The 70,681-nt window shown below is 51.4% G+C and overlaps 1 protein-coding gene and 1 non-coding gene across 2 annotated transcripts; one reads left to right on the top strand and one right to left on the bottom strand.

The window, feature by feature from the left end:
• The first annotated feature begins 10,133 nt into the window (after positions 1 to 10,133).
• LOC142002603 (butyrophilin subfamily 1 member A1-like) lies at positions 10,134 to 38,720 on the top strand. The gene is made up of 8 exons (XM_074978832.1): positions 10,134 to 10,351; positions 13,663 to 13,779; positions 14,694 to 15,041; positions 16,533 to 16,814; positions 29,537 to 29,641; positions 32,017 to 32,037; positions 36,574 to 36,606; positions 38,123 to 38,720. Exons 2-8 carry the CDS (start codon positions 13,680 to 13,682, stop codon positions 38,635 to 38,637), a joined length of 1,404 nt encoding a protein of 467 aa, XP_074834933.1. The 5' UTR covers positions 10,134 to 10,351; positions 13,663 to 13,679; the 3' UTR covers positions 38,638 to 38,720.
• A 13,025-nt stretch (positions 38,721 to 51,745) lies between these two features.
• On the bottom strand, positions 51,746 to 51,819 carry TRNAF-AAA (transfer RNA phenylalanine (anticodon AAA)). The gene has a single exon. It is a non-coding gene; the product is annotated as a tRNA-Phe (tRNA).
• Positions 51,820 to 70,681: the final 18,862 nt, after the last annotated feature.

Raw genomic sequence — 70,681 nt, 5'->3', positions numbered from 1 at the left:
CCTGGAGGGACAGGGGTGAGTTGGGGCTGGGTCAGTGTTACTGGGCAGATTTAGAGCCCCCTACTCAGCTTCTGGAACTGGAGGTGCTGGTTGTGGGGTCTGCTCCCATGGGCTGTGTGTCACCTGTATGGGGGTCAGACTCCAGGAGGGACAGCAGACAGGGCAGCTGAGTTCTCAGGCCATGTGCCCAGGGTGCCCTGTGGGCAGCTGAGCTCAGGCATGAGCAGTGGGCTGGGGACCCTCCCTGCAGGGCACAGGGCAGCAGGTGGTGATGGTGTCACCCCTCTTCCCAGAACATGGGCCGGGTTAATGTCATCATGGGAAAGAGTCAGTTCTCGTGTGTTAGTCTCAGGTTCTGTGTTTTCTTGTACTGTGGTTTCCTTTAACCCCATGTGCGTGTGAGACACCCTTTGCTGCCTGTCCAGCAGTGATCCACAGCAGCTGAGAGGAATAAGGGGACTTTGATGTTGGTGGGGTCCTTTCGAAAAGGACCCCTGTGTGGACAAGTCATGGGTGAGTGAACCACCTCACTTTCGAAGTGCTGTGGCCGGAGGCATGCTAATGAGGCACTAAATATACATTTCAGCGCCTCATTAGGATGGCCATTTTGAAGTTTTTAGGAAGTGTAGATGTAGCCCTTAACCCTTCCCCCTGGCCCAGCCTCCTCTGCTGGAGTCCCTTGAACATCTTTGTTGCTTTCAGTGAAGGTGGTGAAGAAGAAAGACAAAGCCTGGGTCCCCGAGTTTGGCTTTTCTACCCTCACTCCACATGTGCTTGGAGAACACAAGCCCAGGCACGTCTGGGGGCACTGTGGAGTCTGCAGGCAAAGTTGAGCTGTTCTCCTAGGGTGGCCTCATGCAGGTGAGTCGTGGACAAGCAGCCCCCCTGCTGGACAATTGTAACGTCTGTTGAGCAGCATCCATCCAGGTGTTGCTCACTTCCCTTGTCTCTGGCTTTGTCCAGTTAGTAGCTGGTACCTCCCAAACCCACACCTTAATTCAGTGAAAACCCTCAAACACACTTCTTAACATGTCCTGTGCATGAAGGATTGCCAACTATAGACATGAACATGACTTTCAGCAGAGCCTGGCCTTTCCCTGCTCGCTCCCCAGGCTGCTTTCTAGCCTCGGTCACACTGACACGTACAGGAAGGAGATGGGAGTTACTGGCTGCTCTCCCCAGCTCTAGTATGTCACACGCCCCTTGAAGCTGGAGTCCCAGTTCCTGAGCACAGCTGCAGCCCTCTGCTCCAGCAGCTGAGCCTGTGAAGGGCTCCCCACAAGCTCTCTAAGGTTCTGCAGCTCTGTATGCCAGGGCAAGTGGTGTCTTGGGGATGGAATTGAGGGGGTGGGAAAATACCGTAGAAAGAACTTCTGGGGTGTAATATTTATCACATTTGCCTAGCATGTGAAAAGCCCCTGGTTCAAAACCTGGCAGAAGCATATGAGCCTTCATTATTCTGGTTCTCCTTCATACTCAGGGTGGCTCATCTCCTTTTGCCCCAGCCTGTCCCTCTGACAGGCTAAACCCCTGTGTGATAGAAGGAGTTTGACCAGTCGTTTCTAGGAAGCTTGAGGCTTGGATGCCTTGGACTTTGGAGGTTGGGCTCTGCAGATCAGCTCTTCCTGCTGGCCTCCTTTGCTTGAGTTGCTGAAGAAGAAGTGAGCAGGAATGGGGCAAAAGAAGGAAGCCAAGATAGGGGAGAAGCTCAGTGCCTTAGGGAAGTTAATGAAGCACCTCCCTTTCTTCTGCCAAAGCCTGGGGAGGTGTGGCTGCCTGAGGGGAAGAAGAATCCTGTGTCTGTCCCATGGCACCTCAAGGGTGGCTAATGGCAGCCCAGGAGAAGGGGTATTCAAGGTGGAAGGAAACCAGCTAAAACACAGCCCACATGGACAACACCCACCACTTCATTGTGGCCAAAGCGGGGGGGGGGGGCAATAGTGGGCTTGAGGGGCTCCCAGTCAGCCTTGGCATACTGAGAACCACTGTCCCTTTGCGACTGAGCCAGGGGTGTGGTTCATGGCTTTGGGCATGAGATATGGCTGGCTAGGAGCAGCCAGGATCCAGGAAGCCCCCACCTGCCTGTGTGGTAGGCAGATCTGAGACAGTGCTGCTGAATATGGCCTGTAATAGGTCCAGGAAAATATCATCTGGCAAATATAATCAGAATCTCATCGCTCTGTGGGCACAGCCTTTGTGTTTGGGGTGATGAAGACATACATCTGGCTGTCTGTGTTACAGAAGTTATGCAGTGTTTCTGGGTCACACTCACAGACAGTTGCGCAATGGACTAACGAGTCAGCAGAGATATGCCTCACCCTCCCACCTACGCCTTGGTACCAGTGAGCTTCCACACACATGCTGAGGTCAGAGCCAGGGGAGTCCATAGCCAGTGACACTTCTCACCCTCGGCCCTGAAGGGAGTCGCGCTACTCAGGCTGTGTAGAGCTACATGAGGACTGAGGTTGTGTTTCTCACAGCTTCTCCTGATGCCCCCTCGATTGGTGCCTGTACCAGGAACTGCCAGGCCATTCCTCTTGCACACATGGCACTTAAAGGCAGGAGCATCAAGACCAGCCTAAGAAGCTCAGGGGACAGCAGGTGAGAGGAAGAGTCCCAGGCTGGAACCCAGATCACCTGTCCTCCTGTGGGCCCCTGGAGGTGGGGAGGCTGGTACTGACATTTCCATGGAATAGATCCAATGCCAAAGAGCACCCGAGGACTTTGCAAGAGAAGGGGAAGATCATGACCACCTGTGGCCAGAGGACTTCCACAAAGACCCCTGAGCCAAGCTGCTCCCCCTGCACTAAAGCCACCCCCAAAGCAACATGTGTTCTGTGGCCAGCAACACAAGGTGGTAGAACATCAGTCAGTCCTCAGTTGGGGGTCTCTTTACTGCAGTGCTCCTTTTAGCTGTGGGGCAGGAGATATGTCCCAAAGAGGTTTTTCCCCACCTGCTGAGCAGCACAGAAGAACTCAGGGCTTGCCCAGTTGAATGGAGACCTGCTCCAGGCCCTCTGGCTGGTTCTATTGCTTTCAGACACAGAGCACCATTCATTCCCCCAGTCAAGCATCTGCTCCTTTCCCAGATGTGCACTGCCCAGCCCAGGAACTAGGAGAGACCAGAGCCCTGCATCACACCTTGGGGAGCCAGCCCTTCACTCAGAGGCAAATGTCCCTGTGACTGGCTGCAGCTGAGGAAAGCTGCCCCCACCTTGCCAGGAAATTACACCCCTGGGCTCTGTTTGGGGCCCTGCTCATCCCCAGACAGTAGCACTGCAGGGGACTGAGGTGAATGTAGCACTGTTGGGCTGACGCTAGAGAAAGGCTGGGCCCCTGTCAGGCAAATGAAATCATCCCACCCCCAGAGCTCAGCTCAGCCTCACAGAGGTGTCCTGTGCTTGAAGTCTGCCCACCACAGGAGCTGGGAGGCAGCCAACTGAACTATGGTGGAAGTAGCATCACACAATAGGACTGGAACTCAACAAAGCTCAGCAGGCTGGTGACTAGGAAGCTTCAATGAGAATGGGATTTGAACCCCTGCATGCAGGGCACAAGGGAATAGCAGACCAACACCTTCACCGCTCAGCCACCTCATCTTCTCCTGCTGCAAGCTTTTCATGGCTATGTCTACACGTGCAGCCAACATTGAAATAGCTTATTTCGATGTTGCGACATCGAAATAGGCTATTTCGATGAATAACGTCTACACGTCCTCCAGGGCCGGCAACGTCGATGTTCAACTTCGACGTTGCTCAGCCCAACATCGAAATAGGCGCAGCGAGGGAACATCTACACGTCAAAGTAGCACACATCGAAATAGGGATGCCAGGCACAGCTGCAGACAGGGTCACAGGGCGGACTCAACAGCAAGCCGCTCCCTTAAAGGGCCCCTCCCAGACACAGTTGCACTAAACAACACAAGATACACAGAGCTGACAACTGGTTGCAGACCCTGTGCCTGCAGCATAGATCCCCAGCTGCCGCAGAAGCAGCCAGAAGCCCTGGGCTAAGGGCTGCTGCCCACGGTGACCATAGAGCCCCGCAGGGGCTGGAGAGAGAGCATCTCTCAACCCCCCAGCTGATGGCCGCCATGGAGGACCCAGCAATTTCGACGTTGCGGGACGCGGATCGTCTACACGGTCCCTACTTCGACGTTGAACGTTGAAGTAGGGCGCTATTCCTATCTCCTCATGAGGTTAGCGACTTCGACGTCTCGCCGCCTAACGTCGAAGTTAACTTCGAAATAGCGCCCGACGCGTGTAGACGCGACGGGCGCTATTTCGAAGTTGGTGCCGCTACTTCGAAGTAGCGTGCACGTGTAGACGCAGCTCATATGTCCCAAAGTCAACCCTGCCAGGAACCTTTCTGCACCTTGCTGGTTGGCCAGGGACACAGGATGGCAGTTTTGGCCCAACAGTGCTACACTCACTCCTGTCCCCTGCAGTGCGGCTTCCTGGGGTGAGCAGGGCCACAAACACAGCTGGGGTGCAGTGCCCCAGCCAGACATGGGGACGAGGTGGGGGCAGCCCTGGCTCAGCTGCAGCCACTTACATGGGCAAATGGCCATTTCATAGTTTACTAATGAAGCAGTGAAATATATATTCAGCGCCTCATTAGCATGCTGGCAGCTGCAGCACTTTGAAATCAAAGCAGCTCACCACCGTGCGGCTTGTCCAGATGGGCCTCCTTTTCGGAAGGAGCCCAGTAACTTTGAAATCCCCTTATTCCTAACAGCAGATAGGATGAGGGTTGCAACCTGGCACTAAGGGAACTGGCCTTGGGAGGGATTAAAGGCCTCAGTGTGCGGAAGTTGGTGTGAAGCAGGAGAAGAGGGTTATATCTAATGGTGGGCAGTGTGGACTCCCCAGAGATGTAGCACAGGGAAACTGGGACAATATAGAAAAGGAACTCCAGACAGTGACCACATTCCCTATGGCAAATACCGGACGCAAGTCTGAAGGAACAGGAAAGCTGCTGTCATGTGTCAGGGCTTCTCAGTGATAGGGGGCTGCTGCCTCACCATGAGGCACCAGAGATGGAGGTGCCACAGCAGAGATGAGGGGGAGCAGAGAAGGGGGCTCCCCAGCCCCCTAGTGGGGCATGCACTGAGCATAGGGGCTGTGAAACATCCCAGCGTGGGCGACAGTGCCGCATCCACCCCACGGCAAGGGTCCCTGGCAGTGGGGGATGCCACATTGGGTAAAGGCACAGCTGTCCCATAGAGGAGATTCCCCACAACTGGCACTGCCCCCTGAGTCGCGGCATGCTGGGGAAGGAGGCAGCTGCCCCATGGAGGAGCTTCCTGGCAGCAGAGTGACTGACGGAAATGACAGCTGTGGCAGCACCTCTGAGGGAGTGGACAGAGCTGCGGTCTTTGGAGAGTAGATCCCTGCCGTGTGGAGGACCTGCCCTTCCATCTTCCCCAGCCCTCCCGACAGGCAATGCGTATTAGAGTGACTCTGGTGGCATTTCAACCCACAGCCTTTGAATGACTGCCTTAACTCCACACAACCATGGCAGCTTAGCAGTCCAACATGTTTTCCATGGCCCTGTGTGCTATACAGCACATCCTCTCCTCTGGCACTCAGACGCCAGGGGCATCCAGTGTATGGGGTCTCTTCCCTGACAGTCCTGGCTAAGAGCCACCAATGCACCTCTCCTCCAGGGACTTAGCTCCTTCTTTTATGTACCCAGCTGGAGCTGTGCCCTTCACAGCACAGTGACACACATCTGAGACTGCACAATTCAGGAAACAATTCAACCATGAGATAGATCTGTGCAGGGCAGAAGATTTTCAAGAGACAGACAGACACACAGAGAGACAGGCAGACAAATTATTGTTTTTTATGTGCCTTTCTGCTCCAGAGCCTTCAGTTGTGTTTACACAGGGGCTGCCAAGGTCAGGACTTGAGCCCTGCAGGGCAGGGGTGGGTGTGGCAGTGACATCATAAGGGCCTTTTCAAGAACCTCAGCTGATTGGTTAAAGGAGGTGGGGACCTCATAGACAGTGCAGAACAATGGCCAGGTGGGACAGGTTGCAGGACAGGGGCCATTTCAGATTCCCCCCAGGGCTCTGCTGCAGGGAGTCCTTTTCTTGAGAGCTCTGGCTTGGAGGCTGGGGAGAGAATTCAGGGTTAGGAAGACAAGCGTGAGGAGGAGCCTCTTTGGTGTGTTCTCCTTTCCCATGACTAACTGCGCTGGACGGCAGACGTCCCTGTGGGGAAGGTCAGAGTCTGATCTGGCTGGTGCTGGGCAAATTGAAGGCAGGGAAACAACAGCTTAAGGTTCTGCAATCCCCAATGGAACTGAACAGTAAATGAATCAGGATTCTCCTTCCAGCTCCCTTGGCCCAGAGCTGTAAAGCACAACAGTCGGTGAGCCACTGATCCCCACTTACCAAGAAAAACTCTCTTCAAATGTGTGTTAATTGTGTATGAAAAAGAAATGTGTTCTACTGACTGCACTGGCTCCACATTTGTTGTGCTTATATTGCGCTTTGTGCATGAAGTGTTTGGGGGAGCTGCAGCACCACTGAGCAGCAAGATCAAGATTTCCAAATACTGCATCTACACACAGGAAGCCTATTTCAGATACGGCCAATGGACACACTATGGCTGATTTCAAAATAGGCTCCAGTGCCTGTCTTAGCAGCCCTGGTTTCCAAACAGCTTCTCTGTCATGGCTCCTTCCCCACTCTAGCAAGATAAATGCAGAAGTGGGGGCCAGCAAAAGTACCTCCAAAACCTTATCCACCAGGGTTTGGTATAAACTTCCCCCCAAAAATCCTAAAAACCTTAGATTTTGGGGATAAAATTCGCTGCCACCACCCAAGTAAGAATAAGGAAACCAGGGAGAGACAACTTGGGAAATCTCAGCCCCAAAAGTGAAAACCAGGACACAAACATTAACCAATAGCAGCTTAATAAAAAGAAAAAGAGAGAACTTTCATTATGACAACAACATTTGTGTTGCAAACCTCATGACTAGATGGAAGAGTCACAAAGTAAAACACGTGGGGAGTCTCCACCATGGGCCGAGAACTTAGTTACAAGGAGAGTAAAAGAACATTTCTAAAAAGTGCACAGACATCAGATCCCACTTCTGAAACAATAAAGCCTAACAGATCTATCGAAACTTTACCCTACGTACAGAAGACTGGAGGGCCTGTTCTTGGAGAGAGATATTCTGTGTCTCTCTCCCTCATGTCTGGAAAGGAAAAAGAAAGACCAGAGAACAGAAGGAGGAGCCAAAATTCAATTCTTACCTACATTCCTTTAGGCCAACCCCACCTGGCCAAGGAGGTTAACGCTTTTACTCCCAGGCTGCTGGCTAACCCTCATGATCATGACATGCTTTTACTCGTACAAGGAGGTTTACCCATTTCAAAGGAAGCCAGCTGGTATTTCCGAAGGATTTCAAAGTATTGTTTGCCTTGTGGAGACGTTGGGATAGTTATATTGAAACCCCCTTATGAACCCAGGGCTGTGACAGGCACAGCAGCAGCTGCTCAAATGACACCCAGCACTGCAAGTCAGGTTGTCACTCACCAGCACCAGTGACAGGGGATTTGGAATTGCAACTCAGGGAGTGGATCAGAGGGGGTCAGAGGTAACTGAGGGAGGGGAGAAAAGGAAGTGGGGTCAAAGCTCCACCCAGCAAAGTCTGGGCACAGGGAAGCCTCCTCTTAGCGTTCAAGCAAAGGGAAGCAACCCCCCGCCCCACACACCCATGGTGTAATTGTCTATGTGTCAGCAAGGGGGTTGAACCTGCTTCCTTGGCATTGGGAGAACCATGCACAAACAAGCTGAGCGAGCCAGAGTGTACAGTAACAGCTCATAAGGCATTTTCAGACAGGAGCAAGAGGCAGCTGCAGGGTCACTGGGGCCTCTGATATTAGCTTGGTGCCCCTCCCTCACTACTCTGGATCCTAGCCAGGCATCCCCTCCTCCCCTCCCCCACCACCCTGAACCCCAACCTGGCACCACCCCTCACAGTCTGTCTCCCATTCCCCACTGCCCTGAGCCTTGGCTAGGAATTCCCTCAGACCCTGCTGCCCCTCAACTGCTGTCCTAGGCCCCTGCTGGGTTTCCCCCTCAGACCCTGCCTATCCCCTCCCTCTGCTCCCCTGAGCACAACATTAACATGGCCCATGTTCCCTGGCAGAGGGGTAACACCACCACCTCCTGCTGCAACGTGCTTCAGACAGAGGGGCATCAGTCTGCTCCTGAGCTCAGCTGCTCCCAGATCACATGGCCTTGGAGCAGCAGCTGCCCTGTCTGCTTTCCTGCCCACAGGAGCAGACCCCACAGCTGTCACCCCAACTCCAGAACCTTCTGCCTGTGCAGTGCTTAACCTGCCCACCAAAGTGTCCCACATGCAACTCACTCCCACCTGCTCCCTATGAGGTAGATGGCTCACATGTGCATCACCACTTTCTCTCAGCTGAGGCAGTCCATGGCCCTGCCTTCCTCTTTCAAATCCAGCCCAAAAGTGTCTGTCCCCACAGGGTGGGAGAGGAGATGTTCAAAGTGCTCTCTTGGGCCCTTGCATACAGCCCCAAATCCACCCCCCCTTGACATTGAGAGCTTTCTGAGAGGCAGCAGCACTGGTCTTGCCTTGGAAGAAGAGTCTGACACCCTTCGCATGGGAGAATGTGGGTATTGATCCCACTACCTCTTGCATGCTAAGCAAGCACTCTACCGTTTGAGCTAACTCCCCTGTGGGCAAGGGGGGCCTCTGCCCCAGCCCCCTCACTGTTGAGTCCATACGTCCCTCCAGCTCCCCTGGCTCCTTTCCTAGGATGACACTTGTAAGACCCATTCCTACCAACTGGCTGGGTGAGCTGTTTAGACAGTGCTGCTAATAATGCCAAGGTGACAGGTTCCTGCTCAGCACAGGGGAAGGTCAGGGGCTGGTAGGCAGGTATGGAGCCCTGCAGGGGACTCCCTGCAGACTGTTATCCACTTTGGTCTCTCCAGCGGTCGGGCTGTTTGCATATCTCCAGCTCCCCACAATTCTCTGTCCCAGCACTGCAGCCCCTGCTGGGTGCTGTCCCCTGCCCTGAGGGCTCATTTCTGCCCAGTCATACCCCCCGCCCAAGCACTGTGTTTCCCACCTGCCGGAGCCATGTGCCCAAAGAGGCTGTTAATGGGCCCTGGTGGGGAATGCTGGGTCTGGCATGTGACACCACGCAGGGGGCAGGGGGTGGCAAATAATCAACTCTTTCAGTAATTACAAGCTCTGTGCCCTGTTCTGGGGCCCTGTGGTGTGGGTGCAGCTGCTGCAGAGTTTGTCCTGTGGGGGGGTGGGGGCAGAACCTGCCCCCCTGCCATGGGACGCTCAGTTATCTGCTCTACAGCCCAGCCCAGGGGACACTCGGGTACCCAGTTGCTGCTGAGGGTGGGCAGAGGCTGCGGGGCAACTGCTGTGGCTTTGAGCTCAGCCATGGCAGGGCTGCAGGGGGAGGGGGTGGAAGCTGAGGAGTGGGGGACAGTGCCACGGAGGGGCTGAGCACTCAGGAAACCTGGGACAGGGCTGCAGAGGGGACAGGACTGCTGCCTGGTCCCTCCGCTGAGCCAGCTCCATTCACCTCCCTGTTCTCAGCACTCAGCCCCTGCATGATGCCCCTGTGAGCCAAGCCTGTCGGTTCTCGGGCTGTGGCATCCCAGAGGCACCTCCGCAGGCGCTGGGCCGGGCTGTGTCCCCGGGAGGAGGGGTGTCCCTGGCCAGCTGCATTCTCCTTGGGGAAGGACCTGGGGTCCCGGGCCTGGGGAGACTCCCAGCTGCTGGGGACACCTGCAGCTCTGCTGTCTGTGGCTGAAACAGAAAGCGGCCCCGGACTGTGGAAGTCACAGACTCTGTGGCTGTGTGACATGACCCAGGAGAAGTCCTGGGACACCTTATAGACTAGCAGAGGCTTTGGAGCAGAAGCTTTCGTGGGCAAAGAGCCTCTTCGCCTGAGGCACAATGTGCTGGAGTCACTGCCTGGCACGGTGCCCTCGCTACAGCAGAGCTGGGGCTGTTTCTTTAAGATACGTCTCTGCTCACTGCAAGAAACAGGAAGGAAATAACAGTCCCTTTCCCCACCCTGCCTGTGTGACTTTCGCTTTCCTTCTCCAGTGCTGGGAGAAGTGAGCACAGAAGTGTGTTTGGGGCACAAGAAGACTTCCTTTGCCAAGGGCCAGGACAAGCAATCAGAGCAGAAAGCACCACAGCGGCTCTGTAGCCAGGGCACCAGCCCTGCAATCTGCTGAAGGAAAACAATCCCAAGAAGTGCAAATCAGCCCAACAAACGAGTGACGTTTGGTCACCCCTGGGGGTTGTGAAACCTCTCCACAGGACAGATCAGGTATGTTGGTTTTGCTTGACCATGGTTCCTTCGATCCCCTCACAAGTACTTGGCTCAGTGCCTCACCCCTAGAGCCTAACAACGTGGAGGCATTTGCACTGCTCTGGGAGGACAGGCGGGACAGGTCCCTTCCAAGGCGGGGACAGCACAAAGCTCTCTGGGGGAGCTGTCACCGCTCTGTACAGCAGGTGTGGGCCTCCTGGTGCTTTAGTGACTCCTCTCTTTGAGGGCTGCCCTGGGTGGTGGTAACACAAAGACCAGGCTGGCACTGCCCACACACTAGCTGCAGTGTGGCTGCCCCACTGCTCCCAGGACTGAGTGGAGCCGGGCTTGAACAGCCTCCCAGCAGCTCCTGGCACTGTAAGGGGAAGCTGGGGTTGCTCTGGGCTCTGGGGCAGTTAGAGGAGCTGGAGCTGTGCAGCTGCCTGCCATTGGGGTGGCAGCCCATCCCTAGAGGGTGTGGGGCCTGCGGCAGCCCCCCATACCTCAAGCACAGAGGCCAGGGACCCACTGCCGTCCCATGCTGGAGACCGCGACTCAGCCTGGCCTCTGCCCTGCCCCCATTCTAGTCCTTTCCCCACACCCTGCCCCTGCTTCACCCTCTTGCCCCCTGCCCTGAGCAATGGGATTGTGGGGGCCTGGTGTAGGGTCGTCGCAGAGGTTGGCTCCCCCACACTCAACCCATCAGCCTGCCCCACCCACTCAGCCCTCCACCTTCTTCCAGCACAGCATGATCACCTGCACCAAGGCTGAGGGAAGTGGAGCTGCTTGGAGGCCACCTGCTTACACCAGTAGCACCTGAGGGCACCATGTCCCATCCGCTCCACATGCAAACCCTTGGGAAGCCCAGCCAAGCCCCTGGGTCTCACAACAGTAGCTTCTCTTGCCGGTGTGGGGAAAACATCTGCTCCATTTCGGTTCACTCAGCTTTCTCAGCTCAGAGACTGGGTCCTTCCAGGTGAGGAGCTGACAGAGCAGGAATATAAACATAGAACACAGGAGCTGGAATGGACCTGGAGAGGTCATTGGGTCCAGCCCCCCGGCCCTCGCACCAGGACCAAGCACCACTTAGACCATCCCTGACAGATGTCTATCCAACCTGCTCTGAAATATCCCCAGTGATGGAGATCCCACAACCTCCCCAGGCAATTAATTCCAGTGTTTAACCACCCTGACAGTGTAGGAACAAAGTCGGGGCACCGTGTATGAAGCAAGCAGGAGGGTTTATTACACACAGCTGGTGGGGTGTCACCTCACGGGTTAGGCTCAGTGATCACTGCCAGACAATAGGCTACAACTGATTATATTGATTATTGATGGGTGGGGGGAAACTATGGCATGGGTGTTACCCAAGCCTGGATAGTTCCTAGCAGCAAGAGGAAATAAGCACAGTAAGCCAATAATCTAAACAGGTAACAGAGGATCTCCACCCATTGCTTATAGAGCACCCAATCTCTAGTAGAGGTAGTTTTCCCTACATGTTATTGAAACAAAGCAGATATGCAATAACGTATTCATGTCAGATGTGATGGATGATGCATCTATAAGAGTAACAATGGCACCTCCACATTGGTACATCCAGAGGTTCTTATCTAGAGGATTAAGCAAAAGACACTAACGGCATAAAGCAATAAGGTTTGTTTGTTTGCCAGGCTGGGGTGGCAGAGGAGAGAGCTCCATGACTCGGTTCTCGTATGCAGGGCCTCTGTTTAGAATGTGATTGCTGAGGCAAATGTCCCTCCCATGAGACTCCAAGGTCCTGTCTGAGCTGGGATGACCTTCCCTGGGGCTGGTGAGTGAGATGGAGGGGGGAGCAGCGAGGTCTCTCTCCACTCATGTCAACTGGGTTTGTGTAATATAAGATTACCGGCCTGCTCCAGACTTTAGGAACTGAATGGGGGTCTTCAGCACAAACCATTGCCCGCCTCAGGAATTTTCACCCTACAGACAGTTAGGAAGTTTCTCCTAGGCTGTGTCTGCACTAGCCCAAATCTCTAAAATGGCCATGGTCACCCTAGCTATGAGGGAAGACTAAAACAACTGAGCTTGTTAAGCTTAGAAAAAAGACTGACGGGGGACATGACAGTGTTGATGAGTAACTCAAAGAGGGTCACAAGGAGGAGGGAGAAAACTTGTTCTCCTTGGCCTCCGAGGATGGGACAAGAAGCAATGGGCTTAAACTGCAGCTTAAGCTTCAAAATTGCTGCTAGGAATAAGGGGGTTTTGAAGCTGGCAGGGCCTTTCGAAAAGGGCCCCTGTCTGGACGAGCTGCACGGCAGCGAAAAGCAGCAATTTTGAAGAGCTGTGGCTGGCGGCATGCTAATGAGGTGCTGAATATGTATTTGCATGGCCATTTTGAAGATTTGGGCTCATGTGCACGTAGCCCTAATGTCTACTCTAAACCTCCCTTGCTGCAGTTTAAGCCCATTGCTCCTTGTCCCATCCTCAGAGGCCCAGGAGAACAAGTTTTCTCCCTCCTCCTTGTAACCCTCTTTGAGGTGCTTATAAAATGCTGTCTAGCATGTCCCCTCTCAGTTTTTTCCTAAGCTTAACAAGCTCTTTACTGGAATATACAAGCAGCTGCAGGGGAGAGCACCAGCTGACAGCTTCCCCTAGGCAGTTACAGGTGTCTCCCTGAATACAAATGTGGGCAGGTATAGGTACCTTTACAAGAAAAGAAAACAACAGTCTCATGACTAAGTAACAGATAAGTTTTAGAGCTTATTCTCCTAATTAATGGGAGTTTTGTACTGCCTGGGTCTGGCTTATCTCAAAGCTGCTTGATGTTATTATCTCGAATCTTCAGTGTAGTATCCGTCATTCCTCTCAGGCCAGGCTATAGTTTGACCAAACTTTAGCTAGGCCTCAGGTCTTTTGCTTCCACACTCCTATGTCCCTCTCCGCAGTACTCCTTCCTAGACAGTCACTTCCCATTCTGTAGGTGTGAAGCTGATTGATCCTTCCAAAGGGGAGCACTTTGCATTTGTCCTTATTAAACATCATCCTGTTTACCTCAGACCATTTCTCCAGTTTGTCCAGATCATTTAAAATTATGAGCCTATCCTCCAAAGCAGTTGTGTAACTCCTCCCAGCTTGGGATCATTTGCAAAACTAATAAGTGTACTCTCTGTGCCGATATCTAAATTGTTGATGAAGACATTGAATAGAACCAGACCCAAAACAGACCCTTGCTGAACATCTCGTTATGTGCTTCTATAGCTTTTTCTCTTCTTTCCTCTTTAAGGTTTGATTTCAGTGAGCCGTGCTGTGCTCACGATCATAAGTTTATTTTCCTCCTTCCTGCTGTCTAGGTCAAGTTCCAGAGAAGATGAAGGTTCTCGCACTCTGCCACAGCTCCAGAGCCAGCTCCTTTCTCCCCGGTTTGATTGTCTTCTCCTTTACTTGCTGTGTTCACCAGGTGGAATCAGGTAGGACTCTGCACTGTGGCTGCTGTTTCTTAGGGGGTTTATTTAAGCCCCTGCAGGGTCTAAAAAGATGCTTCTCTCCAAGTCAGTGGGGCCACTCAGCACGCGTAGCCCTAAGCGCACAGCAAGCTCAGTGTAAGCAGGGGAAGGGTCCTGCTGTGGACAGGAACTTTATTGGCTTCTTCACTACCTGGGTGAAATGGGCCAGTGGAAGGATCTGAGCCATCACTCTATGTCCGTTACCCAGATACCCACCCGCAACCCTGAGGGCTCCCCTTGCACTCCCCTGGGCGGCAGAGCCACTGGAACCCAACAAGGCTGGGCCCAGGTTCCTGGGGACTCGACCCCCAGCCCTGTTGTGGTCACTTTGTGCCGGCACTAGGGTGTCCTCACTCTGGGGTGTTCTCTCTGCACTGGAGGTTTCCCTGACTGTTACGTACCACCCAAAGCAAATACAACGTCATAAGCAGCAAATGACCAAGACGCCTAAGGAGAAGCAGGGCAGGTTAGAGGAGAACACGTTGCCCCATTCCATGGCATGAGGACATCACAAACAGCTGTCCCTGGAAGGTAAAGAAGTTCAGGGTCTGTTCCTCACACGTCCCAGGCCTCCTCCTCAGGCCTGGCTGTGCCGCAGGGTGCTGGGGGTCAGACACTTGCTCTGGCGGTGGCCACACGCCCTCAGACTCGAGTTGTCTGGGCCCTTCTCCACAGCATCACTGCCCTCAGTCGGGGTTACAATCTCCCTCCAGTCTGGTCTGCAGGATCGTTCGGCTGGTGGAGTCGCCTTGCACTGGGCCTCTGCCCAATAGTTCTGTGGGATATAAAACAGGAGCTGTCCTGTGTGTGTGCCACTGCTGAGATGTCCATGAACGACGCCCTGTGCTTACTTTCCTTATCCCCTGTCCATTCCACAGCACGCTTCAAAGTGGTGGGACCTGACAGGCCTGTCACGGCCATTGTGGGAGAGGAGATTGTGTTACCCTGCGACTTGTCCCCCAGGGTGAGCGCTGAGAACATGGAGGTGACTTGGTTTCGGTCCCAGCTCTCTCCATTTGTCCACCACTATAGTGATGGAAAGGACCTGTATGAGCAGCAGATGCTGGAATACCAGGGGAGGACAGAGCTCCTGAGAGATGGTCTGACCAATGGAAGCATGGCCTTGAAAATTTTCAGCGTCAGGCTTTCTGACGAAGGGCGGTACAGTTGTTTTGTTCAACATGGTGCCTTTTATGAGGAAGCACTACTGGAGCTAGAGGTGACAGGTCAGTAGCTTCTGTCTGTTTCTCTCACAGTTGGCTCTGTGTGAATTGAAGGGCTGATGAGCCCTGGGATTTACTTGGCACTGATCACAACTTTTCTCATAAAAATGCCTTGCACCCACATGAAGCATAGAATGGGGAACCCACTTTCAAAGCCAGGCACATCCCTGTGCATTGCCAAGCTCTATGGCCTGTACCACCAGCACCTTCTTCAGAGCAGGGTAGTCCCCTGTGGTCACGGTAGCATGACCTAATGGCCAGCGTCAGTGTGCAGTAGGCTGAGATGCCACCACCTGGAGGGTGGTGACCAGGGCAGGATAACCCAGGCTCTCCCTCTGCACCACGTTCAGACCCAGAGCCCAGTCAGTGGTGGACTCCCTTGCCACCAGCTCCATGGGGATTGGCCCACAACACCCCCAGTGTTTTAGCTGGTTCTATCGTCTTCTGGTATTTCCTTCCTACCCAATCTTGTGGCGTCTCTGGCACCCACACTTCAATCATCTCTGCATTTACTGCGGTGCCCTTCAACGATATAGGCAGGTCTGGTCCTGATTGGCTGGCACCCAAGTCCTGGAGCAGCCGAGGTCCATCTGCTGGGGTTTGTGGTGCACTCCCTGCACCTCTGGGCTACGTCTACACGTGCCCCAAACTTCGAAATGGCCATGCAAATGGCCATTTCGAAGTTTACTAATGAAGCGCTGAAATGCATATTCAGTGCTTCATTAGCATGCGGGCAGCAGTGGCGCTTCGAAATTGACGCTCCTCGCCGCCGTGCGGCGCGTCCAGACGGGGCTCCTTTTCGAAAGGACGCCGCCTACTTCGAAGTCCCCTTATTCCCATGAGCTCATGGGAATAAGGGGACTTCGAAGTAGGTGGGGCCCTTTCGAAAAGGAACCCCGTCTGGACGCGCCGCGCGGCGGCAAGGCACGTCAATTTCGAAGCGCCGCTGCTGCCCGCATGCTAATGAAGCGCTGAATATGCATTTCAGCGCTTCATTAGTAAACTTCGAAATGGCCATTTGCATGGCCATTTCGAAGTTTGGGGCACGTGTAGACACGGCCCTGGTGTTCAGCCCAGACTGAGCTCCTTTCAGGCCTTTTACACGCTGGTTCCAGCTGGAGCGTGCCCAGCAGAGCAGGAGCAGCATGGTCTCTTCTGCTAACAAAGATGGGTTAACCCCTGACGTGCAAGTGTGGAGCTGACACACCCAGCCACAGAACATTTGAAACACAAGCGCTGTTTTTTCACAGTTATTTTAAAAGAAATCTGTTCATACTAAATTAAATGACCAATTAAAGGATTTCCCATGGCCCAGAAAAGCCCTCCCCCATGTTCTGTGTGGGTCCTGGGCTGGAACAGTCCTGGGGAGAAATAATTAATTTCTTGTTTGTCTATTCCTTGAGTCCATGAGCACTGAAAATAAAGGGGAATTTTAATTTCTTCTCTAGGCTCAATATTTGCATAAATCAAAGGGATTTATTCATTTGTTTCAAGCTTCGGGGTCAGCTCCTCACATCTCTGTGGAGGATTACCAGGATGGAGGGATCCGAGTGGTGTGCCGATCAGCTGGCTGGTACCCAGAGCCCGAGGTGGGCTGGAGAGATCTCAATGGACGGCCCTTAACTTCCTCCTCTCAGACAACTTCCCGGCAAGCCAATGGACTGTATGAAATGCAGACATCTGTTGTTTTAACGGAATATTCAAATCAGAACGTGTCCTGTGTGGTGAGGAATGCCCGCCTCAGCCAAGCAAAGGAAACATTATTTTATATATCAGGTCAGTGACCATCAGAACCCACACACTGAACAGCAGAAAAAGAAGTCAGCAGCCTACTGATTTGATCAAACAGAGTGTGGGTTTAAACCTAACATACATGGAGAAACCCAGTTAGCTAAGGGTGTGAATTTTTTTTGTGCACATAAACAATGCAGGTCTTTCTGCACTGGACGGGTTTTGCCAGTGTGGCTCTACCAGAAAACACTTCTGGCGCAACACAGCTGCACTGGCAAAACTGAACTTTTGTTGGTATAGCTCATGCTAAATCCCCAGACAGATGTGACATGTACGGACATACCAGTGCAGGCTTTCCAGGGTAACTGTGACGGCCATAGGGCTTTTGTCAAAATAAGTGTGTTGATACACTTCACACTCCCATCTAACCTAGCTGTGTTCTCACAAATGTTTTCTATTAGAGCAGATGTCAGGCACTTTTGGAATTCCCACGTCTATAGCATGGAGTCAAACTAATCTAATGAGAGCATGGTTTCCTGAAGTGGGGCGTGTGCCCTCCGGGGGGGCATGAGGTGACCCAGCTCCCCCGTTATTTGCCTCACTCAAAGGAAGATCTGGCCTGTGCTTTCGGCTCTCAGCCCCTGCCATTTTACATTGGTGTCTCGGTGCAGCTGCTATAAAAAGCAGGCAGCCAGCAAAGACCCACAAGGAGCTAGCTGCCTCCTGCAAAGGTGGATGAGTGTGGATTGGGGAGAGGTGGGGGGATGGAGTAAGAGTGGGGAGCTGGTGGTACCTGGTTTGGGGGAGGGGAGGAACTTGGATGGGGGGGCTTGGGTGGCCAGCTTGTAGGGCTCTTGGGGCTTGTATGGCTGGTCCCACCATCATGGGGCTTGGGTGGCTTGGACTGGCAGGCGGGCAGCTGCCCCAGCAACATGTGGCTCGGGTGGCTGGCAGGCAGGTGGCTGGCCCGAGCAGCGCAGGCAGCTGGGGCAGCTGGCCCACGGCTTGGGCATCCGGCACTGGCAGCACTGGGCCCCAGCGACTGGTGGGTGGGTGGGCAGCTGGGCAGCTGGGCCTTGTAGCTGGCAAGTGGCTGGGTGGGCAGCTCTGGCAGTGCAGGCCTCAGGTGGGTGGCAGCTGGCATGGGAAGTTCTGCAGCTGGCACAGGGTTCAGGTAACTGGCCAGCTGGGGCTGCACCAAGCACCTGCAAGGGGCCAAGAAAAACTCTTTGTACTAATTTTTAATTGTTGTGTTTGTTTTAAATTACAAATGGAGTAGTTTGTTCAGGAGGGGCTGCATGGTGGTAAGGTAGAGGTGGGGGGCTTGAGGGTTTCTCAAAAATCAAAAGGAGGGCCAAAATATTTGGGAACCACTGAGTTGGAGTATGTCTCTGCCAGGAATGGCATAAGGGTAATTGACCTGCATGAGCAATGAGCTATGTTCCTCTTGCTTTCTGTGACTTTTGGATGTCTCACCATAAACCTTTGCTTGACAAATAGCCAGGCTGCCTTCCCTCTCTTATGTAGAGCTGTATACTTTGTGAAAACAGCGAGGAGTCCTGGGCCACCTTATAGACTAACGGTTTTGTTTGGGCTTGCACTTTTGTGGGCAAAACCCACACTTTGTCAAATGCATTGGAGTGCAAATTACAGAGGGAGGGAGACACACACACACACACACACACACACACTCTCTCTCTCTCTCTCTCTCTCTTTCTCTGAAAAAACAAAAAGCAGTCAAGTAGCACTTTAAAGACTAGCAAAATGGTTTATTAGGTGAGCTTTCGTGGGACAGACCCACTTCTTCAGACCATAGCCAGACCAGAACAGACTCAATATTTAAGACACAGAGAACCAAAAACAGTAAGCAAGGAGGACAAATCAGAAAAAGATAATCAAGGTGAGCAAATCGGAGAGTGGAGGGTGGGGGGGAAGATCAAGAATTAGACTGAGTTAAGTATGCAGACGAGCCCCTATAGTGACTCAGAAAGTTCACATCCCGATTTAAACCATGTGTTAATGTTCCAAATTTGAATATAAACGGCAGCCAGACAACTCTCCAACACCACATTTTACAGACCTCTCTCCGCTGATCCCACTTTGGAATTCCAAAGGAAGTTACAACAACTACTGAAGGAACTCCCTGCTGCTACTTGGGACCTCATTAACTCAGACACACCATCTGAGCTGCAGCCTGGATTATTCTATTTACTTCCCAAAATCCACAAACCTGGAAACCCTGGACGCCCTATCATTTCAAGTATTGGCACCCTTACCACCGGACTATCCAGTTACGTGGACTCCCTCCTCAAACCCTATGCCACCAACGCTCCCAGCTATATCCGGGATACCACCGACTTCCTGAGGAAATTACAAAACTTCGGAAAAGTTCCTGATAGCTCCATCCTTGCCACAATGGATGTAGAGGCTCTGTACACTAATATTCCACATAAAGACGGATTACAAGCAATCAGGAACACCATCCCTGATGCCACCACAGCCAATCTGGTGTCTGACCTCTGTAACTTTGTTCTCACACACAAACATTTCCGTTTTGGGGACAATTTATACCTCCAGATTAGTGGAACTGCTATGGGCACCCGCATGGCCCCACCATATGCTAATATATTTATGGCTGACCTGGAACAACGATTCCTCAGCTCTCGTCCCCTATTACCACTCCTCTACTTAAGATACATTGATGACATCTTTATGATTTGGACCCATGCTACAGAGGCTCTAGAAGAATTCCACAGAGACTTTAACAACCTACACCCCACCATCAACTTATGCCTCGATTACAACATGCAAGACATACATTTCCTGGACACTACGGCTGCGTCTACACGTGCACGCTACTTCGAAGTAGCAGCACTAACTTCGAAATAGCGCCCGTCGCGTCTACACGCGTCGGGCGTTATTTCGAAGTTAACTTCGACGTTAGGCGGCGAGACGTCGAAGTCGCTAACCTCATGAGGAGATAGGAATAGCGCCCTACTTCGACATTCAACGTCGAAGTAGGGACCGTGTAGACGATCCGCGTCCCGCGACGTCGAAATTGCTGGGTCCTCCATGGCGGCCATCAGCTGGGGGGTTGAGAGATGCTCTCTCTCCAGCCCCTGCGGGGCTCTATGGTCACCGTGGGCAGCAGCCCTTAGCCCAGGGCTTCTGGCTGCTTCTGCGGCAGCTGGGGATCTATGCTGCAGGCACAGGGTCTGCAACCAGTTGTCAGCTCTGTGTACCTTGTGTTGTTTAGTGCAACTGTGTCTGGGAGGGGCCCTTTAAGGGAGCGGCTGGCTGTTGTGTCCGCCCTGTGACCCTGTCTGCAGCTGTGCCTGGCATCCCTATTTCGATGTGTGCTACTTTGACGTGTAGACGTTCCCTCGCTGCGCCTATTTCGATGTTGGGCTGAGCAACGTCGAAGTTGAACATCGACGTTGCCGGCCCTGGAGGACGTGTAGACGTTATTCATCGAAATAGACTATTTCGATGTTGGCTGCACGTGTAGACGTAGCCACCAGCATTAATCAAGGATGGCCTGATCAGTACCACACTGTACCGAAAACCTACTGATCGCTATACTTATCTACACCCTTCTAGTTTCCATCCTGCACACGTGACTAGATCCATTGTTTACAGTCAAGCTCTTAGGTATAATCGCATTTGCTCTGATCCAACTGACAGAGACCGAAAACTACAAGAACTTTACCAAATATTTATAAACCTGAATTACCCACCAGGAGAAGTAAAAAAACAAATCAACAGGGCCAGACGCATACCCAGAAACCGGCTACTCCAAGATCAGCCCAAAAAAGCCAAGAACAGAACACCACTGGTCATCACTTACAGCCCCCAACTCAGACCACTGCAACGAATTATTAAAGACCTACAACCTATTCTTAATCAGGATGCTACACTCCAGAAGGCCCTGGGTGACATGCCTGTTCTCTCCTACAGACAACCTCCCAACTTCATGAGGATGCTTACTAACAGCCACAGTCTATACCCCAGGAACACCAGTCCTGGTACCTTTCCCTGCAACAAAGCCCGCTGCCAGCTTTGTCCACATATCTTCTCTGGAAATACCATTACTGGACCTAACCAGTTTACCCACAGAATCACGGGCACTATCTCATGCTCCTCTACTAACATCATATATGCCATCATGTGTCAACAATGCCCAGATGCTTTGTATATTGGACAGACTTCTAACTCCCTTAGACAAAGGGTCAACGGGCACAAAACAGACATCAAAACACTCCAGATCCACAAACCAGGTAGTCAACATTTTAATGGAATGGGGCATTCTGTCAATTACCTCAAGGTATGAGTGTTACTGAAAAGAAATTATCACTCCTTTGTGGAAGGGGAAACAGACGAATTGACATTTATAGTCAAATTCGGAACTTTAACACATGGTTTAAATCGGGATGTGAACTTTCTGAGTCACTATAGGGGCTCGTCTGCATACTTAACTCAATCTAATTCTTGATCTTCCCCCCCGCACCCCTCCACTCTCTGATTTGCTCACCTTGATTATCTTTTTCTGATTTGTCCTCCTTGCTTACTGTTTTTGGTTCTCTGTGCCTTAAATATTGAGTCTGTTCTGGTCTGGCTATGGTCTGAAGAAGTGGGTCTGTCCCACGAAAGCTCACCTAATAAACCATTTTGCTAGTCTTTAAAGTGCTACTTGACTGCTTTTTGTTTTGATAGTGTATAGACTAGCACGGCTTCCTCTCTGTTACTATTCTCTCTCTCTGGTACATCAGGGAAAGGGAGTTAATTATCAGGTGCAGGCACAGTTATAACAAGGTCTAAGAAGGTCTGTTCATCAGGGTGGATGTTGCTCACTCCCAGCAGCTGATGGGGAGGTGTCATCATCCTCAACAACCATGGGCTCAGCACCTGTTGGTGTCCAATGCCTCCCTCACAATTTCCTTCCATCTTTTCCTGTCCAGTGCAGAGTGGCTTAGCTTCTGTAGACTAGCTGTGCATCTGTCTACTGTATAATCTACCCCTTCTCTGTGGGGTCTGCCTCTCCTTTTCAAACCGGCTGTTATGCCGAATGTCAGGGTCTTGACTTTTCACTTCTCATTCATCCTGCAGATAAGCTTGAATAGCTGTAACTTCAATTGTCTAACCTTCTGTAGCAGGTTCTTTTTTGGCTGTATCTTCCTATAGAATTCCTAGTCTGTGACCTTCTGCATCCATCCTATTCTCAGCATTTTTCTATAACAACTCCTCTTGCAGACCAATATCCTTCTCTCAGCTGTACAACAGGCTGCTGAATACACACACTCAGCTTTGTTCCTAAGCTAATCACTTTGCTTTTCCAGATCTTATCCATCGCCTTCAAACTCGTTTTTGCTATTCTACTCGCTATTTCCTTCTTATCGGCCAGATCTTATGTGATGTTCTCCCCAGATACATGAACTACTCTGTGTTCTCTAGTTCAATCCCATCTACTCTGATTTTAGTTCATATTTCCTAATCTCCAAATACCTCTGTCTTCATTTTATCTATGTTCATAATCAGTCCATACTACTTCCGTTCCTCATTTAGCACCTGCACCATTCTTCCAAACTTCTCTTCATCTTCCTCATTGATAACTATATCGGCCATGAAACTCAAGTTGTTAATTCTCATCCTGTGCACAAATATCCCTTCTACCTCTTCCTTGATCTTGTCCATCATGCTCTCTAGGTGCATCATGAAGATCCTCAGCGATATGGGATCTCCTGGTTTCATAACTACTCATTCTAAACCAACTTCCCAACTTTCCAGACATTGTCAGTGCAACCTTCGTGCTGTCTTTGATATTTTTCAACAACCGTATCAGTCTGCTATCCACTCTGTAGGTCTCCAACACTACCCAAGTCACTTGCTGATCTATATTGTTAAATTCCTTCTGAAAATCGACAAACCAATTGTTCTTGTTTTTTCTTCAAGCTTTCTCCACAATCATTCTTGGTGCCAATATCTGCTGTGTGGTACTTCTGTCTTTCCTGAATCTCCCTTGCTCATCTGCAAGATGTTCTTCTATCTGTGATCTTCATCTCTGTCAATATCATCATCAGCACCTTGCCTAGATGATTTGTTAGGGCAATCATTCTGTAGTTCTTGTACTCCAACTCACTTCCTTTCTTGTGTATTGTCACTAGCACAGACCTTACCATTCTTTAGGTGCCTTCCCTTCTTTCCATGCAAGATTATATAGTTGGTATATTTCCTGAATCATATTTTCTCCACCATAATTGACCATCTTGCTCATGATCTTATCATTTTCAGGGCTCTTGTTGTTTAGTTGTTTCATTGCTCTTTCTACTTCCTCCTTGGAAATATCGGTCTTGCTCTCAATGCTCAGCAGTGATCTCTTTCAGTTCTTCGATCAGTTCCTCTGAGACACTCAGGTCCAACTGTGCTTTGTACAGATGGGAGCAGTATCTCATCCATCACTGCACAACCTTCTCCTTCTTCACAAGCACCTCATCATTTTCGTCTTTGATCACCCTCTGCTTAAACTGCCACTTCCTATTAATATTCTGAACTGTCTTATACACCTCCCTGGTCTTACACTCACCGCAATAGCTCTCTGTATCTTCACACTGCTCCTCTAACCATTTCGCCTGATCCTTTCTGGCTGCTTTCCTTACCTTGTCGCATTTCACTCTGTATTGCTGTTCCGCCCTCTCAGAAACATCCCTTCTGATCTCCAAAGCTCTCTTCTCTTGGAGCAACTTCGGTGACTCCTGCGTAATCCACTTCTTAGTGATCTTCTCTTCTTCTGCAACAGTCAGCTGAATTGCCTCTTCTATCACTGTGGCTATCCCTTCGACTCTTTTATCTAGGTCTTACGGGGAGGTGTGAACACCAAGAAAGAGAAAATTGCTTTTGTAAAAACAGAACCATTATTCAGTCCAAATTTGATTGTGTTAAATTTTCAAATGAAGCTCAGGTCTTCTGTTTCTCGTTGTAGTGTGGTTTTCAAGGTTTGGGTTGTTTGGTTTGTTTGTTTGTTTGCATTTTTGTGGGATAGGATCTATTTACATCCATTACAGAGAGCCCAGAGAGTGGTCTCCTGCTGATCTTTCTATCCTTCATCCTTTGGTGCGGAAACAGTCTGGTTTGACCAATATACGTGGCAGAGGGACATTGCTGGCACATGATGGCATAGATCACTTTGGTAGAGGTGCATGTGTGTGAGCTCCTGATGGTGCAGCTGATGTGGTTAGGTCCTGTGATGGTGTCACTGGTGTAGATATGTGGGCAGAATTGACAATGTTGTAGGTATTGGTTCCTCTTCATGGAAAGAAAGAATCATAGACTGCTAGGACTGGAAGGGACCTTGAGAGGTCATCGAGTCCAGCCCCTGCCCTCATGGCAGGACCAAGTACTGTCTAGACCATCCCTGATAGATGTTTATCAAACATGATCTTAAATATCTCCAGAGATGGAGATTCCACAACCTCCCTAGGCAATTTATTCCAGTGTTTGACCATCCTGACAGTTAGGAATTTCTTCCTAATGTCCAACATAAACCTCCTTTGCTGCAGTTTCAGGCCATTGCTTCTTGTTCTATCCTCAGAGGCCAAGAAGAACAAGTTTTCTCCTTCCTTATGACACCCTTTTAGATAGTGAAAACCACAATCATGTCCCCCCTTAATCTCCTGTTTTCCAAACTAAACAAGCCCAGTTCTTTCAGCCTTTCTTCATAGGTCATGTTCTCTCGACCTTTGATCATTCTTGTTGCTCTTTTCTGGACCCTTTCCAATTTCTCCACATCTTTCTTGAAATGCGGCACCCAGAACCAGGCACAATACTCCAACTGAGGCCTAACCAGCGCAGAGTAGAGCGGAAGAATGACTTTTCGTGTCTTGTATTGGAGGGGTAGCCATGTTAGTCTGGATCTGTAACAGCAACAAAGGGTCCTGTGGCACCTTATAGACTAACAGAAAAGTTTTGAGCATGAGCTTTTGTGAGCACAGACTCTGATGAAGTGATCTGATGAAGTAAGTCTGTGCTCACAAAAGATCATGCTCAAAACTTTTCTGTTAGTCTATAAGGTGCTACAGGACCCTTCATTGCTGTTCTCGTGTCTTGTTCACAACACACCTGTTAATGCATCCCAGAATCACATTTACTTTATTTGCAACAGCATCACACTGTTGACTCATATTTAACTTGTGGTCCATTATAACACCTAGATCTCTTTCTGCCATACTTCTTCCTAGACAGTCACTTCCCATTCTGGATGTGTGAAACTGATTGTTCCTTCCAAAGTGGAGCGCTTTGCATTTGTCTTGATTAAGCTTCATCCTGTTTACTTCAGACCATTTCTCCTATTTGTCCAGAACATTTTGAATTTTGACCTCTCCTCCGAAGAAGTTGCAAGCCCTCCTAGCTTGGTATCATCTGCAAATTTAATAAGTGTACTTTCTATGCCAATATCTAAATTGTGATGAAAATACTGAGCAGAAGTGGTCCCAACACAGACCCCTGCAGAACCCCACTTCTTAATTTTTTCCAGGAGGATTGAGAACCATTAAGAACTACACTCTGAGTATGGTTATCCAGTCAGTTTTGCACCCACCATATAGTAGCCCCATCAAAGTTGTATTTGCCTAGTTTATTGATAAGAATATCACAAAAAACCGTATCAAATGCCTTACTAAAATCTGGGTATACCACATCCACTGTTTCTCCCTTTTCCACAAGGTTTGTTATCCTATCAAAGAGAGCTATCAGATTGGTTTCATGTGATTTGTTCTTTGCAAATCGATGCTGGCTGTTCCCCATCAGCTTACCATCTTCCAAGTGTTTGCAGATCATTTTCTTAATTACTTGTTCCGTTATCTTTCTTGGCACAGAACTTAAACTGACCGACCTGTTGTTCCCTGTGTTGTTCTTATTCCCCCTTTTATAGATGGCCACTATATTTGCCTTTTTCCAGTCTTCTGGAATCTCTCCTGTCTCCCATGATTTTCCAAAGATGACAGCTAAAGGTCAGATACCTCCTCCATCAGCTCTTTGAGTATTCTAAGATGCATTTCATCAGGGCCTGGTGATTTGCAGACATCTAACTCTCCTGAGTGATTTTTAACTTCTTCTTATTATTATTTTATATTTTTTAACCTACACTTTTCCCACTAGCATTCACTATGTTGACCATTCCTTCTTCAGACTTCTCAGTGAAGACCGAAACAAAGAAGTCATTAAGCATCTCTGCCAATTCTGAGTTTCCTTTTACAGTTTCTCCCTCCTCACCGAGCAATTGACCTACCCTATCCTTTTGTCTCCCTCTTGCTTTTAATGTATTTATAAAAAGTCTTCTTGTTTGCTTTTATGCTTGGAGCTAATTTGAGCTCATTTTGCGCCTTTGCCTTTCTAAACTTGCCCCTGTATTCCTGTGTTGTTTGCCTATATTCATCCTTTGTAATTTTCCTAGTTTCCATTTTTTATGATTCCTTTTTTTTTATTTTGAGATCATGCAAGATCTCCTGGTTAAGCCAAGCTGGTCTTTTGCCATATTTTCTATCTTTTCTACTCAGTGGAATAACTTGCTTTTGGGCCCTTAATAGTGTCCCTTTGAAAAACTGCCAACTCTCCTCAGTTGTTTTTTCCCCTTAGTCTTGCTTCCTGTGGGACCTTACCTACCAGCTCTCTGAATATAACAAAATCTGCCTTCCTGAAATCTATTGTCTCTATTTTGCTGTTTTCCCTTCTACCCTTCCTTAAAATTGTGAACTCTATGATTTCATGATCACTTTCACCGAAGCTGCCTTCCACTTTCATATTCTCAATCAGTTCCTCCCTATTTGTTAAAATCAAATCTAGGACAGCTTCCCCCGGTAGGTTTTTCAGCCTTCTGAACTAAAAAGTTGTCTTCAATGCAGTCCAAGAACTTATTGAATAGTCTGTGTGTCGCTGTGTTAGTTTCCCAACATATATCTGGATATTTGAAATCCCCCATCATCACCAAATCCTGGGCCCTGGACGACTTTGTTAGTTGTTTAAAAAAAGCCTCATCCACCTCTTCCATCTGAGTAGGTGGCCTGTAGTAGACTCCTAGCAGGACATCACCCTTGTTTTTTTACCCCTTTTAACTTAATCCAGAGGCTTTCAACACATCCATTTCTTATGTCCATCTCCATCTAAGTCCAAGTGTGTATATTTTTAATATACAAGGCACCATCTCCTCCCTTTTTCCCCGTCTGTCCTTCCTGAGCAAGCTGTACCCTTCTGTACCAACATTCCAATCATGTGTATTATCCCACCAAGTTTCTGTGATGTCAATAATGTCATAGTTGTATTTATTTATTAGCGCTTCCAGTTCTTCCTGCTTATTACCCATAATCTGATCTGTTCGTGATGGCTACAGAACCTTCTCATTCAGCCTCTGTGATTATAATATCAGAGTTGTTTTTGAGGCTATAGATAGTGTTGCATGTGTGGGGCACATGGTTATTCACAATTTCAGCCTGTGCAAGTATGAGGAAGACCAGCCCATCCTTGCCTACAGACAGCCCCCAACTTGCTGCAAACACATTCCTTCTGTCAACTCCACTCACCACTCACCCACAGGTCTTGGGTCAAAGTGGGAGGAGGGCCAAACTCTCCACTTCTGGAAGCGCTAGGAGCAAAGGCAGAAGAGGGCAGGGTTTGGGGCAGTCAGTCCTGGGGACCCCATCTCACTCCCTCTTTGAGCATAGCTCTGGGCCCCTCTGAAAGGCCATGCCTGGACCAGCATCAGTTGCCCCCTTTGCTGCACCCAGTCAGCAGGCCAGCTGTCCACATAGCCTTACAACCGACACCATCAGATTAAGGAACATGGAGGTATATGTATCTCATCGAGCATGGAGGGACCTCTCAAGGTCATGGAGTCCAGTCCCCTGCACTCACAGCAGGGCCTTATGCATTTTTTTTAATCTAACGTGCCCAGAACTTTCTTTCTACAAGAAAACTCCAAACCCAGACTACACAGAGAAACAGGAGAGCTGCAAATCATTTTCAAATTTAACATGATCAAATTTGGACAAATAATGAGTTAGAATTGTTCCCTCACTACACAGGTTATCTTCCTTCTCTTGGTATTAACACATCACATCAGCAGCTGGCAGCGAGCCATATCCACCCCGTCTGAGTTGGCCTCATTAACGCTGACCCTACACTTGATAAGCAACTCCCTTCTGAAGATGTATATGTGTGCCTGCCTCTGTACTTCCACTCCTATCACCTGATAAAGTGGGGTTTTGTCCACAAGAGGTTATGCCCAAATAAATCTGTTAGTTTAAAAGTCCCACGGGACTCGTTGTTTGTGCAGATACAGACTAACACAGCTGTCTCTCAGAGGAGAATTTTTAGATATTCTATTGACTGTTTAGAGATGAGGGAACAACTCTTAACTCTGTTGTGAGGCTCAAACCTGAAGTAAACCCTTGGCCCACTGAGGTCAATGGGAAAACTCCTACTGAGTTGTGTAGGATAAAGATTTCAGTACCACCATCTCACTTCTGAAATAATTGACTGGAAATAGCGGTGCTCACAGCTCACCACCTGTCTAGACACTGTCAGGTTGCATCACTGCAGAGGTGACTTTTGAGAAGAAACTGGAAGGAGGAGAACAAGGTGGTGGCTTTAAGGATTTTGACTAGAGTGTTTAACAATCTCAAGGGGCAATTTTTCTGAGCGCATAGCAGATGCAGAGAATCGGGGGTGTGAAATGATGAAGCAAAACAGGAAATTGACTTTTTGATGATACCCTGGGTTGGATCGGTGGCTGGGCTAACCTGGAGGGCTTTGTAAGTGAAGACTAGAAGATTGTGCCTGATGCATTGGAAAAGAGAATCCAGTAAAGTAATTTCTAGCATTTGATAATACAGTCTGAGGGATAGACTTGTAGCAGTGGAATTTTGCATTGGTGTCCTTGCAGGGAAGTGGGGAATACTGAGGCCAGAGAGGAGAAGATTGCAGAAGTGAAGGCACAGGGGATCAAGGGTCAGATCAGAATTTGGCAGTGAGGCCTGGAACACATTGTATGAGGAGAAGTGATGAGATGTAGACCTCAGATTTAAATGGGAGAATCACAAATCCAGACCAGCTTCCCACACAGTAGTTTGGATGAACCGTGATTATGAGTCTTTGTCAGGTTAGGGGAAAATAGCAGATTTATAAGCAATTGTTTCAGATGACCACCAATTTCTGAGTGGTCTTTCCCATTGACTGCCTTCTTGTCCCCTGCATTGCACCCCATTGATCAATGACATTAACTGTGTGTGCTCTGAGCCAGGACCTTTACTCTTGCTAGCAGGCGTAACGATGTTAGATGCCTGATGTGGTAGTCGCCCTGCGGAGCTGCTCACTGCACAAAACCTCAGAGTGTCAGTCGGTTCCAGCCACAAAGAACAAGTGTTGAAATAATCAGGACCCCAAAAGACTGGGAAGGAAATGGAGCCACCCAGAGGGGACTGGACTTGTCCAGGGTCCCACAGCAGGTCCCCAGCAGCTGAAGTCCTACATGTCCCATCCCACTGCCTGAGGGACAGGAGAGTTGCTTTTCACTGCAAACCACAACCAGCCTCACTGCCGCACCAATGTATACAGTCAGCGGCTGTCTTAGCTGGAGTCCTCTTTACCATCTGGTTGTGGTGTTTCATGTAGTGTCTCTGGGATCATGTTTCCGCCTGCCCACTGGAGTTGCTGCTTCACAAAATGGAACGTTGTCCCTGCTTACAAAGTGATGCGAGGGCCTCTGGGATTTTGTTTTTCAGACCCTTTTTTCCCCAGGGTGAATCCCTGGATGGTGGCTCTGGGCGTGATCCTGGTGATTTTACTTGGCTCCTTGGCCCTGAGCGCGTATCTCTTCAGAGTCCAAGGTAAGCTGTGGAGCAGGGAAGACAGGGGACTTCATAAGAGATTTTCTTCAAAGATGTGAATATGGTGCAAGATTTGTCATGATGAGGAGCTTGTACCTGCCCCACCCCAGGGATGGAAAAACTATTAAGGTTCCCTTTGGCGGTGGGGGTGATGATATGCACCAGCGCCTGGCTGTCGGCTCAGAGGGCATCTCCTGCCCCCTCCCCCACCCCCACCCCATTACCTGATTCCCGTGCTGCAGGATGGAGTGAAAAACTCAGACCACTGCCCCTTGCCCAGTCCTTGCCCACCTTTGCACTGGTGCATGTTGTGCCAGCTGAGCCTCCTACAACCCACTGTGCGCACACAGAGCAAGGGTCCAGGGAGCCCTGCATGGGGCTTAGTTTTCCCTGGATCTGCACAGCCCTGCCTGAGATGACTGACCAGGTCAGTTACGTTTACGGACACAGAGCGGGGTTGGCATCGGAAGGAGGCAAAAATTCAGCAGTGGGACTGAAGCAGAGAGCCAGATGGAAGTTCCAGTCTGATGTGGAATCTCAGTCTGGTGTTTCCTGGTTCTCTGGGGTCACTCACAGTGCGTCTGGCCTCACCTCCCACAACTCTGCAGTCTGACATCTGTGCTTCAGAGCTCTTTTTGCAAATCAAGCACCCTCATGCGACATTGGAGCTCCCTGTGGGATAGCCCTGGAGGGTGTAAATCAATGTGTTCTTCAGTGAGGAAGAGAAATCACTCCCATTTGGTACATCTCCTCCTTCCTCTTTCCATACGTGACATTTTTGTACATGGCTGTGTCCCCATCGCAGTGTTGTGATTTCCTGAGCCTTTGGGAGAGCTGCAATTCAGTGTAATGTTTGAAAAGACGGTAAGCGCCCCCCCCGTGAGAAACTGCACACCAGAGGGTAATAAGAAAACTTTACCAGCAACCATAAAGCAGGGAAGTTTGTACAGAAATGACATTTTAGGTCAGACAATGTTGCTGTTAATGAAGAGAACTCTGAAATCAGTGGAACTGGACTAATTCCCCAAGCCCAGACCCACAAAGGGACTTGGGTGTTCCAACACTGAGCATCAAATGATGACCTTTTACATGAGTTAGGAAATGAGTGGGACAGTCCTGTGGCCCCCAAAGCCTGAGGTCAGTGTTCATGGGCCTTCTGCAATGATGGGGGGAGATGAGCCCTTGAGAATGGGATCCACCTCAGCCTTCCAATGGGAGGGGGCAATAGGTGGGTGTGTCCTGAGGCTGACCCCTCTCCCAGAGCTGGTACCTAAATCCTGGCTGCAGGGAGGTGCAAGCCCCTGCTTGTTGGCCACAGCCAGGCACCTCCACCCTGCAGTCAGGCAGGTGAGGGAGGCTCTGAGACTATTGCTTGTGAGGGTTGGTGGGACGCCTCCCGAGCTCACTCTGAGGGGCAGAGGTGGAACGGGGTTAGAGGCTCAAGCGCCAAATGGCTCCTACGGCCCCTGCAGAGCGGGAGCCCAGGGATGCTGAAAAGCTCTGACACGGACCCAGGGAAAACGAAACCTTTTCTCCTCTGTGGTGAGCGCCGAAGTTGGAGCCGTTCCAACGGCGCAAAGGCCGACGCAGAGACTCTTCCTGTGAGATGCGCGAGTGTGGGTCGTGGCCCTGACGCCTGACTCCCAGGCAGCACGCAGCCCAGAGGCCATATGCAGGGGCACCAGGGGGTACACGACCCCAACTGCTGTGGGTGGGAGGGGCTGTCTTGCAGCCTGTGGGGGAGCAGTGGGGGGCCCTGTATCTGCAGGAAGCTCTGGTCCCACTGCACTCACAAACAATGGCAAGTGGTGCAGAGCCAGGTGGCCCCAGCTGCTTCGCTGTCCCGGCCACACCGCTCCAGGGGTGGGAAAGGGCCATCTGTACAACCCCCTTCGGTCAGGGAAGAAAAGCAGTGGGGCTGCCCTTCTCTGCTTCCCCCACTGCTGCTGGTGAGCGTGGGGTGGGGATGGACCCCCCTGCTAGCACTGGCCCCACCAGTACCCTGGGCCACCTCGTTCGGGGAAAGGTGGAGTGAGGGTGGAGCAAGGGTGGGGAAGAGGAGGGGTTTGTCCAGGCCCATCCCTGGGCTGCAGAGGGTCACATGGCTGGTGGCCGCTGGGTTCCCCCTGAGCAGTCGCCTCCTACACAGCCTGCGTAGGCACTTAGGGGCATGGAGGGCTTGGCATTAGCATGGGTGAATTTCGACTGCCACATGTATCATCTGTTTCGAGTAGGGCCCCAAAGGTCCCTGAGTGATGTGGGGTTGCTGGGAGGTCTGCACCTGGGTCCCTTGGCAGTGTTGGACATTGCCCTCTGACTGCACCTTCCTGGGGAGAGAAGCCCCTCCACTAACCACCAGTTCTTTGTGTTTTCAGAGACCCTGGGAGCAGAGCTTCGTAAGTATCACTCTTCTCCTTCCTGCCTAGATACCCTGGGGTGCAGGTTGAACCTCTCTAATCTGGCATCTTCAGGACCTGACCGGTACCGAATGAGAGAATGTGCTGGACCATGGGAGGTCAATATCGTCCAGCAGCGTTGCCAGCCCTCCCACTGCTTACTGGTCATGATAAGTGGTCATCCAACTACCTAAAATCATGCTGTGAGGCCACATCTGGAGCATTGTGTCCAGTTCTGTTCTATGCACCGCCCCCGAGTAGAGAGAGAATTTGGATGCATAAGAGAGAGTCCAGCAGAAGGCAATCAAAATGATAAAGGGGCTGGAGCACATGACCTATGAGAAGAGGCTGAGAGAACTGGTCTTATTTAGTTTACAGAAGAGAAGTGTGAGGAGTGATTTCATAGCAGCCTTCAACTTCCTGAGGGGGTCTCTAAAGAGGATGGAGAGAGGCTGTTCTCAGTAGTGATGGCTGGCAGAACAAGAAGTAACAGCCTTAAATTGCGGTTGGGGAGGTGTAGGCTGGCTGTTAGGAAAAACTGTTTCACCAGGAGGGTGATGAAGCACTGGAATGTGTTACCTAGAGAGGTGGTGAAATCTCCATCCCTAGAGGTTTTTAAGTCCTGGCTGGGATGATTTAGTTGGGGTGGGTCCTGCTTTGGGCAGGGGACTGGACTGGATGACCTCCTGAGCTCACTTCCAGTCCTAGGAGTCTATGATTCTATGCCAGATTATGGATGTTGCTGGATGAGAGGGTGCCAGATCAGACAACATAACAGCCAGACTGGGTCAGACCGTAGGCTCATCAAGCCCAGTATCCTGTCTGCCAACCTGTTCCAACAGAACAGGTAATCATCAAGTGATCGATTCCCTGTCACCCATTTCCAGCCTCTTGGAAACAGAGGCTAGGGACACCCTCCATGCCCATCCTGGCTAATAGCCATTGAGGGACCTATGCCCCCATGAATTTATCTAGTTCTAGTAAATAACAATTCCCGATCTATTTTCTCCACACCAGTCACAATTTTATACTCCTGTGTCATATCCCCCCTTAATTGTCTTTTTTCCAGGCAAAAAAGTCCCAGTCTTATTAATCTTTCCTCATATGGAAGACGTTCCATACCCTTAATCATTTTTGTTGCCCTTTGCTGAACCTTTTCCAATTCCAATACATCCTTTTTGAGATGGGGTGGCCACATCTGCACACAGTATTCCAGATGTGGACGTACCATGGATTTATATAAAGGTAATATGACATTTTTTATCTTATTATCTGTTCTTTTCTTAAAGATTCCCAACATTTTATTAGCTTTTTTGACCGCTGCTGCACATTGAGTGGATGTCTTTCAGACACCTATTCACAGTGACTTCACGATCTCTTTTTTGAGTGGTCCAGCTAAGTCAGACCACATCATTGCGTATGTATACTTGGCATTATGTTTTCCAAAGTGCATTACTTTGCATTTATCAACATTGAATTTCATTTTCCATTTTGTTGCCCAATCCCCAATTTCTAAAGATTCTTTTGTAGCTCTTCAGAGTCTGCTTGGGACTTAACTATTTGGACTATAGAATCATAGAATCTGAATCCTAGGGCTGGCAGGGACCTCAGGAGGTCATCAAGTCCAGCCCCCTGCTTCAAGCAGGATCATCCCCCACTAAGTCATCCGAGCCAGGACTCTTTTTTTCCAGCCAGGGCTTAAAAACCTCTCGAGATGGAGAAGCCACCACCTCTGTAGGCAACACATTCCAGTTCTTCACCACCCTCCTGGTGAAGTAGTTTTTTCCTAATATTCAACCTACACTTCTCCCTCTTCATCTTCAGACCATTGCTCCTTGTTCCGCCATCTGACACCACTGAGAACAGTTTCTCACCCTCCTCTTTCGGGCTCCCCTTCAGGAAGTTGAAGGCTGCTATTAAATCACCTCTAAGTCTTCTCTTCTGTAAACTAAACAAGCCCAAATCCCTCAGCCTATCCTCATAGGTCTTGTGCTCCATCCAGCCTCTTAATTATTTTTGTTTCCCTCCGCTGAACCTGCTCCAGCAAATCCACATCGTTTTTATACTGCGGGTGGGGTGCCAAACTGGACACTATATTCCAGATCTGGCCTTACCAGTGCCAAATAGAGGGGGAAAAGCACTTCTCTAGATCTGAATGAAATGCTTGTCATAAAGCACCTCGATATGGCATTAACCTTCTTGGCTACAAGGGCACACTGTTTACTCATATCCAGCCTTTTATCTGCCAAAACCCCTAGGTCCCCTTCTGCTGTACTGCTGCTGAGCCAGTTGGTCCCCCACCTAGAACAATACTTGGGATTCTTCTTTTTTATCCCTTTTTTCCAAACAGTTTATAAATATGTTGAATAGGACTGGTCCCAATATAGACCCTGGGGGACACCACTATTTACCTCTGTCCAGACAACCTGTACAAAAATGTCCTTACAGCCATGCTTGGTTCATGTCAAGGGTTTTTGGTTGGTTTGTTTGTTTTCCTTTTTTTTTTTTTTTAATTTTTATAATGTACCTTTGAAAAGTAGTTGTGTTTTCAGAGCATGAAAACTCCAACACCTAAAGGTCACTTGAAATAGTACTCTGGGGAAGTACAAAGTACTTTGAATAGAAGAACATGCAGAGCCTTAACTTTAGTTCGTAAAAGTCGTGTCTACACGTGCACGCTACTTCGAAGTAGCGGCACTAACTTCAAAATAGCGCCCGTCACGGCTACACGTGTTGGGCGCTATTTCGATGTTAACATCGATGTTAGGCGGCGAGATGTCGAAGCCGCTAACCCCATGAGGGGATGGGAATAGCATCCTACTTTGACGTTCAACGTCGAAGTAGGGAACGTGTAGTCGTTGCGCATCCCGCAACTTCAAAATTGCGGGGTCCGCCATGGCGGCCATCAGCTGAGGGGTTGAGAGATGCTCTCTCTCCAGCCCCTGCGGGGCTCTATGGTCACCGTGTGCAGCAGCCCTTAGCCCAGGGCTTCTGGCTGCTGCTGCTGCAGCTGGGGATCCATGCTGCATGCACAGGGTCTGCAACCAGTTGTCGGCTCTGTGGATCTTGTGTTGTTTAGTGCAACTGTGTCTGGGAGGGGCCCTTTAAGGGAGTGGCTTGCTGTTGAGTCCGCCCTGTGACCCTGTCTGCAGCTGTGCCTGGCACCCTTATTTCGATGTGTGCTACTTAGGTGTGTAGACGTTCCCTCGCTGCGCCTATTTCGATGTGGTGCTGCGCAACGTCGACGTTGAACATCGACGTTGCCAGCCCTGGAGGACGTGTAGACGTTATTCATCGAAATAGCCTATTTCGATGTTGCTACATCGAAATAAGCTACTTCGATGTAGGCTTCATGTGTAGACGTAGCTAAAATGTACTGAAATAGAACAAGGTGACATGCTGAATATCACCTTTTGGTCAAGATATATGAAGGGCAGTGGAGCTTCTGGTTATACGACTGGTAATCAAAGACAAAGCAAGTGCTCAAATATTAATGTAAGAAACCTTTTCCCTCCTGTTCTTGTACATTTTTTACAATAACTCCTCTTGCCACAGCACTGAGTGGCAGACATGTAATTGATTTCAATAAGAGCAGGAGCATTCTTTTAGTGGGCACAAAAAGCAGTCAAGTAGCACTTTAAAGACTAACAAAATAATTTATTGGGTGATGAGCTTTCGTGGGACAGACCCACTTCTTCAGAGCTGAAAGCTCATCATCTAATAGATTATTTTGTTAGTCTTTAAAGTGCTACTCGACTGCTTTTTTGTTTGGATAGAATACAGACCACCACAGTGAGCTCTGTCCCTTTGAATGGGGTTTGGGCTGTTTGGTTTTGCAGTGTAAAAGTGTCGGGTGTTTGCAGATAAAGCTGGATTATAGCTCGGTGGGGTAGGAATAATTCTCCAGCCAATGGGGCGTTTATGATGGGAAAGACCCATACAACAATGCTCAGGCACTGTTCGCATTGTTCTGATGTTTTGCGTTTGTAACTTCCAGTTTCCTCATTGTGTCAATCTGTACAATGCTGAACCCTGGGTATCTCGCTGGGGAGGGCCCCACTGGGGTACAGAAATTGTATGGAGAGCCAGGGAGAAAAGGCAACAGCTGTGCCCTCCTCTCCACCCCAACTCTTCTTCAGGACACCAGTCCCCTATCCAACCACCCACACTTCCTGCCTCCTGGAGCCTGCCCCCATCTGCCCCCTTACTGTGCCCCACTTGACTTCCTCACTCCATCCAACCCCCACTGCTCCCTCCACTGACCAGCCCCTGGGCTCCTGTCCCCTATCCAGCTCCTGCTGTTCCCTGCTGCCGGACTACACCCCCCAGAGCCCTGGGGCTGGTGGCATGATGAGCTCAGGCTCCGTGGGGGGGAGAAGGGATGGGACGAGTGTAGCCCCCCCCAGGCTGCAGCTTGCCGGCTGGACAGGAAGACCCAGTGGGCTGTATGTGGCCCATGGGAGGTGGTTTGCCCCTCGCTGGCATAGAACCTGGGCTGAGATCACGTCTCATCTTTGTTCCTGTGCTTGCTTTCAGGGTGGAGAAGATGGGCGTTCCCTGTAGAAAAAGGTAGTTCAAGTTGTGCTGTTGTCAGTGTTGAGTGTTACCTCCCATGTGAAAAGGAGTCTCCTTTCCCTGCACTCCAGGGGCGTGTTGGGGCCTGATAGTTCAGGGTGGTCTGCACCAGCACCTGCAGGTTAAGAGACATGCCAAGGTGGTAAGTTCTGCCTGGTGGTGTGGGCAGCAAGAGGGCTCAGGGGTTCCATTGAACAACACCCCACAGAACCGGCCTGAGCCCCAGCCAGTCGCCTGGGAAAACTACATCCTCCCCCTGGCCCTGCCCTGGGGGCTCTAAGAGACAAGACTTGCCAGGTGTGAGCACTGAGTCTGTGTCCTAGAGCCCAGGCTCCAGGCTGAGCCGACACAGCAGTGAAACAGCCCTGCAGCCCGAGCCCTGGAGCCAGAGGCAGCAGCAGAGGAGTTTCTGGCTGGGTCGATCAGCCAGAAGAGCTGGTCCTGCCCCACTCACAAGCACTGATGCTGTGTGGAGCAAAAGCAACTCTTATTCAATGGGAAAAGGACCACAGCGTTTGTTAGGGAAATGCCCGCAGCCCCGTTCCCATCAGCACCCACCTGGCCCCTGGGCTGCTGGCCAGCAGAGCTCTCTAATCCCCCCCATGCCAGGAAAAGGGGAGGCAGAAGGGGAAGACTCTCCATGTTATGGTGCATCTGCTCCTCTCTCTGCCATTGCCCTCCCCTGCCCAAGGGGAGTCACTCTGCAGACTTGGCTGAGGGAGCCGTCCTGTCCAAGGGATGGGCTGGTGTGACCACCCCAACCCTGCTCCTTGGGGACCCCTGGTGGCTGTCTCAGTTGTCCTGTGGACGGGGCAGGAGAATTACCTAGGCTGGGCATGGATGGAGGGAACAGAGGGGGCACCAGGGGGTCATCTCCCCTTCCCCCCCACTTCCCATGTGGGATAAGGGTCCCTGCTCCACCCTGCCTCAGCCTCCCAGCCTGCTGAGCTGCACCTCTCCATGCCAGCGGGACCCGGGCTCTGCTCCCAGCCACCGCAGGGAAGTGGGGCTGTGGGCCGGGAGGAAGTGGCTGGACAGCACAAGCTGGTGCTAACACCACTGGGTGAGAGCTGGGGGGCTGAGAGGAGGTGATCCCCTGTGGCTGCCACCACCCACCACCATGTTCTGCACCAGGTCGTCCCTAGCCAGGCTGCCCAGGGAGGGGCTGGGGGCAGGGCAGGCATGGAGAGGGGAGGGGCAAGGGTTCTCTTGGGGCCCCATCTCCCCCTCAGCCTGGCCCTGTTGGCTGAGATCTAAGGGCTTTTCTCCATTCTGGGCCGGGTACAGCCTTGGGGGGAGGAGATTCCAGCCTGGCCCAGCTGCTCCTTTCACCCTGCCGGGGGGTGACTCTGCCCAGCCCTGTGCTGGGATCTCAGAGCCACCGGGCACAGCCTGGGGGAAGGAGATGCCCTGAGTCACTCTCCAGCTGGGCCCAATTCTGTCGCTGGCCCCATCAAACCCTCCCCAGGGCTGAGCTCTGCCCCTCACGCTCTGATTCTCTCCCCTGCAGCGACGGTGACTCTGGATCCGGGCACGGCTCATCCCCGCATCGTCCTGTCTGAGGGTGGGAGAAGTGTGAGATGGGAACTCACAGGGCAGCAACTGCCTGACAACCCTGAGAGATTTGACTATTGGATCTGTGTGCTGGGCCGTGAGGGGTTCACCTCGGGGAGACACTGCTGGGAGGTGGAGGTGGGGGATGGGCCATACTGGGCTGTGGGGGTGGCCAGAGAGTCTGTGAGCAGGAAGGGACGGATCAGCCTCAGCCCTGAGGGGGGGATCTGGGCTGTGCAGCAGTTTGGGGATAAGTTCCAGGCTCTCACCTCCCCTGAGACCCCCCTGCCCATGAGCCGGCCCCTCTGCAGGATCCGGGTGTGTCTGGACTGTGACCAGGGGCAAGTGACATTTATTGATGCTGGGGCCGAGGCCCTGATCTTCACTTTCCCGCCGGGTTCCCTCCCTGGGGAGAGAATCCGGCCCTGGCTCCGGGTGGGGCTGGAATCCCGGGTCCGACTGTGTCCCTGAAACCACCCTCTCCAGCCTCAGTCTCTGGGACTTTGGAGGACTCCATCTGCCTACCTCCTGGCTCAGCTCTATGAGCCCTGTAAGCTCCATCTCCCTGTTCCCTGCAGCCCCAGGGATGGGAGGGAGAGGGGGAAGACCCCTGGAGCTGGGGGCAGGGCCCAGAGGGGCTAAGGTGGGGCTGGACAGGGGTGGAGCTAACAAGTTGGGGGTAGGTGGAGGTGGGGGGGCAGGGCACAGCATTAATTAATGGGGGCTGAGAGGTGGAGAGGCTGGAAGCTCTGCAGCAGTGAGAACGTTTTGTATTGATCTGTGTCCTCAGATCTCACCGGGTCTCCCAGCCACAGCTCCAGTGCAGGGGCTGAAGCCCCCTTCCCCGTCACTCCTGGGGAGCAGGTACCACTGTCATTGTCACACCTGGGGCTGGGCAGGGGCAGGTCGAGCTTCACAAGATACAGCAGGACCCAACGTGTTGCTGGGAAACTCCAGATTTTGGGGGCTTTGTTTCTGACTCCTGATTTGTAACTGACTCCTGATTTGTAACTTATGGGGCTGGCGACACGGTGAGAGGCAGAGGGACGGGGCAGGGTTGCCAGACATCCTGCAATCTGCGGGATATTCCTGAATTTCCATGACTGGTCCGCTGAGTGTTGGTGGGGGAAATGGAGGGAAAAGGACAAGATCAAGTAAAACCAACTCAGCAGAGTGGAGTGGAGCAAGGGAGAGACTAGCTGGACAACACAGCCAGGAAAACCTCTGCAGAGGAGATGCAGCCAGTGGCTGGGAGAGGGGAGGGATAAATCCAGGGCCAGCCTGGAGAACAGGAGGGGGTGTGCTGAGACAGATCACGGGAAGTGGGAGAGATACAGAGGGCTGGGAAATGAAGGCTGGAGACATGGTGCTGAATCAGGATGGTCTCTACCAGTGCTGGTGCCCTATGCTGCCCAGCTGTGGGGGAGGGGCTGCTCTGGGGTGGGGGGCTCCCCATCCCGTCCCATCCCGAGGCGAACACAGCACAGGGCATCACACTGGTGCCCCACGTTCTGTGGTGTCCTAACAGCTGTGTGTGCATAAGCAGGGCCCTGTGCATGAGGGCCAGAGAGTTATACAATGTCATTGAGGGTGAGACTCTCACAGAGTAATTCCATATGGTACTTGCCATTTCAGTGTCTTTAAAAAAACCTGTTCCCCAAATCTTCCCAGTGCTCCGGCTGGGGAAGAGCCGGCTCAGCGCCTTCCCCTCACTTGCTATTTAGGGTGAATAAAGCTGGAAAGGTGATTCCGATGTGTTTGTTCCTTTTTCATTTCCCAGCCCCAGTTGCTGGGGCCAGAGTGATGGGTGTGGGTCCCTGCTGAGGGCTGGGTGTGGTTGTGATGTGTTGTTAGCAGCCTGTGCCCTGTCTCTTGCGCTGTCCATAGTCATGGAAATCCACATTCCCAGTGGGACTCTGTGCAGAGGGGCTGCACACCTGGGGCTGGCTCCCTGCTGTGTTTTCTGAGGTGCTGAGCTCATGATTAGAGGCTGAAAGGGGTGAAATGTGTTGCTCACATGTCAGGAATCACAGTGGTGCCCAGGGCGGTGTTCCTGGTGTAACCCTTCTGCTGGAAGGAGTTGGCAGCACCCAGGGCCGGGTTCAACACTAGGGGTTCTTTTTCATCCATCTCCCACAGAACTGGCTCAAGCTCCCACCCGGCAGCCTGGGAAATTCACACACTCCGGGTGCCTCAGAGACGCAATGCTTCCCCACTCGACAGCACAGATTCTGAGTGTACAAAAGAAAGGTTCAATAAAAGAGGCAGAGAAGTCAATTGGCATAAGCTTGGGAAAATACCACACCCGGAGTTCATAACAAGTCCTCACGTAACAGTCCCAAGCTCAAATGTATTGCGCAGTGTCCTTGGCCTCTCAGGCTCACCAGTCCAATAATGTAACCAGCCAATCCACACACCCAACTTTCTCTGTACCCCCACTTCAAATGCCCCACTTACAACTCCATCCAGTCCATGCGGGCCCTGACAGATCATGTAGGTGGGCCGTCATGTCCGATGAGGACATTTTGAGCTTGCACAGGCTCATCGGTTGTGGACTCGCATGTGGCTGAGGAGTCCAAGCATTGAATGGCATGGGCGCTCACAGTGGGGGCAAAGGAATTGTTCTGGCTCTGTTGGTGCAGCTGCTGCTGTTGCTTTCTTCCTCTTACAAGCATCAATGAGGTGTGTGGTCGAAAAGTGATCCATCAAGTCTGTATTTTATGCAGACTCCACACATCACACTGATGCATTCCCTCATTGAACCTAAGACAATACCACCTTTGCCATGGTCCAGCATTCAGTTTGTTCCCTCTCAGCTACCCCACCCATCCACTGCTGGTGCCAATAACCAGCTGCTAGCCATTCCATTTTCTAGGGGCTTCCCCTAAGACAAAGCCCTATGATAACAGCTCTTAGTAACCATAAGAATGTTAAATTTCACCATTATTTTTATCATGTGGGGAGAAGTAGGAAAACCAGATTCAGAACAATATGACCAAAGCTTTCAGACAACTAGTTCAAACCACACTTCTCTACTGTCTCTTTTACAATGTTTTAAAGCAGGGGAGCCCTGTGCAATCCATGTCTTGTGCAGTTACGATGACTGCCCTGTCCCCCACAATGACTTGGAGCATTGGTGAGATTTCACAATTCTTATGCTGAGTGTGAGCATAAATTGTGATTTTTACAACAATGTGTTTAAAATAGACAATCCTCATTGCTTCCTTGCTACCCATCAGGCTTTGTTTGCAAGGTATCACATATGCACCCCTTTGCACTCTCATGCAAATGATCTCTGGGAGACACATTCCTCCCAGCCTTCAGCAGCATTGAGTTCCTGCTGGCACATTCCTTACACTGGTGTGGCTGAGGGTTCATAGCCAGTACAGAGAAGTGAAGTGGGAGTTGTAGGAAGCAGTCCAGGGAAGGAGCAGGGAGAGGTGGGAGGAAAAAGCCCAGAAGTGCTCAGTGTAGGGTCCCTGCTGGGCTGCAACTAGAGGGAGGGTGCACCTGGGTTCCACCAACTCCACTGAGGGCATAGATCAGGCTTGTGGCAGGGAATGAGAGGATTGCCTGGGTGACTGGGAGTGACAGAGAAATGAAGGACTGTAGCTCAGAAGGGAGAACAGCCAAGTCATCCAGACAAAAGGGAGAGTCAGAAGCTGGACAGTTGCAGTTTCTACCAGCAAGAGGGGCTGCCACAGTCAACAGGAGGGGTGTAGTCACTGGCAGGACCATATCTTGAAAGAGCTGATGCTTGAGCTGAGCCATCCAGTAGCAAGTGGCTGTTCCATTACACTGAGCAAATGAACAGAGGAAAATCGTGTGAGAGTATGTGAGCCCCTGAACTGTCTGGATCAGATATAAGACAATGGCAGAAAACGGGCTTGTCTAAGACTTGAACCCAGGACCACTCCCACCCTAAGGGAGAATCATAGCCCTAGACCAACAAGCCCCCCTTGAAAAGGAGGCCTCAGGTTTTTCACAGAATCAGGTTTCAATAAACCCCCAGTGCTCTGATAAATACTGCACCTAACTTCACCTTTCCAAGGTCATTTCCAAGATCTCTTCACAGCTCTAAAGCAAGAAAGCAACGACACACTCAGGACAGTTCACAAACCACATTGTGTGTAAGAAAAATGTAGGCAATGCAAAGTCAGGGAGAGCAACAAACACACTCTTTGGGGGGAGCATCAGGGAGTTCAACTCAAGACTTCTTGCTCCCTGAGCAACTCTTCGCCTTGCAAAACAAACCCGACTTCCGACAAAAAGCAAACTTCACTTCTCACAATTTTAGACAAAAGTAAAACCAAACAGCCCCACACACCAGCTGCACCTGATTTCACCTTGCCGAGGACTTCCCCACACTCCCTCCTGGTTGGAGTGAGATTCATGAGCTCAGGGTGCTGGTGCTGCTGGGCTCAGTCCTTCACAACTCTTCACCTCCCTGGTCCATGTCACTCCACCCAGAACAAGCTCAGCTTGCTCCCATGCATTACAAGATCCAAATACCATCAAAGCTGGGCAGGCCCAGGAGCTGGGGCTGGCAGGGAGTCAGGTGTGTGCAGACAGCAGAGCTTCATCTGGTATTTAGAAGGAGGAGGTAGAAAGAGCAGTGAGATGACTAAAGAAAAACAAAAGCCCTGGAAACGATAAGCTCATGGGAGAGATGATCAAATACAGCAGAGAAAGTATGACTCAGTGTGATTCAGGAAATACACCAACTCTGTATCATCGCAAGGAAAGAAGGAAAGGCCACTCAGGAATGGACAAGGTCCGTGCTAGTGACAATACAGAAGAAAGGAAGTGTACAGAACGATTGCACTAATTAGTCGTCAAGGCAAGGTGCCGATGATGATACTGATGGAGAGATTGACGTCACTGCTAAAAGAACATCTAGCAGACAAGCAAGCTGGATTTGGGAAAGATAGAAGTACCATACAGCATATATAGGCACAAAGGTTAATAGTGGAGAAAGTTTGCTAACCAGCAATGCGTTTAAGGAAATACTGAGAACTGGGAATGGTTAAAAGAAAACACACAGCCAGGTATTGTGGCATGAGGACATCACAAACCCCCATCTCTGAAAGGAAAGGGAAGATCACAGTTCGTTCCATGCATGTTCCAGCTTCCCTCCCATCCCTTGGCTCTGCTGCATGTCCCACAGTTCTTCTGGTGGTGGCCACACGCCTTCGGGCTTGAGGACCCATCTTCCTATTATCGGCCCCCTTACGAAAGCAATAATCTAACTGTGACCGTGAATGAAACTACCAATTGGCTCTTTCCCTCACACAGGAATGTGTTTGTCTTTAAGGTGGTACAGAACTGCTTGTTTTGTGATGCTACAAACTAGCTCGGCCACCCCCTGAGACCTCCCCCAGTCTGACCTGGAGAAAATAATTAGCTTTGATATGGCATTAGGAGGAGGAGATTAAATGTTGGAACCTTGTCACAAAGAATTTTGTCCCCAAATGCATCAACAATGTGAAAATACTGAACAGCCCTCCTGAGGAATTAAAAAATGAAATGATTAAAAATTAAAGAATAAAAAATGAAAGAAAAACTAAGGAAGAAGGGGCTTGTGGAAGGAGCATGTCCTTCTGTAAGATCCCTGTGGGCTGCGCATCTGAATGTGTATTTTGGAGTCTGGAAGAGCTTCTTCTGGACTCCAAATAATGTGCCCATATGCTTATGAGGTACAGAACATTTCTGTAGCCAGCCAGGCTCGGGTTCCCCAGAAACGAGGCTGCACCCAGAAGGCGAGTGCTATATTTGGTTTATTGAAAGCGTGTGACACCCGCGGCGGGAGCCCAGGAGATGCCACAGTCACCCGTGGGGGACGACCCGACGCGCCAGAGCTTCGCTCAGGGAGAGGCTCTGTAACAGGCCTCCTAACACTAGCTGATAAAGCTGAGCTCATTAACATAAGATTGCCTAAAATTGCCTATGCATTTCTTATCACTATCTCTTGTGGCCTACTGCCAGCGTAGCCTTGAAGTTTTGGCAAGCGCGCCTTGTTCTGCAGCAGTTCCCATGGCAGTTCTTTTGCAGCTTTTCACCTTGCACAGACTGGTCTGTTTAGATTCTCCTGAGGATTCACAGAGGGGTCGGGCTGCACTCTCGACCGTTACAATGTCTTCTCGCACCCTACAATTTCCATCCATGCCTCATTCGCATCTCCTGGACACCTCATTATTATGGCACTTCTGGAAGAAGCAGCACGTGAAGACACAGCCACAGGATCACCCCAGGCAGGGGCTGCACCCACGGGCTGTCTCTGTTCTGACACAGCCTGTGGCAGGGCCCAAGACCTCAGTGGGTGACAAACAGTGCAGAGGGAGGGGGAGGCCGGGTCCCGGGGTGGACAGCTGGCAGGTGTGAAGGGGAACCCGGCCAGGGCTTGTGGCTGAGGGAGGAGGAGAAAAGGGCAGTGGGGGGGTCAGCAGGGTCTGAGGGGACAAGGGGAAAAGGGCAGTGGGGGGGTGGGAGATACAGGGTCTGAGGGACACACTGCGGGGCCCAGGAGAGCTGGCAAGGGGCAGCCGGGGTTGAGGGAACCCCCAGCTGGGCTCAGAGCAGTGGGGGATGGGTGAGAGAGGCTGAAAGGGGAGGCCAGGCTGGTGGGGGAGGGGAGGAAATCTCAGTCAGTGGCCCTGCATCTGCCTGTTGCTCATTTCCAAAAAGGCCCCTTGGGAGGTCCTGCTCTGCAGGCCCGCGAGCTCAGTGCTTTGAGCATTGGCCTGTTCAACCCGGGGGGGTGAGCTCAGCCCTTGTGGGGACCCATTTAGGAGTCTGGGGCAAATGGGTCTGTCTCCACTACTGCCCTCCTTCAAAGGGAGGCTGGTAAGCAGGGCGTGAGGACGTTATCAATGAAGTGCTGTGCTGCACATGCAGCACGTCATTCAGCTAATTCTCCCCCGCCCCCAGCAACTCCAAAGTGATAAACTCCTCCAAACTTTGAGGACTCAAGGGACATTGGAGTACCCCAGGCAGTGCAAAGTACAGGCAGGTGAGCCACAGCTACACACAAGCTGACACTAAAGAGTTGCTGGTGGGGGGGAATTAGCTTAACGAAGCACTGCCTATGCAGCACAGCACTTCATTAATAATCTCCCTACACCCTACATACCATGCTCCCTTCCAAGTAGGGAGGTAGAGGCAGTGTAGACAAGCCCTATATAGAGTTAAAAAAAACCAAAACTGTCAGGGAAGGTTTTAGGTCCTGCCAGGAGGGCAGAGGACTGGATTCAATGACCTCCTCAGGTGCCTTCCAGTTCTATGACGTGTATCCTCATATATCTATCTATATATAAACTCTGTAGTGTCGACACACCCGAAATAATCCCACACTGTGACTGGTTGTAATAAGGAATTTGTCTTTACACATTGCCAGTTCACCACCACTGTTATTCACCAGGGCAGAGGTTTTGCAGGGTTGTCTGCACTACAGAGTTATTTCAGAATAGCTTATTTCAGAATTATTCCTTCCAAATAAGCCATTTGATAATAACGCCTTCACGTGCCAAGGAAGCTCCAGAATAAGCAAAACCTATTTCAAAACAGCACATCCCCACACAAGAGAGCCTAGTTCAGATTAGAGCCCTTGAAGCACACTGGCGCCATGGTGACACAGCAGCATTATTTCGGAATAAACTATTCTTTGAAAGAGCCCCAGTTACCTGTCCATACAGCCCCATTCTCTCTTTTGGAATAGGCACTATTTCTAGTAGAATAAGGTTTAAAGACCTCGAAAAAAACCATCCACTATTTCTAAATTAGTTCAGTAACTTGCCCGGCTGTCTCAGGCTGTGTCTGCACTATCTCCCATCTCGGAAGGGAGCATGGGAAATAGGATGTTGGGAGATTACTAACCAAGTGCTGTAATGCATATGCAACACTTCATTAAGCTAATTCTCTCCCCTCCGCTGGGCAACTTTGAAGCTGCAAACTTGGAAGTGCCAGCTTGTCTCTCGCAGTGGCTAACCTGCCAGTACTTCAAAGTGCCTGGGCTACTTCAAAGGAACGGCAGGTTAGCCGTGGCTACACACAAGCTGCTAACAAGGTGCTGAGCCTGATTAAAGGCAACCCAGCCCTGTCCCAGAGCCAGGGCTGCTACACAGACTATGTGTTCCCTGCCCTGCTGTAGAGGCTGAGCCTGACTAATGAACTGTGGCCCTGCCCTGACCTAGGGCTGGGGCTTACACGTTGACTACCTATGTGGGATGTGGCCAATCCTGCCCCAGGGCCAGGGCCTATATTCTGCGCACCTGGACCCCTGTTAAGGAGGACTGGGCCCTTTGGAGACAGCTGCGTGCCCAGAACCAGGCAGGCCTGCTCCACCCCAGATGGGGCACACCCCTGGCCCACACCTCTACACCCAGTTTTAAGCAATTTGCCCTGCTTTGGCTCTCTCAGCTGTGCCCAGAGAATCCTCCTGTATGACAGACTGATGAAGAGAGAGACCCAGTGTATCCAGAGGCTCCTGGCCTCCCCATCCTCATGCCCTCTGGGCTGCCTTGGGGGCAGGGGATTTTCAGCCCAGGTTAGGTTGCATTGGCCAGGATAGCTGGGGGTGGCTGATTCAATACACTTCATGAGAGCAGAAGGGTTGTCATTGCCCTTGAGCTTTCCCTGGAACCTCTTTCCTGCAGCAGTGAGGTCCTGGGTGTTTTCCTCACCCTCAGCCACCCTCTCCCAGCTGGCCACCCAAAGCTCCTGCCTCAAGGCCAGCTCTGGGCTTTGGCTGTGGAGGGAGGAACCAGTGGTCACATGGCAGATCCACCCAGGTGCAGCCAGTGGCTTCCAGGACAGGACAGACCAGGCCAGGCTCAGTCAGGGCTCCTGCTTTAGCTCAGTGGTTTTATTGAGGCCAGAGGCACAGCTGACAGAACGGTCAATGGAAAAGCCTGGCCCAGGGCTCTTGGTGTAGGGCTGGGAACATCTCACCAGGGAAGAACATTCCCTTCCCAATTCACAAAGCCTCCATTGTCCTTCTCGCAGAGCGTGGAGAGCACGTGCAGCATCCCTCTGACACTTGCCTCCACCGTCAGTGGGGCCTGTGGGTGGGGGAAGCAGAATGAGGTGAGTGAGCTGACTTTGGGAGCGTCCCAGGACCCCAGGGGCCCAGAGGTAGGATCAAGTTGAGCCCTTGGTCCAGCTGGAGTTCCCTTGAACTTTCCCTCCCCTGAGTGGCATGAATTTTCTTTTGTCCCCCAAGGCAGAGGGGTGTGCAAAACACAGCTGTGTTGTGATGCATTACCTTCACCCTGGTGCACATAACACAATTCACGTGGTGGGACACTGGGCAAGGGGTTTGATTGGAGGAGGGGCTCTGGGCTGGGACAGAGGGTTGGGGTGCAGCAGTGTGAGGGCTCTGCCTGGGAGTTTGGGCTTTTGGGAAATGCTGGAAATTAGGGATTTGGGCTGCAGGTGTGGAAGGTGCTCAGGACTGGGGTGGGTGTGAGGATGGGGGTCCAGGCTCTGGGCTGGGGTGCTGGAGTGGGTTTCAGCTCTTGGCTGGAGAGTGGGCTGTTGAAGTGGTCCAGGGTCCAGGCTGGTATTTGGGCTTTGGGGTACATGAAGAGACTGGGTGGAGAGCACAGACATGACTGCATGCAAGTACCTGTGAGCTGGTGCCCATAAAAACCCCACAGCAGCAGCAGCATCTCTGCTCACCTTCAGTCTGGGATGCCAGCAGCTTGAGGAACCAAGCAAGCAGCAGCAGGAGCTTGGAAGCCCAGAGCACAGCATGGAGTCCCTGAGGGCATCTGAGTGGGACATGATCCCTCCATGCAGGGCACAGGTGGGGGGTAGGATGGGTTCCAGCACAGTCATTATCCCTACAATGAACATCTGCCCCTAACACTTGGCAACCACTGGCCTCTCCCAGTGAAGCACCTACCTGGATGGAGCCGGAATTCCCCATGTCTGTCTGCACCCAGCCAGGATGGACAGCAACACTCAGGATCCCATCTCCACCACACCCTAAGGCCTGGCACTTGGTGAGCATGTTGAGAGCAGCCTGTGGGCAAGATGCCATGAGCAGAGACAGCAGAATGTGGGGGAGGCAATGAGCCCTCTAAGAACATGACCCACCCTCCCACAGGTGTACAAGGGTCTGAGAGTACCACCAGTAAAAACACACCCTGCCAGCTGCAGGTGCTCTGCTAATCAGCTGGGCTGCATTTGAATTTCTCCTGGATGGCCACTCAAGCACTCAGCTTCTAGAAAACACTTGTGAAAAGAAAACAATAGTGTGAGCTGCAATCTCTCAAGAAGGGCAGCAAGCCACAGAGATGCAGAGGTAGCTGCACTTTGATGAGCCACTGATGCTGAGAGGCTTCCAGTGGGCTGTGACAGGTGAACACACCTGAGAGCCACGCTGAGGCAATTCTTGGTTATGCAGGATCTGGGTGGGTCAGGGAAAGTGGAAATGTGACATTGATTCTCCTTTGGATTCCGTTTTACCAGGCCCCTTTGAGTTGAACTGGGGATGGTCTCGAAGTGGGGTATGTCCAACCCTAGGAGGGATAGAATTAACAGCTCTGCAATGGCCTTCTCTGTGCCAAGACTGGCTAGACTGGGGCTGAGCCATCCCTGGCCCATCTCTGCATGGGTAGTTCTCTGGCAGCATATAGGAACTGTGCCCTGAGCAAGGAGCCACTGCAATTGTGATCCACATACCACAGCTGTCAGTAGTGCTGTGTGTAGAGGATGGAGGAAGTGCACGAAGGGCTGGAAGATCGTGTGGTTGGAGGTCAGGATTTTCCTGTAGAGTTCTATGGCTTGTTAATTTTGGCACCAAAGCGCAGTGCAAAACTCTGCACAGCTAAGGATGTAGATGTACGATTGTCGAGGTAGTGAGAATCAGTCAGGTGCCTGTACCCAGCCCTGCTAGAGCTGGAGAAGATCTTACACTGTTAGAAGATGCAAGGTCGAGTTCTCCACAAGGGGTCTCTTACACAATGCAAGGCAGCACTTTCCCTTGCATGACCATATTTCCATTTGCTGCATGCAGGACACATGGTAAAATTACTCAGGTTTGAGCAAGCTCACCAGCAATCCAGCAGACCGCAGCCTGCAGGGTCACATGCCCACCCCAGATTTATGTCAGGGTTCCCATCAGAATGTGCGCAGCAGCAATTTTTGTAATCTGCGTGGGAGGAAAGGGCGGGAGCTGCTTCAGGCCACAGCATATGGGGTGGGTTGGAGGAATGACTTGGCCCATGTCTTTGCAGAGCTTCTCTTTTCTCTTCACCCTCCTCTGTAGCTGGAAAAAAGTTGTTTTTTCTTGCCTGCCCAGAATAAAAGACAGTTAACAGCTGCAGGCTGTTGCTGGCCACCAACATTAGCCAGCCACCTCCTGTCCCCAGACACAGTGTGGGCAGGCAGGGGTTGAAACCGAAGGCTGCAGTGTTCAGCAGGGCCCAGAGGGCTTGAGTGGGTGGGCTTCAGATGACTCACCCAGAGAGGGGGCTTTACAGACAATCCATAGAGCAGCCCCTTGCACATTGGGACAGGTGTTGGAGAGGGGCTTGGGAGTGTGTGCAGAAGGTCCTAAGCTCTTGTCATGGGGTTGCTGCGGATCCTATATGTTTGTGTGCAAACAGCCTGGAGATGAATATCTCAGACAGTTCCCACTCAGCAGCACAATGGGCATAAAACAGATTCCCTGCCTGCTCTAGCTCCACGCTGCCCCCTAAGGTCACATCAACACTAGCAACTACATTCGAAATTAGAACTGGAAGACCGAGCTCTTTCAAAAGAACCTGCGGAGCGTCCACACACGCCCCGCGCCCTATTGAAAGTAACTTTGGAAGAACTCCCGCGTTCTTTTGAAGTCGGTCCTCCGTTCCCGGGATGGGAACAGCGCCATCCTTTGAAAGAGAATTTTGAAAGACAGCAAGTGTAGACGCTCCGTGGCCCACTCATTCAAAAAGGGGAGTCCTCCATGGCAGCGATCAGCTGGCAGGCAGCGGCGCTGCTCACAGCACAGGTGGAGCTCTATGGTTCTAGTGTCTGGCCACGCTTGAGAGGACGCAGGCTCCCAGAACCCTCAGGCAGGAAGCTGAGAGCGTGGAGCCAGCAGTGAGGCCACACTGCTCTCCAGCTCACCAGCCACCATGACCGACAGCCAGTCCCCCACACCACCCAGACCTATGACCAGCCACCCAGACCCCGCCCACCTCAGGGGCCCTCCAAAGACAGCAGGGAGTTGTCCCAGGAGGCGGGCCAGGCCCTGAAGTGTCGAGCCCCCTCCTGGACAGAGGCCGAGATCCAGGACCTCCTCTCCCTCTGGGAGGATGAGGAGGCCCTCCAACAAACGGGGGTCCTTTGCCGCAACGCGGTCGCCTTCCAGCGGCTGGCGAAGGGGCCACTCGGCCGCGGCCACCCCACCTGCACACCGGATCAGGTCCGGTCAAAGGTAAAAGAACTGCGGCCGGGGATGCAGCCGGGCAGTCAGAGGCAGCCCCCACAAGCTGCCCCTTCTACAAAGAGCTCCACCGCCTCCTGGGGCTGAAGTAGGCCAGACCCCCCACCATCTTCCTCAACACATCTGTTGGGGACACTGAGCCAGAGACAGTGACCGAGGGCGAGGAGCACCCGGGGTTGTTCTCCAGCACCAGGCGACCACATACAGCACAGCCACTTGACCCCACAAGCGATGACAAGGGCTCAAGCGAAGGGGACCTTGTCATTGACCTCCCATCCAGGTGGGCCCTGTCTGACTGTGCCTCGCCTGCCTTCCTGGAGGGACCCCTAGGTAGGTGCCATGCACACCAGCCTCCCTAGTGCTCAGGGAGGGAGTGTCAGGTCACACCTGGGGTGGCCACAGGCATCCCACAGGGCCACCAGTCCAGGTGCATGTGGACCCTGGACAGCTATGTTCCCCAGGCTGTCAGGGGGATGATGCACAGCACTCAGCACCACTTAGATGGGACAGCCCAGACTTGGAGGCAGCAGGGAAACAGCATCAGGGGGGTGCATTCCCCAAGGACTGCCAGCCAACCCCACTTCTGCAGAGACCCACCCACCCCATCCTGTCACTTGTACCTCTCTGCCCCTCTCCTGAGATCCCATGGCCAAAGCTGCTTATCATGGACTTCCTCCAGGGCCTACTCCTTGTGCTTTTGCATCCCACCCCCAAGGCCCCTTCCTGTGCCTTCCCCAGCCTCTGCCCACCAGAGCAGCTGCTGGGGGACCTGAGTGAAGGAGCAGAACTCACACAGGAAGGAGGAGCAGGGCAGGTAAGGACTTGAGACTGGTGAGTTACCTGGGCCTGTGGTGCTGCAGCAGTAGCAGGGGTCCAGGGAGGGAGCCTGTGAGGCCAGAAGGCCTGGGGGGGGAGATGGGGAGCAGAGAAAGCCAATGGAGCTGCTGCTGCTTCCAGGCTGAGGTGTGTAGCAGCTTTGGGAAGTTGGGGATCCTCACCTAGCCCAGGCCCACTCTGCAGCCCTTCCTGTAGCCTGGGGTGGTGACTCTGACTTGCTCCCTGCCAGTCTCTCAGCCTGGTTCCTTCAGGTCTTTTGGCCTCCTGCCCAGAGCAGCCACATCAAGGAAAGCAGAAGAGACCTGCCTATGGCCAGCATAGGGCTTGAACCCATGACCTTGGCATTTTTAGCACCACACTCTGGCCAACTGAGCTAGCCAGCCGGTTGCAAAGGTCTCACAAGGGACCTTTTTGGAAATGAGCAACAGGCAGCTGCAGGGCCACTGGACTGAGATTTCCTCCCCTCCCCCACCAGCCTGGCCTCCCCTTTCAGACTCTCTCACCCATCCCCCACTGCTCTGAGCCCAGCTTGGAGTTCTCTCAGCCCCGGCTGCCCCTTGCCAGCTGTCCTGGGCCCTGCAGTGGGTCCCTCAGATCCTGTCTCTCCCGCCCCTCCCCAGTGCCCTGATCCCCTTGTCCCCTCAGACCCTGCCAACCCCCCCCCCACTGCCCTTTTCCCCTCCTCCCTCAGCCACAAGCCCTGGCCGGGTGCCCCTTCACACCTGCCACCTCTCCCCCCTGGCAGCTGAACTCCTCCTCCCTCTGCACTGCACAGTCACCAGCTGAAACCTTGGGCCCTACCCAGGGACAGTGTTAGAATGTCTCCCACCTGCACAATTCATGTCCACTGCAGGGGTTTTGCTTCCCAGCGGCGTAAGGAAATGTTGGTGAGGAAGCAAAAGGAAGCTACAAGAGGGATCTCAGGTGTGTCAGGTAAGTACTGGGGACAGCTGGGGTGAGAGGTGAATTACCACTGGGGTGGGGGCAGAGCTGGGTGTGCCTGGGAGTGAGACGCTCCCTGTCACGCACTAGTGTGTGCACGGACAGGGCTGTGGGGTGTCTCTGCAGTGGCAGGTCGAGGGCAGGAGCTGCTCCCGCAGACAGGGCAGAACAGAGCTCCTGCTGACAGGGAATTGTGTCTGTGTTACAAACGTGCTGGAGGAGCTGGCTGGCACAGGCAGCCCCCAGAACCACAACGCTGTGAGGCACAGACTCTCTTCTGGCAGCCACAGCAGCACCTTCCCAACTCCAATCACAACTGCCTTTTCCCGAGCTCCAGGCTGTGACTAGATTCTTTCAAATGCTCCTTTTCCATCTGCCTTTACCTTCCCCAGCAGGGAGAGAGATTGTCAAGGGAGGTCTTCTCTGCTCCCCAGCCAGACCTAGGAAACATTAGGGAAGACACACAAAAGGGAACCACTGGGAGCTGACCGTATGATCTCCTGGTTTTTAGGCAGATATGTTAGCCAGCTAAGCCACAAGAACCACCTTGTTAAATTACAGCTTGCTGATAGGGAGATAATTGTGTTAGTCTGTATCTTAAACCAAAACCCAGCCCTATAGCATTTTAAAGAAATGCATTTTTATAGGGCCACCCCACATGGTTGGACTGCCCACAACAACACCTTCCCATTCCCCAACACAAACATTGTGCCAGAGGGAAGCTGGAGTTGCTGCCCAGAGGACACTGAGGACGGGAGGAGTTAAAATGCTCCTTTCACATATTGTGCCCTCTGCAGTATACAGGTCAGAATCGACCAATCTCCCCTCCTCTCTCCCCACCTGCCCCAGTGCCAGGATCCCACAGGACACTGAGGATGGGAGGAGTTCGGGTTTTCGTGTTTTTTATGTGCCTTTTTTGTTCCAGACCCTTGGGGTGCGTTTCCAGAGGGGGCTGCCGGGGGCAGGACATGAGCCCTGCAGGGCACTGGTGGGTGTGTCTGTGACATCACAAGGGCCTTTGGAAGAACCTCAGATGATTGGTTAAAGGAGGTGGGGAGGTGGTGACCTCACAGACAGTCCCTCACAATGGCCAAGTGGGACAGACTGCAGGGCCGGGGCCATCTCAGAGACCCCCAGGGCTTTGCCTCAGGGAGTCTCCTTCTTGAGAGCTCTGCCCTGGAGGCTGGAGAGAGAATTCATGGTGAGGAACATGAGTGCAAGGAGGATCCTCTTTGGCCCATTCTCCTTTCCCATGACTAACTGCGCTGGACAGCAGCGTCTGTGTGGGGAGGGTCAGAGTCTGATCCAGGGAAAACACCAGTTTAAGGTTCTGCCCTCGCAAGTGGTAAATTGTGTCAGCCTTAATATGTTGTGCCAATATTACTCTAGGGGCATGAAGTGTTTGGGAGAGCCGCAGCACCAGTGAGTGGCAATACCAAGATTTCCTAATACTGCGGCTACACACGGGAAGCTAATTTCAGATGCAGCCAATGGACACACTATGGCTTATTTCAAGTTAGGCTCTAGCCCCTGTCTTCGCAGCCCCTGTTTCCAAATAGCTGCTATTACTTGAACTTGTACTTGTACAAGGAGGTTTACCCATTTCAAAATCAGCCATCCCCCATTTATTTTTGAATTGTTTCAAAGCAGCGGTTACCTTGTGCAGAGGCTCGATAGTTATTTTGAATACCTCTGTTGTGTAGAACCCCCTTATAAATCCAGGGCTGTGACAGGCACAGCAGCAGCTGCTCAGAAGATAACAAGCCCTGCAAGTCAGGTTGTCACTCATCAGCACCCCAGTGAATGGGCATTAGGAATGGTAATGGAGTGAAGGGAATAAAGGGCAGGGCTCCTCCCTGCAAAGCAGAATGAAGCCTCTTGACAAAGACTCTGGTCTGGTCTCCAGAAGCTATTCAACTTCTTTCATTTCTTTGTACATTGCTGCCAAAAACAGTCCAGCAAAGGGTAACAGAGGAACACCCTGCACTTGTCTACTGGCTAGCAAGGGCTTGACCCCTTGGTTTTATGAGAACCATGCGCCACCCACCTAAACTATCCAAACTAAAGAGAAACAGCTCAGAAGGGCCCTTTCAGAAAGGAGCAACAGGCAGCTGTAGGTACAGTGTGGTTCCTGGAGTGAGATTGCTGTCCCTCCCCCGCTGCTCAGCATCCCACCCAGGCATCCCCACAGCCCCTCCCCCACCACCCTGAACCCCAACCTGGAATTCCCCCCTCAGACTGTGTCTCCCATTCCCCACTGCCCTGAGCCCTGGTTTGGAATTCCCTCAGACCCTGCTGCCCCTCACCCTCTGTCCTAGGCCCCTGCCAGGTGTTCCCTCAGACCCTGTCTATCCCCTCCCTCTCTTCCCCGGAGCATGACATTAACATGGCCCATGTTCCCTGGCAGAGGGGTAACACCATCACCACCTGCTGCCATGTGCTTCCTTTGGAGGGACCCCAGTCTGCTGCCTGCTCCTGAGCTCAGCTGCTCCCAGCTCACCCACAGCACATGGCCTTGGAGCAGCAGCAGCAACCCTGTCTGGTCTCCTACCACAGACACAGAGCCCACAGGAGCAGACCCCACAGCTGTCACTACAACTCCAGAACCTTCTGCATGTGCAGTGTGTAACCTGCCCACCAAAATGACCCACCTGCAACTCATTCCTACCTGCTCCAGGGGTATCTCCCTCATCAGTACATGGCTCACCTGTGCATCACCACTTTCTCTCACCTGAGGCAGCCCATGGTCCTGACTTCCTCTTTCAAATCCAGCCTCCAGGTGAGAGCAGTTCCTCTTCCCACCACGTGGGAGACAAGATGTTGATAGTGCTCTCTTGTGTCATTGCACACAGCTTAGCAGAGACAGCTCAAAACCCCCATGTATATTGACAGCTTCCTGGGGGTGGGGGCAAAAGCAGCTCCCCTTGATTCCTTGGGCAGGAAGTTACAAGGACAGCAGTTTTATTGGAGAATGTGGGTATTGATCCCACTACCTCTTACATGCTAAGCAAGCACTCTACCATTTGAGCTAACTCCCCTCTGGAAAAAAGGGGATGCTCTGCCCTAGCCACCTCATTGCTGACTCCATATGTCCCTGCAGCTCCCCTGGCTCCTTTCCAAAGATGACCCTTGTTAGCCCAGTTCCTACCAGATGGCTGGCTGAGCTCTTTAGACACAGCTGCTAATTATGGCATGATGACAGTTTCAACCTATATGTGAGCCTTTGGGGCATCTTGACGAAGTGGCCTGGCTGCTACGGATGGGGAGATTCCAGCACACACAGGGAGCTGAGCAGTGCCAGCCTTGTGGGAGGGTTCTATGGGAATCCCTGCCTGCATCACAATGCCACTGCCTGGGGCTACTGGTGCCTGGCAGCCTGGCTTTGCAGTGTCTGGTCTCCTCTGACCAGGTTCCACTGGCTGTGTCACCACCCTGGGCTCAGAGTTTCACTGATCTACATAGGCAGGTGATATACACACAACAGGGGTGGCTCCGTGAACTGCAGAGGTCTGTAGCATGTGGTGCTTTGGTAGATGCTTCATTTCTGAGAGCAGCTGCAGAGGAGATCAAGGACAGTCAGTGTCTGTGGGAGGAGGGGTTTACGTTGGGACTCTGGGGCATATTTTTATGCTTTTAATTACTGGCCATGTGTGTGATTTATTTCTAGAGCTGTTTTCGGAATGCCCCATCTGGGTGTGTTTACTAGCCACAGCTGTTAGAAAGCACCCACCAGCACCCGCAGGCAGTGGCATTGTGATGCAGGCAGGGATTCCCATTCAGCCCTCCCACAAGGCTGGCACTGCACAGCTCCCTGTGCATGCTGGAACCTCCCCATCCATAGCAGCCAGGCCACTTAGTCAAGATGCCCCAAAGGCTCACTTGGAGCTTGAAACAGTCACCGTGACATTATCAGCAGCACTGTCGAAACCACTCAGCCAGCCAGCTGATTGCAACTGGTTTTACAAGTGTCATCTTAGGAAAGGAGTCAGAGGAGCCGCAGGGACCTATGGACTCACGAACGAGGCGGCTGGGGCAGAACATCCCCTTGCCCAGAGGGGAATTAGGTCAAATGGTAGAGTCCTTGCTTTGCATGCAAGACGTAGTGGGATTGATACCCATGGTGGCCTTTTCTTCCAAGGCAACAGGAGACCACTTCCTTCTACTTGGCTGCTCCCCAGGAAGCTCTCCATGTAGAGGGGGCATTTGGAGCTGTCTGTGCTCAGCTGTGTGCAATGGCACAAAAGAGCACTTTGAACATCTTCTCTCCCACCTGCTGTGGGGATTCTGAGCAGTGGGGGAGGGGTAGCAAGCTAATTCCAGAGGCCCCAGTGACCCTGCAGCAGCCTCTTGCTCCTTTCTGAAAGGGTCTTTGTGAGCTGTCACTGTGCAGGCTGGCTTGCTCAGTTGGTTGGAGTATGATTCTCCTAACACCAAGAGTGGAGTCCCAGTAAAAGGGAGGGCCAGAGCTGACAAGGTCTATTCTGTTCCACTGGAAATGACCCATGATCAGTAGTTTGTATCAAAAGATTTAAAAACAAGTCAGATCACACAGGGGGATGTGGCCCATTGTCAGAGTCTAATGTGGAGCTGTTCACACCCAGGGCAGAGAAGCTTCCTTTTTAAGGAGCCAGCCACTCCCAGTCTCTGTTTAATCCTTGCTTGATGGAGTTAAATTTGCAAATAAATTGCAGCTCAGAGATTTCTCTCTCGATTTGATTTTTAAAATGTCTTTGTTGTAGGACTGCTACTTTTAAATCTGTTACTGAGTGTCCAAGGAGATTGAAGTGCTCTCCCACAGGTTTTTTTACATGACCCTTTCTGATGTCTGATTTGTGTCCATTTAGTTTTTTACATAGAGACTGTCCAGTTTGGCCAGAGGAAATATTGCAGCGGGGCATTGCTGGTGCATGATGGCATATATTATATTAGTAGATGTGCAGGTAAAGGAGCCCCTGATGGTATGGTTGCTGTAAGGTCCTGTGATGTTATTCATGGTGTAGATATGCAAGCAGAATTGGCAGCAAGGTTTGTTGCAGGGCTTGGTTCCCAGTTCAGAGTTACTGTGTTGTGATCTATAGTTGCTGGTGAGGAATTTTTTAAGGTTGGCAGGCTGTCTGTAGGCGAGGACAGGCCTGTGTATCAAGGTCTGTGAGAGTGAAGGATCATTGTCCAGGATGGTTTGCAGATCACGGATGATGCGTTGGAGAGGTCTAAAGTAGTGGCTGTATGTGAGATGGCCAGTGGTGTTCTCTTGTTTTCCTTGTGAGACCTGTCTTGGAGCAGGTGGCTTCTGGGTACCCGTCTGGCTCTGTCAATGTTTCCTCACTTCCTTCAGTGGATATTGTAGTTTGAGGAAAGCTTGGTAAAGGTCTTGTAGATGTTTGTCTCTGATGGCTCAGAGCAAATATGGTTGTATTTTAGTGCCTGGCTGTATACAATGGATCATGTAGTCTGCTCTGGATGGAATCTGGAGGCATGTAGATAAGCAAAGAGGTCTGTGCGTTTTCGGTATAGGGTGGTATTTATGTGACCATCGCTTATCTGCACAGTAGTGTGCAGGAAGTGGATCTGTTTTGTGGACTGGTCCAGACTAAGGTTGATGGTGGGGGTGGAAACTTTTGAAATCATGGTGGAACTCTTCAAGAGCCTCCTTCCCAATCAATGAAGCAGTTGCAGATGTCCTTGTTCTTTCAGCGAACTTTCTCTGCTGTTAATCTTAGTGTCTGTATATGCTGTATGGTACTTTTATCTTTCCCAAATCCCACTTGCTTGCCTGTTAGATGTTCTTTTATTTTTGATCTCAATCTGTATCACCAGCAGCAGCTTGCCAAGATGACTTGTTGGGGCAATCCTTCTGTGCACTTCCTTTCTTGTGTATTGTCACTCGCATGGTTGTTGTCCATTCCTTAGTGGACTTTCCTTCCTTCCATGCTATCTTACATAGTCGGTGTATTTCCTGATGCATACTTTCTCTAGTGTATTTGATCATCTCTCACATGATCTTATCATTTCTAGAGCATTTGTTTTTCTATAGCTGTACCACTACTCTTTCTATTTCTTTCCTTGAAATATCAGATAAACCTCTGCTATGTGCCCGCACCTGACTCCCTGCCAGCCCCAACACTTGGGGCTGCCCAGCTTTGATGGTGTTTGGATCTTATAAGGCACCGGAAGAAGCTCAACTTGTGCTGGGCGGAGTCACACAGACCAGGCAGAGCTATGAATGACTGAGCCCAGAAGCACCAGCTGAATCCCCCTCCAGGCAGAAAAGATTCAAATGACAGGTCTCAGGGTGTGATGGACAGTATTTAGAACTCTGAATCTGTCTGTCTCCCTTCAAGTAAATGTGGGACCTCCTGGTAGCATAAAGGTTTGCTGTAAATCTCTCTTTGTTCAGGGTCTTGGTTTTCTTATCCTCAGGTGCACCTGAGTGAGGACTTTTTCCTCATGCTGGATAAATGAGACTCACCAGAATGCCTCCTCCAGTATCTCACCTTTTGGGGAACTTCCCAGTAATTGGCCTGCATCCCCCACTGGTTCAAAGCCCTCCCCTTTCATGAAGGCAAAGGAGCCTTGCTGCTGTGTTCACCTGAGTTGCTCTAAGGGAGGCCACTACTGCAGCTGAAAACTTTCTGCCATCTCCTTCTATTGAGTCAGCCACTGTTTTACTTGGGGGACAGGGCCCCTCTGAAGCTCCATCATCTTCCCCCACCAGTGGCATGAGAAACCTTCTCTGGGCTTTGTTGGCTGGAAAACAATAAAGCTAGTTGTGGACTTCGTTGTCACTCCACCAGTTCCTGCTGGTCTGTCCTGTCCCCTGGTTCAGCAACCCACCGGCCTGGCCGCTCTCTTCCTCATCCAGTAGCTTAATGCTAAAAACTCAGAAAGCAGAGCCCTGGAAGGCTTCTGATCCCACCTCCTCCAAGGGAAGGAAGGGAGTGTCGGGGGGAAGACTCAGTCTCACGTCTTGAGGAAAGGTTGCAACCCAAAGTCATTAAGAAGATTTGTAGTTACTGCTGATTATCCCACACCAGCAGAAGGATGAGGTCCAACCACCCTGAACATCTCTGAACTAATTGTGTAGAACAGCCAGACACTTAGACACTTGAATGTCACTGAAGAGAATTTCCAGAGTTCCACAACAACTCTGCGGAAGTGCTGGGGACCATGATTGGCTGGGGCAGTGGTCTCCTGTGTTTATCACTTCCCTGATTCCCAGAGCTTTGAGGCCAGCCGAACTGGGGAGGAAATGGAGAGCAAAGAAAACCACTGGAACTGCTGTGGAGGGCAGGTGTCACTTGGCAGGTGCTCCTGCAGCCTCTTCATGTGGGAGGTGTGTGATGCAGTGCGAGCTTATGGGGGGCTGGCTTTCTGCTTTGGGAGGCTTGGTCCAGGCAAGCCTCAGCCTCACCTGGTCCAGACCCACTAGGAAGCCTGTCCCGTATATAGAGGTAGTGACCATTAAGCCTTCCTCTGCCACAAGGACTGGAGACCCTGACCCTGGCCCTGGTAGGGAGTTCTTGGACAGCAAGAATTTTGGTAGTCAGGTCAACACAGTGGGGACAGGACAAGAACCTTGTGATCAACATCATCTCCTGGGATGGGGAAAGGCTGGCCAGGCTGTGTCCAGGGCCCAAGTTCTTCTCAGTCAGGTGAAGGAAGCAACCAAGCGAGGGGAGGGATGGAGATGGCCAAAGCCTCTTCCCAACAGACTGGTAAGCCTCACCACATGCTGTGCACCTCACCTCTGCATGCTGTTGTCCCCTCCCATCAGGGCTCGAGATTGCTCCCTGCCAGCTAAGTAAATGGTGGCAGGGCCTTCCTCACCCATATGTTGACTGCACAGGTGCATAGGGCACCTCAGCATTTCCCATTTCATTCCATTCATTGCAATGGGAGCTGGGCACCTGAGACCCCAGTCCCAGCACTGTGTTCCTTCTGTGCTGTGTGGGCCCTGCTGCCAGGGAGCAGAGAGGCCCTGGGGATGCCCAACCTGATCTACAGGCTCGGGGACTCTGCCTAGGCAGTCCTGTGCCTCCAGCAAATCCTCCAGGGGCTGCAGGGCATTGGGTAGCAGCATTATCCCTTGTGCAGCAGCGTAGATTGGGGGCATATCAAACTCTGGTGCAGCCATGGGATGGTGCAGTGGGGCTAAAGCAGGTTAACCTCCCGCTAGCCCTTCCCCACACCTGAAAGTGGCCAGTGTAACCAGCAGCAGCTCCTGGGGTGAGAGACAAGAGTCTCCATGCAATCCCTGCCATTCGTAGGCACCACCCACCACTTCCTATTGGCTGTGGTTCCCCTTTCCCATTTCCTCATGACAGGACCAAGCACCGTCTATAGTGGGGTGAGCAAACCTCAGGGGGTATGAAATTTCATAAGCGGGGCACAGCCCAGTCAGCTGCTGGGTCTCAGGCTCATCCACCTCATTAAAAATGACAAAATCTGTTACTGTTTCGATGTCTGCATGATCATATTTATACACCGATGAATGAAGTTTTTCCGTTCTACAGACTTCTTTTCTTACACACGCCCAAATGGGCTTTTATATGTATGAACATCACTGAATTTTCTGTCAGTTCTGATCACATTAGACAGGTTGTGGGGTCGCTGCTAATTTCAGGGAGGAAAAGTGGGGACCAATCTAAAAAGTTTCCTTATCCCCGATCTAGATCTTCACTGTGGGATATTTATCCAACTTCTAAAATATCTCCAAAGATGGAGATTTTGCCCTTACCTGAGGCATTTTATTCCAGTGCTTAATTGCCCTGACAAGAAATATTTCCTAATCTCCAGCCCCTCTTGCTGCAATTAAAGGGGAATTCAATTTAATTAAATTAAAGGGAAGGAATTTCATGATTTGTAGATGTATTCCCAATTTGATAGATTGATTGATTGATTTTTGGTGTCTGTCTATCTGTCTATCTATCTATCTATCTATTGGTGATTACTCTGGCCAGATGAGGGATTGTAGAACTCACTGCTCAAAGAATTAAATTTAAGCTTGAGAGAGAAATAAAACTGTGAAATGTGCAGACCTGAGCACAGAGATGTTCTGCATGTGAATTATGATACAGATCCACAAGTGTGGACTTTGGGTCCTTTCCCTTCCAGTCACTGCATTAACGTCCTCCAAACACCCTGGGATGTGGGGCTTTCTCTAGCCCTGGGCACCTTCCAGTGCAGACCAAGTGCCTGTCTGGTGTGTGCTTTGGTGCCATGCTCCCTACTGCACCATACAGGAGGCCTGTGATCTGCAGGGGCGTTGGATGAGATGATCTCTGCAAACAGCCTGTGGCACAGACCAGCCTCTGGTGTTCCCATGTGCAGCCGGCTAGAGCCCCAGCATGTCCCTGAGTGAGTGGGGTGACACAGGGGTAGCAGCTCAGCCATGCAAAGGGGCTGCCAGGGGCAGGACATGAGCCCTGCTGGCCAGGGGCAGGTGTGGGAGTGACATCACAAGGGCCTTTTACAGCACCTCAGCTGATTGGTTAAAAGAAGTTGGAAGGTGATGACCTCATAGAGAGTCCCTGACACCAGCCATGTGGGACAGGCTGCAGGGCTGGGGCCATCTCAGACACCCCCGGGGCTTTGCCACAGGGAATGTCCTTCCTCAGCTCTGCCCATGAGGCTGGAGAGGAACCGGGGTGAGGAAAATGAGCATGAGAAGGAGCCTCTTTGTCTCGTTCTCCTTCTCTCTTGACTAACTGCGCTGGACGACTGATGTTCACCTGGGGCAGGTCAGAGCCTGATCCAGCTGATGCTGAGCAAATTGAAGGCAAGGAAAACACTCGGTTAAGGTGCTGCCCTTCCCAGTGGAGCTGAAGAGTGAATGAATCAGGGTCCTCCTTTCTCGTCCCATCGCCCATTGTTGTAAAGCACAACAGTCTGTGAGCCACTAATTTCCCTTTCTCTGGGGAGTCACTAACAGGCAATTTACCAAGAAAAACTCTCTTCAAATATGTGCTCACCCTTTATGAAAAAGAAACGTGTTCTCCTGACTGCAGCGGCTCTGCGCTGAGATCAATGGTGTCAGCGTTAGTTTGTTGTGCAGAAATTGCCGTAGGTGTGTGAGGTGTTCGGGAGAGCTAGCAGCACCAGTGAGAGGCTTGGCCAAGATTCACTCCAACAGTCTGTTTTCTTTGCATCTCACCTCCTGCAGCCCAGATAACAAAGACTGGAGTCCGGCCCCTCTGAGCACTTTGCCACACACATTTGACTTTTACCCTGCTGGCACACACATTTGACTGTTTCTACTCTGTAATAGGCTATGAGGAGCCTTTTTGCTGTGGCCTGGTGAGCTAAGTTGGCAGAGCACGAGCCTCCTAATCTTAGGGTCGTGGGTTCAAGCCCCATGCTGGTTGCTCTGCTTCTGGCACTAATGTTCTCAGCCTACCTAACAATTTTCTTAAAGTTTTCACTGATGTCCTGGCCTGAGGCAGGAAATGTGTGTTCTTGTCCTTGGCTCCTGTACAAACAAAGACAGTACAAGGAGGGTTTGTGTAGACATTCTGCAGCCCTTGACTTCGAAGTTGTGGGGTCTCCATGGCAGGAATCAGCTCTTAAAGCTGCAAGGACCCAGAAACCCTGTATCAGGAAGCTGGGACCATGCAGGCAGCAGCCATGCCATGAAGTGCTCCTCCAGAGACCAGATGGCAGCCAGCCCCCTGAGTGCCCCCAGGGCTCCCCCACCAGGCCATCCCATGGCTCTCAGGCCTCCAGCCATTGGAACAGGAAGTGGGGCCCTTCCTGCACTCTGTGACCTCTGGAGCGAGGAGGAGGTGCTCCACGTAATGGGAAGCAAGCAATGGAATGCAGAAGTGTTCAATCAGCTGGCCAAGGGCCTGACCACCTGGGGTCATCCTTCCTGCCCACCTCACCATGTCAGGAGTAAGGTCAAGGAGCTGCAGCAGGGTTATTCCAGGGTGCAGGAGTCGGCCATCTGGTCTGGGGGCTGTCCCCACCACTTGCCCCTATTACCGGGAGCTCACAGCCATCCTGGGCCACAGGGACACCTACTCTCTCCTGGCCTTCCTTGATGCCATGGCCGAGGAGCCCCAGCAGGACGTGAAGCCTGAGGTGGGATTAGAGCCCAGCCCCGCACCCCCAGGGTCAGAGCAGGGACCATCTGCCCCAGCACCCAAGTGATCCAGCGAGGAGGTTGAGCTCGTGCCCATGTCACTGGCTGCAGCTGAGACAGGGCTGCCCCCACCTTGACCCCTTGTCTGGCTAGGGCACTTCAGGGGACTGAGGTGAGCGAAGCACTGTTGGTCTGCCACTGGAGATGGGCTGGGTCCTGTCAGGTAAATGAAATCATCCCACCCACCCACCTCTGGCAGCCAGAGCTCAGCTCAGCCTCACAGAGGTGGCCTGTGCTTGGAGTCTGTCTAGCACAGGAGCTGGGAGGCAGCAGGCGCAGCTGTGCTAGAAGTAGCATCACACAGTAGGACTGGAACTCAACAAAGCTCAGCAGGGTGGTGACGATAAAGGTTCAGTGAGGATGGGATTCAAACCCTGCAGAGCACACTGGATTAGCCATCCATCCCCTTCACCACTCAGCCCCCTCACCTGACATGCCTGGAATTTTTTCATATGTCCCAACTTCAACCCTGCCAGGAAGGCTGGCCGGGGACACAGGATGGGCAGATTTGGCCCAACAGGGCTATGCTCACTCCTGTCCCCTGCAGTGCTGCTTCCTGGGGTGAGCAGGGCCCTGTGGTGCCCTGGCCTGGGAGCAGCACAGCCTGGCCATGACCATTCTCTACTCTGGGGATAGGCCCTGCCCCAGCTCTGTCCATGTCTCCCTGCTGGGTGGGTACAGACCAGGGCCATGGGCAGGGTCTGCAGCCTTTGTGTCTCCTCCTGACATGCTCTGCTCCTTTCCAGCTGCTCTGTTAGCACAGCAACTCCAGCTTTATTGCCCCCTTCTCTGCCAGGCCTGTCTGTGAGGTAGGCGGCTGATGGGGATCAGGCTGGGAGGCAGGTTCAGGAGCAGGCTGTGGCTGGGTCTGGCTGGGAGGGAACACGTAGGATAGGGCAGGGGCACTTGCCTGGCACAGCTTCTGTTGGCTGAGGGGCAAAGATAACTCTGTGATTCCCAGCCAGTGACATCAGTGAGGGAAAAGGCTTCAAGTACCTGCCAGGAGAGAGTTTCTGTGCATGAGCAGCAATGCATCTGCTGGGCTCTCCTGCTGTAAAACTGGGTCTGGTTCCACTCCTTCTGTCACATGGGTGTTGGACTTATCAGAGAGAGGTTTCAGCAGAAAGAGATGCGCCTTCATGGGCATAAGGGAAAACCAAGGGCATTCATGCTTTTGAACCAGGGACTTTTTGCATGTTAGGCAAATGTGATAACCACTACACTACAGAAGCTCACCTTGCTCTGCTTGGGTTATCTTGCCCTCCTTTAAATTGCATCCTGAAGCCACTGCTTGCCCTGCCACATGCAGTTGGGGGACCTTATAGAAATTGAGGGGAGTCCTTTACCGGCTCAGCTGCTAGAGGAGAGGGAAGCAGGTGCACTCACAACTGGGACTTTCAATATCAGCTCTTCCACTATTGAGGTCCCGAGTGGTTATGCAAATGAGACATGCAATATTTAAGTCTGCACCTCATTTGCATTTCCTATTGGCCACATTTCCATGCCACTTCCAAAAGGGCTGGGCAGTGGAGCCACAGCCTTCCTGTGTAGATGCTCCACCGGACTTTTTGAAAGAGCTGTGGCTTTTTTGAAAAAAAAACTCTCTAGTGCAGACATAGCCGTGGGGAAAAAAGTACTAAAGCAGAGCCAGGCTCCAGCCTAAACATTTGCAACAGCTTATAACAAAGAAATGTGTGTGTGTGCATAACAGAACATGAGAATTCTTTTAACAACTACAGAACATACAAATGCTTAAACACTAGTTTTATTCTCACTTTTCACCCTGCTTAAAAAAAAGTAATTCTCAGCACGCTGAAATCTCTATCAAAAGTTTCTTGTAAGATCTGTTTACTTTGGCCACGGCTACACCTTCAAAAGGGAAATGCTAATGAGACTCTGCTATGCCACACAAAGGAATCAGGAGCACTGAGCTGTCAGCAGCTCTGCCAACATCATGGAAAGCATCAAGAGGTACTTTGTGGGTCATATCTGACATGCACAAGGCCACCTGATGTCTGCTAACAGTAGCCACCACCAGGTGCCCCATGAAGGGTCAGCAACAAGGACCCAGTGGGAACTGAACATAGGCTCCCCTGCTTAAAAACAGGCACTTTAAGCGACAAAGCCAAGTACCTGTCTCTAGTCAAACTCTCCTGTCTGCCCCCACCTGAGTCCTGCCAGCCCCACCTGGGCCTGCTGAGCTCTGCTGGAGTTTAGATCCTGTCAGACAGAGGAGCTGAGGAAGTTTAACTCGCAAGGGGGGGTGACTCTTTTCACAGGTCTGTGCTAGAGAAATAGGTGGTGTCACTCAGGGTAGTAAAAAACTCTCCCCCACCTCCAGAAGTATACAGACCGACTCCAGTGCTCAGATTGTCATGGCAACCACATGGCTTTTATGGTCCACATTGCTTGGGGAAGGGCCTTGGCCAGTGAAGACCCAGAGGACAGGTGATGAGAATAAGGGGACTTCGAAGTAGGCGGGATCCTTTCGAAAAGGAGCCCCGTCTGGATGAGCCGCGCTGAGGTGAGGCACATCAATTTCGAAGCGCCGCTGCCGCCCGCATGCTAATGAAGCGCTGAATATGCATTTCAGTGCTTCATTAGTAAACTTCGAAATGGCCATTTGCGTGGCCACTTTGAAGTTTGGGGCACGTGTAGACACGGCCTCTGTCTCCTTTGAGCTCCTGTCCGGAGGCAGGAACAGCCTTTTCTTGTCGTTAGGCCTTGAGAGGAGCAATTGATATTTCTGTCACCCTCAGAGAGCAGAAGAGGATTTTCTTCTCTTCAGTTCTATCCTCACACGCCCCAAGAGGGCAGAAAACAACACTTTGCCAGCTCAGTGTCCTCCTCAGCACTCTGTAGCGTCATGTCTTTCCACATCATCTCCATTTGTGCCCTGAGCTGATAAATGATCTACACATAGCCAGGAAAGGAGGAGCTCTGAATTTGTGTTATTAACTTACACCAGGACAAGGGTTTGAACACTCTGACACGTGAGCTAACTTCTTTGCCTGGAAGCAACTCTCTTAACCCACTCACCTTGTTCCTGAGCCCATAATGGGCCTTTCTCTGCCCCTGTATCGTTTCTGAAAGGGCCACTTCTTTGGCTATGTTCAGGTGGCCTGGCTAGCTTAGCTGTTTGGCTACTTATAGTAATAACAACAAGTTGGTGGGTTTAAGTCTACCTGGGCTGCTTGGTAGACTAAGAATCCAATGTTCTCACTTAGCTCACAGCTGTAAGCAGGCAACAGAAGCTGGTGGGAATGTCCATTTCAAAGTTTTGTTTAAGTGTAGACACAGCCCATCAGAGCTCCCATCAACCACCTATTTAGCAAATATGAAGAATTCCAGCCCTCAGTTCTGCAAGCCGGCGGTTCCCACTTTCTCCAAATCTTTTTAGCTAATGACAAAGCACCTCCAAATATTAGGTGAGGGTTTTTTTTTGTTTTTTTTTGAAAACCAGCTGTGCTGGAGAACACCAATTTGGTGTTAAAAAAGTTGTGCTATTGTGGTGTGTCTGAGCAACTCATGAAACATTAAAGATAACTAGGACAGACAGTTCCCATTTTTCACCACTATCAAGATGCCCAAGTGGTCTATGACTCCAAACTCAAGGTACTGTCTTTCCCTTATTTGTATATTCTGGTCCCCAAAGGGAGGTGTGGGTTGAAATCCCATGACTGAAGCACAATTCAGACAGGAACTTCATTGGAAAGTGATAGAGAAACACGCACTGCAGCCACACAGTCATGAAGCCAGCACCTGCACCAGTCACCTATTTTCTGTTCTGACAACTTCATCAATGCCAGGTTTGTAATACACCAAAGGAGATGTTGCCCCTGTGGGTAGCTTTCCTACCTTGCGGTTGTGCCCTGGGATAGCTGTTTGGTGTCCACCTGTGGACAGAACGATGTCATGCGAGAGGGAGGGAGCCACACACCTGTCTGTGGTACTTGTGGTGCCCTGGAGGGAAAACGGGAAAGATGCTCAGTCCAGACACTTCCCATCTCAGAGAAATCCCCTTCTGCTCCATTCACACAGACCTGTGGGTCTGGGCCTCGCACTGCGTCCCTGAGCTCTCAGGCAAACTCTCAGCTCCTCAACCCTCACCTAGCACCCCAGGACAACTTTAGTGCTCACTCCTTCATTTCTGGGTCTGGGACTGTTGGTCCCTCACTAAAAGTGAGTTGGGAAGGGTTTGGGTGACTGGCCCCAGCAACAACATGAGGGGGTGGGAAATCAGAACCCTGAGACTGACAGACCTGGGGCAATGAGGCAAGGCCAACGCTCCAGGTCAGTGTGATGGACAGGGCACGCAGAGTAAAGAGGAAGCAGGGGGGTCCTGCCTTTCATGTGAGCTGCAGGTGCCAGGGTCAGACAGAGTGAGGCCAAGTAAGGAGAAAACAGGGACCTGAGCTGAGCTGGGAGCAGATCTACGTCAGCCACAGAGAGCTGGAAAACAGCCCAGGGAGAAGGGAAGAGCTGGGAGCAGGAGCACAGAACCAGACCAGACCAGACAGCACACCTGTGTGGGAGCAGGGCTGTAGCCACCAGTGCTGTGGGAGAAGCAATTCAGGGGGCTGCAGACAGAGCAGCATGGGTACAGCAGCAGCATGGAGCTGGGGCAGTTTGAAGCTGAGTGTGGTTTGGAGCTGGGAGGAGGAGAGGGACCCTGGGCTAAGGGCTTGGCCTAGGGAGACCCCACCAGTCCAGAGCCCTTGCAGGCCACACTTGGAGGGGTTCAGAACCCTTATGGTAAGGGGGGCCAATAATAGGAAGATGGGTCCTGGAGCCCAAAGGCGTGCGGCCACCACCAGAAGAACTGTGGGACATGCAGCAGAGTCAAGGGATGGGAGCAAAGCTGGAACATGCATGGAATGAACTGTGATTGTCCCTTTCCTTTCAGAGATGGGGGTTCATGATGTCCTCATGCCACAATGCCTGACTGTGTGTTTTCTTTGAGCCATTCTCAGTTCTCCGTATTTCCTTACACGCATTGCTGGTTAGTAAACTTTCTCCGATATTAATCTTTGCCCCTATCTATGCTGTATGGTACTTCTATCTTTCCCAAATCCCATTTGCTTGTCTGCTAGATGTTCTTTGCGCAGTGATCTCAGTCTCTCCATCAGTATCATCATCAACATCTTGCCTCGGTGACTCCTTAGCGCAATTGTTCTGTGTACTTCCTATCTTATGGATTGTCACTAGCACGGACCTTGTCCATTTCTTAGTGGCCTTTTCTTCTTTCCTTGCGATGATACAGAGTTGGTTTATTTCCTGAATCACACTGAATCATACTTTCTCTGCTGTATTTGATCATCTCTCCTATGAGCTTATCATTTCCAGGGCTTTTGTTTTTCTTTAGTCATCTCACTGCTCTTTCTATTTCCTCCTTCGAAATATCAGATGAAGCTCTGCTATCTGCACACACCTGACTCCCTGCCAGCCCCAGCTCCTGGTCCTGCCCCGCTTTGATGGTGTTTGGATCTTGTAATGCATGGGAGCAAGCTGAGCTTGTTCGGGGTGGAGTCACATGGACAGGCAGGTGAAGAGTTGTGAAAGACTGAGCCTATCAGCACCAGCACCTTGAGCTTGTGAATCTCACTCTAACCAGGAGGGAGTGTGGGGAAGTCCTTGGCAAGATGAAGTCAGGTGCAGCTGGTGTGTGAGGTTGTTTGCTTTTACTTTTGTCTAAAATTGTGAGAAGTGATGTTTGCTTTTTGTCAGAAGCCGGGTTTGTTTTGCAAGGTCAAGTGTTGCTCAGGGAGCAAGAAGTCTTGAGTTGAACGCCATGATGCCCCCTCCCAAAGAGTGTGTTTGTTGCTCTCCCTGACTTTGCGTTGCTTATGTTTTTCTTACACACAATGTGGTTTGTGAACTATCCTGAGTGTGTCGTTGCTTTCTTGCTTCAGAGCTGTGAAGAGAGCTTGGAAATGACCTTGGAAAGGTGAAGTTAGATGCAGCATTTTTCAAAGCACTGGGGATTTATTGAAACCTCATTCTATAGAAAACTTGGTGCCACTTTTTCAAGGAAGGGGCTTGTTGGTCTAGGGGTGTGAGTCTCACTTAAGCGGGGAGAGGGTCTTGGTTCAAATCCCAGACCAAGCCCTCTTTCTGCCATTGCCTTATGTCTGACCCAGACAGCTCAGGGGCTCACATACTCTCACATGATTTTCCTCTGTTCATTTGCTCAGTGTAATGGAACAGCCACTTGCTACTGGATGGCTCAGCTCAAGCATCAGCTCTTTCAAGATATGGTCCTGCCAGTGACTACACCCCTCCTGTTGACTGTGGCAGCCCCTCTTGCTGGTAGAAACTGCAACTGTCCAGCTTCTGACTCTCCCTTTTGTCTGGATGACTTGGCTGTTCTCCCTTCTGAGCTACAGTCCTTCATTTCTCTGTCACTCCCAGTCACCCAGGCAATCCTCTCATTCCCTGCCACAAGCCTGATCTATGCCCTCAGTGGAGTTGGTGGAACCCAGGTGCACCCTCCCTCTAGTTGCAGCCCAGCAGGGACTCTACACTGGCTTTTTCCTCCCACCTCTCCCTGCTCCTTCCCTGGACTGCTTCCTACAACTCCCACTTCACTGCTCTGTACTGGCTGTGAACCCTCAGCCACACCAGTGTAAGGAATGTGCCAGCAGGAACTCAATGCTGCTGAAAGCTGGGAGGACTGTGTCTCCCAGAGATCATTTGCATGAGAGTGCAAAGGGGTGCATATGTGATACCTTGCAAACAAAGCCTGATGGGTAGCAAGGAAGCAATGAGAATTGTCTATTTTAAACACATTGTTGTAAAAATTACAATTTATGCTCACACTCAGCATAAGAATAGTAAAATCTCACCAATGCTCCAAGTCATTGTGGGGGACAGGGCAGTCATCATAACTGCACAAGACATGGACTGCACAGGGCTCCCCTGCTTTAAAGCATTGTGAAAAAAAGGGAGAGCTGTATGGATTGGGCTAGTTATCTGAATGATTTTGTCCTATTGTTCTGAACTTGGTTTTATTGGTTTTCTGCATCTGTTAAGCCGTGCCTACACGTGCATGCTACTTCAAAGTAGCGGCACTAGCTTTGAAATAGCGCCCATCACGGCTACACGTGTTGGGCGCTATTTGGAAGTTAACTTCGGTGTTAGGCGGTGGGACATCGAAGTCGCTA

This window comes from Carettochelys insculpta, chromosome 28 (assembly GCF_033958435.1).
Source record: "Carettochelys insculpta isolate YL-2023 chromosome 28, ASM3395843v1, whole genome shotgun sequence".
Classification (NCBI taxonomy): Eukaryota; Metazoa; Chordata; order Testudines; family Carettochelyidae; genus Carettochelys; species Carettochelys insculpta.
This window is presented reverse-complemented; position numbering and strand designations above follow the sequence as displayed.

What these genes read in the sequence shown, in the direction of transcription:
- LOC142002603 (XM_074978832.1), top strand. Translation starts at nt 13,680, where the DNA reads ATGAAGGTTCTCGCACTCTGCCACAGCTCCAGAGCCAGCTCCTTTCTC. An exon ending in ACTGGAGCTAGAGGTGACAG is followed by an intron (nt 15,042 to 16,532) that starts GTCAGTAGCTTC and finishes ATTTGTTTCAAG; the next exon opens with CTTCGGGGTCAGCTCCTCAC. An exon ending in GTATCTCTTCAGAGTCCAAG is followed by an intron (nt 29,642 to 32,016) that starts GTAAGCTGTGGA and finishes TTGTGTTTTCAG; the next exon opens with AGACCCTGGGAGCAGAGCTT.